The sequence below is a fragment of the Sorex araneus genome, chromosome 2, assembly GCF_027595985.1.
Source record: "Sorex araneus isolate mSorAra2 chromosome 2, mSorAra2.pri, whole genome shotgun sequence".
Lineage (NCBI taxonomy): Eukaryota > Metazoa > Chordata > Mammalia > Eulipotyphla > Soricidae > Sorex > Sorex araneus.
The window spans coordinates 347,436,370-347,508,458 of record NC_073303.1 but is presented as its reverse complement, the minus strand read 5'-3'; positions in this window follow the sequence as shown (position 1 = coordinate 347,508,458).

Here is a 72,089-nt window from a genome sequence, read left to right as displayed (position 1 = left end):
TGTTAGAAATGTAGGCATCAACCAACATTCAGAAGTAATATTGGAAGAAGGGATAGGGACAATAGGATCCCCCAGCTCCAAGATCCAGAAACAAATCTCCCACTCATGGGACACCTAGGAGTACCTTGATCATTACTACACAGATTGCCTCCTGTGCCTGGAAGTGGCCCCAAAATGACTAGCTGGTGTAGCATCTACAGATGACCAATTATGGTGATGTGCACTAGAAACTTACATAATGTAAAAAGTCAACGCTGCAACAATAATAGTGTGGTTTGTTTTTCTTGAGTGCCCTCAGTTCATCTTGTTCTCGACACTATGTCCCATATATCTCCACTGTTCACAGCCCACAGGGGCCCCAAATAGAGACAATGGGAATATGTAACCTGAAATTAGGCAGTTAGTTTTGGAGTGGGCACAGCTATGTAGCAGCCCTAGAACCTCAGGGTAAAAGGTTAGATGGGGTGGAGGGCTATAGACTGAAGGTGGGAAAAGCAACATGAACCACCACTTTCTCATGCAGGCTAGACTGGGTGCATCACAGGAAAACAGAAGAGTCCTCACAGAACATCTACTGTGAGGCAGGAGACCTCCACAGCATCCTAAGTGGCAAGTACCAGTCTTTGATAGATTGCTCCAGAAAAGGAGTGCTCACTGCCTCTCTAAGAGAAGCTGATCACCATGCTCCAGAAGTGACCTGACCTGATTATAGGAGACTGTCCCCTACTGGGGGCCATCCATAGGCTAAAAAGAGATTTCAATCTCCTCTGCACAATCCATTTGACACTGAAGATGTGATGAAATCTCCCTAGTACCCTCACTCTGCCTTATTGATAGCTGATTTCACAGTGGGCCTGAAACATCTCCCAGTCAATAAGTTTTGCTTCTTAGCTGACACTTCTCACCACCACCACCCATCTGAAAATTGTCTAGTATTAACTAACTTCCTGCCCCACTTACTTCCCCAGTGGTGTTGGAAGAAGGTCACACATGTAAGAATTCCAGTCTTTGGCTTCAGGTAGTTCACAGAGCACAGGAAACTAGGAGAGGAACAATTTCAAACACAGGAAGCACGTGTGTAGGATTTGGAAGCCAGTTCAATGATGTCAACAACAAAAATAAGATCCTTTAGAGACGGAGAGATAGTATAGCAGGTAGATGACCTGCCTTCCATATCCCTGATTGACTATATGGAGCCCTGAACCATACCAGGAGTGATCCCTGAGCTCAGAGGCTGGAGTAAACCCTAAGTACCAATGGGTGTGCCCCCCCAAAAAATGAAATCCTTTAGAGGGAGGACACAGATTGAGACTCCTCCCACAAGTGGGGACATTTCATACCATTGTCCCCACTTTGCTTTTGACCAAACAGTACTTCCCTGAGCCATTCTCATTAGAAATCTCCAAGGTTGCAAATTCTTTTTATCTCTTTCTCTTGTGGCTTAGTTCCAATTTGTCCAAATTTATCCAAATGAGCCAGGTTGGTTTATTGGTTAAAGTAACCCAGGGGTTAAGGCACTTGCCTTGCATGCTACTGACTCATGTTTCATCCCCAGCTGCACTATATATGTCCCTCCAAGTTGTACTGGGAGCAATCACTAAGCACAGAGCCTCGAGTAATTCCTGAGTACTGTAAAATAAATAAATAAAAGAGTTTATCTATAATGTCTCATAGACTAAAGATCCAATTCTGCCTTCTCATGGCCCTCTCTCAGCAACAAGGGGAAAGACAGGATATAGGAGAGCTCCATATTTAGAAAATAAAAAATGTCCTGGCATTGTTGAGCCCTGAAAACAGGGATAATAGACAACAGCAAAGGAAATCATAATGCTAAAATGGGACTGAGACTACCAATGGGACTTGAAGCAATAATTTGACAGAAGAGAATCATAATAATGTAATAAATACCCCTATTGGGGTAAGAAATACCAGGAGTAAAAAGCCGGAAAAGCTTGAGCAGTTCCTTTGGTGGTTTCCATATCACTCTGCTCTCTCCTTTTCTGCGCTATCAGCTGTTTGCTCTCTGTTGGATTATTACCATCAGCAAAGAAACACACCATTATGCCTGCCATTAAAAACAAAGCTCTCTTACTCATACTTCTCTCTATTGACCCATTCCTTTGTTCTTTGCTACAAACATCCTCAAAAAGCTAGTATTCTCTCTCAAATTCCTCTCCAACATGTTTTAAACCACTTTACCCCATCTTTTATAAGTTCCCCCTCAAAAACAGAAGAGAATGTTCCTGCTGACCTCACATTACCATATCCACCAGCCAATCACCAGTCACACTTGCCTTAGCAGCACCTTAACATTCTGTAAGGACTGATAGCTCTGGGCCACCTTCTTGCTCTTCTTTTCTTCCAACAGCCACTCCTTTGCTGATGTGACAAGCCAGAACCTAGAATTCTATACAAATCCCAACTTTATCTCTGAAGTTTGGAATTTGCTGATGAATTCTAGAAGTGTTGAATTCTAGCCTCCAACTGCCTCTGGAGCTACCGCCATTGGACTGCCTAAAAGCCTTCCCAAACTTAACAAGTGCAACATGACACACCTAGTTTTTTTTTCCACACCCATCTTATTCTACTCACAACTTTCTGATATCAAGCCAATAATACAGAGTCATTCCATCATTCCTGATTCCTCTCCTACTGTCATCTGCCATATCTAATCTTCCAGTAGATTCTGTTGGCTCAACATTCAAGACATATCCCATTTGACGCACTCATCACCTCTGCACCAAGCCCAAGTGACTTATCACTTCCTTTCATGATTGCTCACACGGCCTCACTTGCCTTCAGAGAGTTATTCTCAAGATGGTAACCACAAGCATTTAAAACATATTTCATTGACAAAATAAGGACATGACATGCCTATTCTAAACTACCCAGAATCATCCTGTCACTGTCACCCTGTTGCTCATCGATTTGTTCGAGCGGGCACCAGTAACGTCTCTCAATGACTTATTGTTACTGTTTTTGGCATATCCAATAATGCACGGGTAGCTTGCCAGGCTCTGCCGCACGGGCTCGATACTATCGGTTAGCTTGCCGGGCTCTCCGAGAGGGGCAGAGGAATCGAACTTGGGTTGGCTGCGTGAAAGGCAAACGCCCAACCGCTGTGCTATCGCTCCAGGACCTCGTGGCTCAACGGTAGCGCGTCTGACTCCAGAATCATCCTATTCCACTAAAAATGAACTGAAGTCCAAGCAATGACTTACATGTTCTTTTCTACTAATTATCTCTGCAGCCTCAGCTCCTAATACTCTTGTAATATTCATGGTCTCCAGAAACACTGCCTTCCACGCTGTTCCTTAAGCCCTGTTTCATTACCTTTTCTCTAGAGTTCTCCTGTCTGTAACTTCCCATCTCCTCCACATCTTCCCCCACTCCATCAAGTGTCTACTTATCTCAGTCCATACCTTCCTTCAAGTCTTTGCTCTCACTTTTACAGGAAGCCACCTAGTACCCCTATTCAGTTCTAGAACTTCTCTCCGTACTATCATGCCCTGTCCCTTATTCTCCTATATCATAGTACCAACATACTGTGTTAATCTCTTTTATCCATTTTATGTGTATGTGTTTCTCTGATGAACTGTAAGTTTCATGTAGACAGGAGTCTTTGTTTTGTTCTCAAATGCATGTGAAGTTCTAGAGCAGTGCTGGTACATACAAATTCAGTAAAAATTTGTGAAACAAGTAAAGCTCCTTTAGTTCCTTTTTCGACACACATAGCCTGTTTCACCCACTTATTTCCACTAAGAGCTAGCTACATATCTGATAATAGTTATAACCGCTCAGTAGTTACAATTTACCCATTGCTTAAAAGGTATGCAACTTACCAACCACATGCAAAGTGCTCACAGCTTATCAGGCAAGTATCTTGACAATATCTATTTCTTATTAACTTTTCCAATATTTTGGCAAGAAAATATGGTACAAATATTTTTTTTCACTTCCATTATGCTCAGGAAGTCTATATCATTAGAGTACTCTTATGGTAAACACCCCTTATCTCTCCTCTTAATTCTGAGTATGGACTGGTACCTTGTTTTGACAAAATGCCATGTATGTGAAAATAACTACAATGAGTTACAGATTTAGGTTCCTAGTGGCAATATATGTCTCCACCGGCATCCTTCCAGTTCTGCTTCCCAATGTTTTCATAACACTGGAGGAAGAGAAATAGGGGGCCACATACTCATGGCCCAGATACCATTTACTGGTCCTTAGTCATAGAAGTAGTAAAAGTGGTTGCTGTTTTAATAAAGCCACTGAGCTTTGTGGTGGTTTATTCCATAGCAGTAGTTAAGTGATAAAGATAGTCCCATGTCTTCCATTTAAAGATGAGGAAAATGAGACTTAGCAAAGGTAATCAACTCACTGGAGCTCTCACAGCTGGTGAGCAGTCCAGCCACGCTCCAGCCTGACCCAGAGTCTGAGTACTAACAGCTAGGCAACATCTAGCTGTCTCCTTGGTCTGCCTTCCCATTCTCCACATCACACATTGTTGGGGCCCAGACAAATTCTCTCCAAATAGTTACTTATTCATGTATTTGTTCACTCATTCAGCTTTTTAAAAACTCAGAAGGTAATTGCAACATTGAGAAGTAAATTAAAAGTTGCTAGGCATGCAAAGATAGAGCTTCAGTTATATAAACAAAAATATGCTAGAGAAGGTTGACAGCACTGGTGACAATTATTGTAAAGGTTCCAGTCAACACTGATGTGGTCTGGAGCTTTTGGCTTTAGGGAAAGGTGTGTGAGCCTCCTGGGCAGTTTCTATCCTTAGTGCTGTATGAAGTACAACCTCCCTCTCCTTATATTCCTTCACCCTCATGACCTTTCACTTCTCTCTCCCCTCAAAGAAGGATAAGAGAGCTTAATATTATTAGTTACTGCCACTCAATGTTAAAAATAGATAAGCCATTTTGGGGCTTCATCAAAACAATATCATGATGAGTCACTTATTTTTCAGGAGCGTGAATATCTAGAAAAATATGCAAACGCTCCCAAGACAGTGAGACAGCTCTCAATGTAAGAAAATGTGACTCTCCATAAGGTTTTGTGACTTACCTCATACCACTGAGAAGTGGTGTAATCAAAATGAGAACCAGAATATTTGAAGATGAGAGGAGCTAATGGATGGAGAAGGGGGATAGGTAATTCTTTGCCTTGTGGTGAGGCTTTCCGAACCCCTTCTTCTCTCTGAATAAATTAGAAATACTAATACTGAGCTCAGAAGATTGTGATGAAATTTAGATAATTTGAAAAATAAGGGGCCGTACAAAGGTGTCTGACACCTGATACAGCATCATGACACTCTCTCAACAAATATTCAAAGAATGTGCATCTACATAAAATATGCCAAGTGCTTGCTAAGACCTGAGAACTACAAGACAAGGCACAGAAAGAGTCTTCCTTTTCCTTTTCATCTTTTCCATCTTCCCTCCTGGAGATCATCATCTAATAAGGGGTGGAGATAGTTAAAAATTGACAGAAAAAGTCAGGGTAAGCAAAGTGCTAACCTTATTGGTCTACGAGCATGTAGTGGGAAGGGGGGGAGGTGGTTTACTCATTTTAAGTATCCGATGTATGAGTCTCCAAACTAACAACTATCCTCTAAAGCTCAACAAAGATTTTAAATGATATTTCAAAGAACATACGCATTTGTTCATTCAGCTTTTTAAGTGAAGAGAAAGAGGAGCTGAAGCAATAGCACAGCAGGTAGGACATTTGCCTTGCATGCGGCCGACCTGAGTTCAATTCCCAGCATCCCACATGGTCCCACGAGCACCGCCAAAAGTAGTTCCTGAGTGCAGAGCTAGGAGTAAGCTCTAGGAGTAACCCCTGTGCATCGCCGAGTGTGACCCAAAAAGCAAAAAATTAAAAATTAAAAAAATAATAAATAATAAATGATGGGAAAGACCCGTGTCCTGCACTCTGAAAATGCAAGCATGAAATCAGGGTTTCTGACCCAAAGGAAAATCAATCCTGCACCCCGAAAACTTGATGGGGAACTCTGACTAGTATACAATTAGGACCTCAGGCTGTCCCCATTTGACTTCTAGTTCCCCACCTGACCCCCCTCAATGTTGAACAACCTCATATACTCCTCACAGTATCCTTGCGAAGCGAGGGCCATGATTTATCCCCAATTCACAAGTAAATGAGCAGGCAGGTGCATAGAAAAATTCAGGAACTTTTCCAAGATCACCCAGGTGGAAATTGACAGCTAGTGACATAAAGGGCTGGAACACAAACCCAAGACCTCTGAAGCAAGAGGGGTTCTTCCCTCCCTCTTAGTCGGTCTGTCTGGTGGAGTAAAGGAACCACAGCGGATTGCTTTTGTAGGGTGCTCTTGTAGCCTATTTATGATGTTTAGTTACCAAGAACCACAAGACTAAATTGGAGTTATAAAATATAAGAACTGTGGATGATCTATGTAGTTTGAGTTATTAGGGAAGACTTTGAAATAGAGTTCGGACTTCAGTTTGTGCCTGGGTGGAGAATAAAAGCAGTTCCCATCCTGTAATTCTGTTGATAAAGATGCATGTTCTGTGCACTGAGCTGCAGTTTATTTCCTCTTCGGCTGCTTTTGTCCTCTTTCTTAGACCATCTCGGATGCATAAAGAAAGAAAACAACTGTGCTGCTTCTATTACTGTAATTACAGCATGACAGGAGAAGGTGATTGAAGAGTAAGCCACCTCAGGGGCTGGGGAAAGGAGGGACAAGTGCCAAGGGAGTCGCCCAGGCCTGTAGGAGGGCAGGTCCAGGGCTTGCAAACAAAGAATGAAAGTTCTCATTACATAAGATTCTTATCTGTTCCTTCTAGCAGGCCCAGCATGACCCCGACTTAGAAAGTGGTTATTAGTTCATGCATCTATCTGTTCATGACCCTCCCAACAGGAATAATTCTCTCATCTCAGACTTCCCCTAACCCATTAACTCTGCCTCTTTGGGTAGGAACTGGAATTTTTCCTTTTGTCTGATGGGCTGTAGAGATAGTACAAGAGGGCAGGCAATTGTCTTGTGTGTATAAAAGTGTGGTTTCCTGGTGGGCAGATTCTAGTTTTGATGTGTCTTGGGGTCTTCCACCTGTGCTTACTGCAATATTTCATTAGTGTTTATTGAGGATATGAAAATTTAGTTATATCCTTTGAAATAAAAAAAATAATAATAATGTCCTAAATCACACTGGCTTCTTTTCAGGATCCAGATGGATGAAAATTTAAGAAAAAAAAAAAGAATTGTGTTACTATTCTATTTCTATACAAGATTGTTTAGCCCTTGGAAATTTCTGTTTGTCAGGAAAGTAGTCACTGTTAAAAAGCTCCTGACCAGAAGCTCCTGGACTCAATCATACCTCTCTTCTTCTAATTTCCCAAGTAAGTTTCTGAAACTCTACTAATTTTATAAAGAAATGGATACACACAGGGGTTGAATTCAAGCCTTTAGAAATAGACAGCTTTGAGCTCAAACCAGCCCTACCACACATTAAGCTTTAATCATCTCCTCTATCAAATGCTGATAATAATCGGCCCCAAAGGCAGTAGTAAGGATTCAATGAAATACTACATATATTTCCCAGAGTATCTGATTCCTAGCAGACCTTCAGAAACTACTGTATCACTGTCATCCATTGTTCATCGATTTGCTCGCATGGGCACCAGTAACGTCTCCATTGTGAGACTTGTTGTTACTGTTTTTGGCATATTGAATATGCCATGGGTAGCTTGCTGGGCTCTCTGAGAGGGGCGGAGGAATTGAACCTGGGTTGGCCGCGTGCAAGGCAAACGCCCTACCCGCTGCACTATCGCTCCAGCCCAAATTCAACTTATCCTAACCCTAAATTTTCAGTGGTTCTCAGTGGCTCCTCCTTCTACCTGACATGCTAGGTTTTCTATAACATAAATGTAGTCACCCCCCAAATTTGTGTCCACACATGCCCCAAGAATCAGCCTCTGCTTCAGCTAGAATCACTCTTTCCAGCTACTGGACTTCTCCCTTTGTTAATCTAAATTCTGTCATCCTGTACTAGAAGAATGACAGAGCTTGTTTTAATGAGAGATCGTTTTAAATATAGTCCAAGGGAAAAACATGTTAAAGTTTATCTGCTGTTAGTGTAGTTAAGGCCTTTTACAGCTAAGAGCCAAAGAAAAAGATATACAACTGTGCAATGGTTACTAGATCTGGTCACAGAAATGCTAAGAAATCTCTCTACCTCTGAAAATACCCTATAAGCAAAGTTGGCAAACAAAAACTAATCAGATTATAAAAATGATTGTATCACATGTATAAAATAAACATTAATAATTTATAAAGACCTGTTACTATTCCATAAGAGGAAATATCAATGGGGGCGGGGGAGGAGTGTAAAATAAAACAGGTACTAGATTTAAACTAGCAAATCACAGGGGGAAGAAACCTCTGAAATATGAAGAAATGTATAGGGAAATGCTGACACCTAATAACCAGAAGAAATCAGGCTCAAGCATAAAACTTTATCTTGGTCTTTTAAATATCCCTTTCCTTTTTCGATATGACTATCAATGAGGACACACCTGTGTTGGAACAGGGACTTATCTGTAGGGTGGTGGCAAGCACAGAATGCCTAGGAGGTCCAAGGGCTTAAGAGATGCACAGAAGTCTGCACAGAAGGTTCATGGATTCTGTCGCACCAGTAATTCTAGAAGTCCTAGGAGAATAATCATAGATGAGCATTAAGATCACTGCACAAAGATTTTCATCACAATTTCTTTGCAATGGAAAAGGAAAAAAATATACCTATGTGTGTGGGGGGCGAGGGGGGGCAGAGGAGGCGCACACCAAATCATAAATTCCTAACAATGAGAGGCGAAAGTAAATGATAGCATATTCACATAATAGCATGCTATGCTGCAATTCAAGATTAGATTGCTGAAGAATGTTTAATAGTTTAGCAAAATGTTCACAAAATAGTTTCAGTGAAAAAGTTAGGTAGGATTACAACTATATAATATATTCCCAGGAGGGGAACCTTGGAAAGATACTCAAGGAGGTATTAGGTAGTTATTTTCTAGAGATATAAATTACCAACAAGTGATTTTGCTCATTACCATTTCCTTTCTATGTTGGGGGGTGGGGGAGGCAGTGAATAGAAATTAATCACAACTAAATAGACCCTACCCAGACTTCTAAGTCAATTTGACTTCTAAATCAAAGTGCTATTTCTCCCTCCAGGTCTGTTCCCTGATTCTCCCAGACCTCAGTGAAGCATGTATCTTTCACACACATATTACCCACTTCATACAATCACCATTTGATCACATGCAGCCTTGTGTGGTGGACTAAATATACCAGGTTGGAAAATATTAATCCTTCAGCAAGCTCTCATGAAGGCCCACTCCTAAGTGGATCTTCCTTATCTATGGCAGGTCCTAGTTTCCAAGTTGGATACAAGTTCTCCCGTCTGACACGCTTTCCCTGATTGCCTCTGACACACTGCCCTTGAAGAGATAAGGTCTCTGTTCTCTACTCTTGAATTTGAATGGACCTGTGGTTAGAGCAAAGTGATGCTATATAATGCTCAAAACTAATACTTAAAAGAGGATAGTACCTCTCTTCAGTCCTTGTAGGATGCAAATTTTGATTTTCATTTCTTTGAGGTCACACCTGGGTGCTCAGGGCTTACTCCTGGTTCTGCACTCAGGGATCACTTCCAGAGGGTCTCCGGGGACCAAATGGGATGCTGGGGATGTCAACAGAGCCTGGACACTTATATGGCAAGTGTCTTACTTGCTATACTAACTATCTTGCCCCAAGATATTCAATTTTGGAACCCAGCAGTCCTTCTCTGAGGAAGATCATGCCCCCTGGACACTTCACAGGCAGGTAAGTGGTAAAGAATCCCAGCTGAAGTTCCAGACACTAGTCAGCGGCAACCATCAAAGTAGATAGCTGTGAGCTATCTACTAGCTACCTGCAAAGATGTAAGAGACCCTCCGCAAGAAATACCTTGGCCTAGTAAATCTCTGAACTTTAAGAAGTGATAAGAAAATGATTGCTTTGTGTTATTACATTTGGGGGTAATTTTTTATAAGAACTAATCATTGGAAGCTCACTCTAGTTTGAGACTTCACAGATCTCCTCAGAACACTTCCAGCCTCATTCCCTGGGCCCTACAAGCATTAATCACTGTGTACTTGTTGAATGAGTGAATGAATAAGGGCTCTAACCACCACTGTTCATGCAAAATGATGAGTCTTCCTAAGAACTTCCCAACCTGAGAGAACCAGCACGACAGTTTTTTAATATCCTGAACTTTGCTTCTTTTCCCCAAAGAATTCCTTTCAATTCCAACTCCTGATACCCAGAATGAAGTTTACACACTAAAAAAGAAGCACTGCTAAAAGGAGAGGACTATACTCTAGTTTCTCTTCAATTCATATAACTCTTTCACCTTTTTTAAAAAATGAGAGAGCTAATGAGAAAATAAATACCTCTGATCTTGCTGTTTTTCAGGAAGAAGCTGCTTTCCAAGGAAAGGCGAGCTCTCCTTAGGAGAGTACTGTCTCCATTCCCTCACTCAGTAAGGGGAAGCAGGCTATGGCCCCTTTAGAATCAACTGGCCCCTCCTGCATTTAAGCTGTTATCTCCTTTGTCCTCCCCCAAGGCAGCACCTATTTGGCTGCTAAAGGTCAAAGGGCCTTCCCAGAGCTTCAGTGCTTTGTCAGATCCCCTCAGGAGGTCAGCATGTTCCTTTGCAAGCTCTTTCATTACCAAGAAACTCCCTGGGGTAGGGCACTCATCCTCTGGGTGTGATGGAAGCAGGAGCAGTATTATCCTCATTCTCTTTAACTTTGCCAAGTAAATGTGCTTCGAGGACTTAGTTCCTGCACTAGGGAGGAAACAGTATGTACAATTGAGGCAAGAGTGCATGGATGAGGAATTCCACAGAGAAGAAAAACTTGGAGCACAGGAGGTTTCGGCAGTAGAAAATCTGTTTAATCAAAATTTGGCTGGTGTCCATAATTTGTCTGTTTACTTGATGGTCACTTGAAATTAGTTTCTTCATCACTTTAAAAAATACATACATACATATATATGTATGTATGTATTTTTATACATACATACATAAAAATACAAGCATACATAAAAATACATACATACATACATACATATATACATGGTGAGGGGCCAGAATACCAGAATACAGTGGGGAAGGTGTCTGCCTTTGCACGCAGCTGACCTAGGTTTGATCCCTGGCATCCTATATGGTGTATGGTCCTCTGAGCACCGCCAGGAGTGGTTCCTGAGTGCAGAATCCATATACACACATATATATGTGTATATATATGTGTGTACATATATATGTATATATACACATATATACACACATATACATACACACATGTATGTGTATACATACACATATATGTATATATACACACACGTATGTATATATACATGTGTGTGTATATATAGTTGAGGGCCTGGCAAGCTCCCTGTGACATATTCATATGCCAAAGCCAGTAACAATGATGGGTCTTATTCCTCTGACACTGTTGGGAAGGACGAGAAAAGAGGGGCTTCTAAAATCTCAGGGCTAGGATAAATGGAGATGTTACTGAGATCACTCAAGAAAATCAACGATCAACTGGATGATAATGATAGTGATAGTGATCACTGTTAATATTTTTGGTTATTTGTGAAACAGATAATGTAGAAATAGTGTCAGTCCCTCTTTCCAAAGGTATCAGAAACCCCTAATTTATCCCTTCCATTGGGGAAATTAAGTGCAGGAGTCAAGGCAAAATTCCTTTGCCTTGAGACTGTCATCTCACCAGTTGAATCAGTGACTCTGAAAGACGACCAAAGAGAGTAGAAAGTATGGGGAATAGAAGGGTTCATCAAAGACGTCTCGGATGAGAAGAGTGTAGTGACTGGTTTTCTTATTCTTTCTTCACAGACATTGTTCAAAATAGGAAAACAAAGGTGACTGGCTCCTTCCTGAGTTATTCTTACACTTGAGAGGACCTTGGTTTGTTTGCAGTCACTACCACCAACTTTAGTTTATATCTCAAAATGTGCTTCTTATGGTTCCCTAGATAAGACATCGGAGAACTGGTGCCCTGGACTGATATATTTGATTTACATAATAACAAACACTTGGTTCAACAGAACTGATGATGGACAAAAGGTATTTTCTGCCATCATCTCCACCTCCCTCCCCCGCTGGTAGATTTATTTTTCTTCGCTGCCAATAATCTACTTTGCCAGACAAGAAAATGAAGTTCAAGTTTGTTCCTGAGATGTTTCAACTGATCTCCCTGCCATTTGTTCTGGTCATCACAGTCATCAGCCTTGCCACATAGCCACATGTTCCATCTTTCTCAGCGTCCAATCCGGTTGGCCTCATTACTTGCACCATCTACATTATTAGTGATAATTAATCATCACCATTAACATCATCAGAGTAATGACCTTAGCGAGCCCAACTGGGAGAGGCCTGTTCCCACCGCTGCAGGAATTTCCATATTAAGACTTCCAAACCCTAGAGCTCTGGAATACACTAATGGAGAGAACCTGTGTTGGAACAGCCCCCTGGGAGAAGCCGGGAGGAACGCGTGCCCCAGTCGCCTCTCAAAATATCCCGCAAGCAGTCATCGGGGAGTGGATGCCCGTTCTTTGAACTCCCTCAAAGTACCTTTCATCTGTTCTAAATCCAGGGTCGTCTTTGTACAAGGCTTGCTGTTTCTGGATAAATCCTTGGCCCTTGTTCAAGCCCGGGACTCTGTCAGGATGCTGCACAGACCCCAGCAGGAAAGCGTTGCTGAACGAGTCTTTCCAGCGGGACCCCTTTCTTGTGACAGGCTTCCAAGTCCCAGCCCAAAGCGTCTCCGCTCAGCAGTCCTGCTCTGTAGCCAGGACCGTTGCATTCTCATTGCATGCTCGCCTTCCTGAAGCAAGCCCCCACACCCACCACAAGGCCATCGGGCAGGCTGTGGCACTCTATTTTCAGCTTCGTATCGTATCGACTCTTTCCCTGCGGAGCAAGCTGGCGGAACATTTTTCCTTGCCTAAGCATTTGCCTTGTATCTGACTCAAATTGCGAGCCTGGAAATGAGGCGAGCAAGCCAACATGGCACCAGAAGGAGGCCCTTCCGTTCTGCCTGCAGATGGCACCTCAGTCCCGAGACAGTGCTGTGTGGGGCTGAATTGATGCCCTCCCCTCTCTGAGCCGTCAGTTCTCTTCCCTTTGTCCGAGAAAAAGTTTGGCACCTCCAGCTTCTCTGGTTGTGGCGGACAGCTAAGCTCTGCTTTTACCTATGTTTCAAGCCAAGATGAAACACTTTCCCCCGGTATTTTATTTTCCTAATTGTCAAATGATCCTTCACTGAAACATCTTCCCTTGGGCTCCTACCTAGCAGGTACTCTGTTTTATCACACTATTGATGTCCTACAGGTCACAGGCTTCAACATTGCAAACCACACACCAGACAGTCACCAGGATCCCTTTCATGGTTCCTGGCTCTCTGACTAAAGACACACACTGCATTTGTCAGGCAATGTTCACAGTGTCACCCAAAGTGGTATATTTACAAGGTCTAATGTTTTTCCTGTTTCTTTCAGACTCTGGGAGTTTCCTTCATGACTCTGATGATCGGGGCAGAGGCGGACAGTATCATCTCAATGGAACCCTTCTGCTGTAAATGACCAGTTCCACTGTAATCCTTACACCGAACTGGTCATCTGCTGCCTTGGCAAGGTCATCAATGTTTTTCAGACTCTCAGGGAACTGAAGACAAACAGCACAGGCTTACCGCCAGAACACCTCAAGTCCATAACTCTAATTCCTTTGGTGGCAAGACCTGGGTGGCAAGGCAGAGGCAGCTGATATAGGATGAGCCCAGGGGCAGGATAGCCAGAGAAAGTCATACCTTGGTCTTTTCCCCAGGCATGCCCTTGATATTTCCATATGGGCTCCATTTCTTTGTTATATTTTCCTGTCATGTGCCCATATAGCATGACCAGCTCTGTGAGCAAAGCAAAGGGGTCATATTTCCATTGCACAGAGGAGAAAGCAGACCCAGTCTCATAGGTGCCTTTACCAAAGTCTCTGCTTAAGTGAATGGTAGCCTGGAGCTATACACACCCTGTCCACTGACCAGCATGTGAGGAACATGAGCAAACTGCAAAATCAGGTGCAAACCAGTTGAAAGTAGAGAGCAAGAAAATTATGAAAGAAGGGTGAAATACAAGGGCATTGCAAAAATCTCTTATTTAAATTGGCCTCGTGCTCCTGTGAGGACACCAGTACTCTCAACCATGGAACCCTCGTAGGCAACTCAGAATCCCAAGTCCCCACCCATGGTGCAAGAGGAGAACTTGGAGATGAACTCAACGAACCCCTCCACTTCATAAACAAGGTGAGTGAGCTTGGGGAGCCGCTGACTAGTCCTGGCCATTTCATGACTCGGAAGCTCGATGGATACTTGTTTCTAAAAGCTTTCCCTTCTGTGACTTTCTCCATCCTCCTGTAAGAAAGACATGACTTCTTCACAGTAGGAGACTTCCCAGCATTTCTCAATGGACCAGGAGGGTTGACCCTCCTCCATGGACCTGGGTCAAGACACTCACCATCTAGCCAAGGAATTTCTGAGTTAGAAGGAGCAGCTTTCTATGAAATCACTTCAAGCAACTTGCCACAATGCCTCAACTTCCATTAGCTCTCCAGTCCCATGGCCCCCAGGCCAATAAATTGCAGTTCAAATAAAATTTATTATTGACAAGTGATACCTGGAGCAATTTTTAGCCATCAATTGTCTAGTATAACTTAATCCACTGACACTCACCAGATAACAGGGCTCTGGAGGGATAGAAGGCATGAGATGCCTGTATTAATGGAAATAAGAGGGAATAAGGGAGCCCCTGGCCTGACACTTGGGGTTTGACCAAGAAAAGATCTCTTGGTCTGAAGGATAGCCTGGATATTTGGGCAACCAAGGGGATTCAAAGGAGGGAGGAGGGATAGAGTACATAGACAAAGAAAACTTACTGGGCCAAGTGGGCAAAGCCTCAGCTAACTGGCTTAAGCATTAACAAGCATTTTATTATATAACATGCATTAATAAAATGAAATAATAAAATAAAACAGGATATATTGCCTTATGAAGCCCAAATGTCTGAAAGAGCACTGGCTTTAGGCCTAGCTGGCTCCCTTTTCTGTCTGGCTCTGATTTCCTCAATGCTGGTTCTGTCCACAAAGAGAGAAAAGGCTGCCCTGGGTAGCTCTAAAATCACAGTGCACAGGATGGCAATTCCAGATGACAAAGGGTTCCTCTTACTTAAGGGCAGAAGCAGACTCTGATTAGCTAGCCAATCTTTTTGAATTTTTTTTAAATTAAAACACTGTGATTTACCCAATGGCAGTAGAGACAAGGACCAGGAGGATTGCTTCACGTTTTGGAAGCCTGCCTCACGTGCTAGGGAAGAAGGCCCTTGGGATGGAGAAGGAACCACTAAGTCAATGATGGTTGGCGGGATCGCTGGAGATGAGAAATGTGTACTGAAAGTAGACTGAGGACCAAATATGATAGCCTTTCAGTATCTGTATTGCAAAGCATGATGCCCAAAAGAAGAGAGAGAGTAATAAGGAAGGTGCCTGCCACAGAGAAAGGGGGTGGGATGGGATGGGGGTGGTGGAAGAGATACTGAGGTCATTGGTGGTGGAAAATGTGCACTGGTGAAAGAATGGAGGTTCGATCATCATATGACTGAAACTCAATCATAAAAGCTTTGTAACTGTATCTCACGGTGATTCAATGAGAAAAGAGATGGAAAAGAAAAAGATACTCTGATTTACAGTTATTCATAGTTGGGTTTTAGGCATGCTAAGATCAAGCACAAATCATACCTCCAATTCAACTTTTTCCCAGTAGAGTCCCCAAATTCCCTTCTACCACCACCACCACTCCTGCCACTCACTACCCTCCAGCCTGACTTCTTAACAGACACATTTTGTTGTGGTTTTGGTTTGAGGGAACATATCCAGTTATTCTCGGGGTTTACTACTGGCTGAGTGCTCAGGGCTCATGCTTTGTGGTACTTGAAGGACCATATACTGCCCTGAGGATTGGAACCCTGGTCAGCCATATGCAAGGCAAATGTCCTCCCCACTGTTCTACCTTTCCAACCCTAACAGACACATTTGTAAAGTTTGGTTGTTATAGTTTGGATTTCAAATTTTCAGTGTTGTTGACACTGTGGTATGAATAAAAAGCTATATCACTCTACACTACCAATATACCCAAGGCCATTGACCACTGCCTCCCTATTACTTCCTGACTGCTTCTGCTTGCTATCCCCCTTGTAAACTACCATATGCTCATCTTAGTATTTTATTTTGGTTGGCCTGGCTAAACCACGTGTCTCCCTTACTTGCTCTGACAGACATGATTTTCAGCCAAGAAAGGACTTTCAGCCTGAGATGTGCCTTCTGCCCCCCACCCTTCCCTCTTAACCTGACATAAATTGTTCAAAATACCTCAGCCCCTCCTCCTATTTTGAACAGGACTGTTACTCAAGAAAGGATCTTTCAAAAAGAATATCCAAAGAGTATTTGTTGAATATCTCACTGTTTGCTGACTTTCTCCTCTGGTGTAAATATTAGCTGGGTGAGGTAAGAGACAGACTGCAGCTTTGTTTTGGGAATTCCCAGCATCCAGAACGGGCAGTATCTAGCTCAAGGTGGGACCCAGTAAACATTTACATTGGTACCACTGAAGCATAAAGTGCCTTGGGGCTGTCCTCTGAGTTTCACCCTGACTTAGTTCCAGCGCTGATGCTGCCCCTTTGGGTCCTGGGGACCATGCACTCGGGTTTAGTACAAACAGGCATAACAGTCTCATAGAGCTTTCCCAGACTCCAATTGCAGAGGGACCTTGCACTCCTCGGCCCCACCCACACCCTCCATTGTGGAAATTAAGCAGTCTGAGACTCAACACTTTCTGAGTTCGGCCTTACTGTACAGGCCTTGATGGGAGGAAACAGTCTGAGGATAGTGCTGGCCAGTTGCAAAGGGCCTTCCTGCCTCATCCATTTCACTGTGGGTTTGAGTAGGGCAAAAACAAGGCCAAGAGCACCAGGAGAATTGGAGTGGGGGAGACTGCATGCAAGGAGATGGATGTCTTGAGTCAAGCTGTGCTTCTCTCCCCCAGTCCTTTCATTTTTTTCTGTCTCTGGGTGGCATAGAACAGGGTAAGGCTGCACTGCTGCTGTTTTCTTCCTTTCTGCACAGACACCTGTAATCACAGGCTCCATCAAACTCCCATCCCCGCGTGGAAGCTGCTCACCACAGTGAGAACCTCAGCTCCAAACCGGAGTTGCCTAGCAACTCAGAGTCCTGAAAAGAAAGCAAAGGAGCCAGACAGGAAAGGGCAGAGGGAAGTAGGTCTGGCTCAGGAAGAAGATAATCAAGAGCAAACAGCCTGATGCACAGACTCCGCACGGAAAGCAGCTTTTTTAGGCCTGAGGCCTCTCCACCCCAACCTTTAACCATCTTTCGCCTTCCATTAGGTGACTGACCTCCTTTCCCTAGAAATGTGGCCCTTTCAAACATATACCTCCTTTGAAATGTAAATTTTCTGATCTGGGCCTCCCACTTTAGTATCTTGATCAGCTCCTAGGGAGGAGAAAAGGGGGATGTGAAAATGCAGAGTGACCCCATCCTAATCCATCTTGGGCCTTTCACTCTATTATTTATCAATTTGATCTACCCCAGTGTTTTATACTCAAAGTCTTCCCAATGGTCAGGGCCCAGAGGTCAAGTTTGAATATTTGAAAGCCAACTGTGAGGTATTTACCTCATGCTTATCTAATAGATTCCCTTATCATGAAATTGGTTAGGGATAGACAAAGTGATACAGTTGGGAAGACCTGGCCTAATATTTGGTACGCAGACATCATACACTCACCCCCTTCCTGAAAACTGAAATCATAATGCCCAACTTACTGGGATTCTTGGGGTCTATACAGCCCTCCTACTTTGGTACAAACTCACCAGATTCTAATTTTGGAGGTGAAATTAAGCTCTAAGGCTAGAATAATCCCTAGAAAATGATCTTAACTTCAAAGCTGAGACACTTTAATCCTTGCTCTGAGGGAATGTGTCACCCCAATGTGCAAAACAGAATCCCCACAGCTTGGAGAGTGGATAAGCAAAGAACAGGGAGCTCTGGCACAACACGGCCTCCCCAGCTCTGCCTCTTCAAACCCTGCGTCAATCAGGTCTCTCGTCATCTCTATTTCTCCAGCACCACTAGATTCAGGCTTGCAAGTTATTATTGCCTTTGATGGATCATTTTGTTTAATCTATAGTGTTGTTTATGGCTCAGTCCACCACTGTTTATAGCAATGGGAGCCAGGGCGGGGACTCAGAATCTGTCTGGCATTTTGGTTTGTCATTTATCTGGAGTTAGAGCTCTGGATGTAAGGAACACATCCTTTCAGATCCTTGTTTAAGATCAAGATTTCACTGGTCAGTGGAATTATTTTGTCAATTAGCAACCTTGTGTGCATCCTGTACATGGAAAGTCTTAATTCTACACTAACAGTAAGGGGGAAGGGGAAAAGGCAGCAAAGGATGGCACTCTCGCTTCCCTCATTGACCTGCCTCTCCCACTCCAGTGCTCAGTATCAGCCCAGGTCTCAATATAGCCTGTTTTCATTAAGCTAACTGTACCCACCTTCTGGAAGAATAAACGTGGGCTGGTTCACATGGGAGGACTTCATTACCTCCCATGAACCACCTGTGCTTCACAATACCTCTTCCAGGAGAGCAAGAAATGGCCTGCCATCTCCACATTACAGATAAGGAAGGTGAAGTCCAGAGTAATTTGAAATGTTTTCCTGTAGTCATGAAGTCTGGGTAGAGAATTGGACCATTCAGACCCTACCTGCTTCAAGCATGTCACTCACTTCCTCAGCTGTTGTTCTCACCAAGTGAGTCCTCCCTACCTTCACAGGATGTTCCTCCAACTGCCTCTGGGTGTCTTCATAGCCAACCCCCAGCAGCTATACTAATTCCTCGATCATATTTACACACCAGCACATTACAGAGATATAGAGATCCCACCCAATTTTGTTAAAGATTGATAGATTGAGGGGGCTGGAGTGATAGCACAGCAGGTAGGGCGTTTGCCTTGGATGCGGTCGACCCAGGTTCGATTCCCAGCATCCCATATGGCCCCTGAGCATGGCCAGGGATAATTCCTGAGTGCAGAGCCAGAAGTGACCCCTGAGCATCGCTGGGTGTGACCCAAAAAGCAAAAAAAAAAATTGATAGATTGATAAGGAATTAAACTATGTACCTCTAATGGCTTGAGTTATCTGAATAACAATCCTTAATGCACTTCTCTCCTGGATTTCAGAGAAAGAGTGTACACTTGTGCTCTGTGAGATGCTGGGCCCCAATCACCTGTGGCCAGTGAGCACGTGAAACTGCCTGATCCCAATAGAGATGAGTCATAAGTTGGAAATATACATAAAACTATCACTGAGATGTGTTGCATCTTTTCTATAAAATGCTGAAATTACAATATTTATGATGCATTTTATTAAAATATATTAAAATTAATTTCACTTGCTTCTTCTTACTTTTTTAAATGACTACTAGTAAATTTCACTTGACATGCGTGACTCACATTTATGAATCACATTATATTTCTATTGGACAGTGCCGATGTGGCAATAGGACTTTTCCTATTATTTATAATTATATAGCATATATTACATGAAAATAAGTCCATGCAGGCATCCATATGCTCAGCTTGTGCCTGGGGTCCCATTACCTGCAGCAATAAAAATTCAACACAGATTATTCTAGAAGATGGTGCTATTTCCCTTCCAAATGTACCTGTTACAGACAGCTTCTCTGGTCTTCGGAGTTGACAGTGAGTTTCTCCATAAAAAATCTGTGTCCCCAGCTGGATTAGCCCAGACTGAATTCCCTAAATCAGCTCATCATTTGTGGTGGGATGTGTCTAATGTCCCTGTCTTCCTGCATATTTTGGTCTGGCCTAAGTTGGAGAACCCCTCGTAAAAGTGATGCCCTAAATTTCCATATTGCACTGAGAGAATCTTCCCTGAAGAATATCTCTATAGAACCTTCCCACAAGTTTCTCCCTACAGAACCTCAAATGACTTCTAAAAATTTGCTGACTTTGATTAAGGCAAAATATACCAATACTAAAAACTACGTAAAACAAGATTGCATTTAATTTGAGACTTGCATTAATTGATTGGGTCCTCCTAGGGAAAATACTTCTCCCTTAAATTGGATATACCCAATCTCCCAAGTTGTACCAGAAATAGAATGTATTTGAGCTGTAGTATAGTGGGCAGAGCTCTTGCCTTGCACACAGCTGACCTGGGTGTGATCCTGAGCATCACATATGAACCCCCCGCAAGCCTACCAGGAGTCACCCCTGAGTGCAGAGCCAGGAGTAAATCCTTATTACCACGGGTATGGCCCCAAAACAAAACAAAACAGAATAATAGAGAGTTTATTGTTAAAAAGTATAGGTAACTTCTGTCTGTTCTCTTAAGTGTGTCTCCAAAGTTTGTCTGGGCTTTAGGTGTCCAGATATCCTTCCCAGCCTGCTGAACTTTGTGACAAGACACACATCCAGAAGACCAAATCACCATACAAGTCTTTAAAAATAGAATCACCAGGAAGGAAGTGAAAGGAACATAAAACTAGGAGATCTTCAAGCTTCCGATAAAGTGGATTATTTTTCATTGACTTGGTGAGCACTCATGACCTTTCCTCATGCAGTACTTACTTCCCATATCTCAGCTGCTTAAGCACTTCCTAGAAGATCCAGGTGATGGAGAGATACAGTATCCCTCACCTATATCTGGAATTTACTCCCTCAGTCCCAGTTTCTGTCTCAAAACTTCATTTTCGCATGTGTGACGCCCAGTATCCAACACGACCTATTCAGTAACCCAAAGTGCTGCTGGCCCCAACAACATAGCCAAGCTCCCATGAAGGATGACACCAGCCAAGTGAAATCCCACTGCTCTCTGCTTCCTTTTGAGAACCTTTTCATTCCTCCTCTCATCTTTCTCTCCCTTCGCCACCTTCTGCAGGGTCTTGCTGTCTGCTTATTGCATGACCAAACATGAAGACCTTGACTGGTAAGATTCTAATGCAGTCAACTCAATTGGGTAAGAAATATAGAAGCTGCCTGTTTATAAAGTTTATGGTACATGTGTTACATGTACACATAGAAACAATTTATGTAGCCCTGTCTTCAGTGCACATGTACTAGGAAAACAGTTCATCGATAAGCTGAAAGTTAATCATTAAAGTCTAAAGAGGAAATACCAGGCAGAAATGTGTAATCTTTTATCAAGAAGTTTAAAACTTTTCCAGGTGGGTTTTGTACCTAACACCTCCACTGCAGGGTAAGGGCAATGGAAATCTACTGCATCTGAGGTTGAGTCTGTTCTGATGCTCCTGAGCTGAGGACCCCTTGGCAAATCAGACTCCTCTCCACCAGGACCTCAGTTTCCTCAACAAACACTCACCTTTCTGGGCAGATGGGAAGGGCTACCCCAGCAATGTTCAGGGGGTCCAGGGGCCACTCCTGATGATATTCAGGCAAATGGCCAGACTGTTCAACTCTAGGGTTCAAGGATGCAGAGCTGTCCATCCCTGTGAAGCCAGGGATCAACAGAGCCAGTCCAGTCTGCGGTGTCAGACCTGGTGTTTTCTGAGGATCCATATGGTACCATGGTTCAAACTCAGGTCCTGGTACATGTCAAACACGAGTTTCTGACCACTGAACCTCTAGCCCCTCAAACCTCATCTGTTAAAAGTGAGGCAGAAATTTGTTGCTCTCTTGGAGAAGTTGTAACTCTGGCACACTAGTGTGTAGTTTCCTTCCCCTTCAGCATTCCATAAAGAGCCACAGCTTCTGACTCTAACATGTTTTAATAACATGACACTCCCCTGTTGCAAAGTATCTGCCGCTACTTCCTCCTAGGGACTGACACCGCCTTCTCTCACTTCCACCTGAATGTTGACACAAAATTGATGAGTAGAAATGAGTTGGTCTAGTTTTTAGACGAGCTTGTCAAGTTGGAGGAGTGAGCAGTTAGTCTAAGTGGGGAGAGGGACAATAGATTTCAGTGAAACTTTGTATAATGGGTGATATTAGACGTGCAGAAAGTATAACTGTAGAGAAATATAGGATCGGAAGCATGAAAGCCAGAGCTAATCTCGGGTCTGAAGATGAGACTCAAGTGAAAGATCAGGAAGCAAAAAACACACAATTCTTTAATTTCCTTTCTATTCTCTAAGATCAACTCTAAGTGAGATATTTATAATATATAGCATGAATACCAGCATGAATACTTACTATGTACAGCATGAATACTTCCTTGTACCAGACACTTATATTATTTTATTAAAATTCTCATGAAGCAGAAACAGAATCTTCCCACTTATTTTTTTGTTGCATTTGCTTTTTGGATTTTTGGGTGATTCCCACCTGCGCTCAAGGCTTACTCCTAGCTCTGTGCTCAGGGTTCATGCCTGGTAGTGCTTGAGGCACTATATGTGGCATCAAAGATCAAAACTGAATCAGCCAAAGGTTCTCATTTTATGGAGAATGAATTGAGGTACATAGTGGATTATTTGTACAAATGTCTTGTTGTCACTTCAAAATTCCATCATTCTGTATGATTCATAAAAATTATATTTCTACTGTTGTCTCCAAAAGGCACCTGGGAATTTAGAGCAGTGAGGAAGGATGAAATGTCTTCATATCTCCCATCCCAGAAGTGCTGCCTGAGAAGGTGAAGAACACACACTTCACCCAGTGCCTTCAAAGCATGCTGGTGATTGCAGGGTGAGTGTGAGGGATAGAATCATTGAGCTCTGTATTTGTTCAAAGTCCTAGAGCAGACAAGGTCACCAGTGGGAGATGTGCACAGTCAGTTCTTCAGAGGATGCCTCTCAGGGGTCTCTGTTCATGTGGCCACGTTCACCCTGGGTAGTGTGGGAAAAGTCCCTGGAAATATAACTTGTCTCCCAAGAATCCCTAGAAGCCAGGGGAGCCACCCGCAGAGGCCACTTCTGTCACCAGCTTTGAATGGAGCAAAAGAGAAAAAAATAAACTCACGAACAGTTATTTTTTCATAGAGCAAAGTTTCAAGGCCCCTGCAACAGGAATCCTCAAAGCTAAGGAAAAGTCCAAAGATCCCACGCTGCCCCTTACTCTGAGGTAGGGAGCGGGACCACAGAGGATGTCATTTTATATGATTAAAAATATATTGCATAAACAGCACGTAGGAAAATAGAATAAAATATAAACTAAAAATAAATGGTTGAGTCAACTCATCTTTAATGCTTTTCCGTGTAACATCTATTTTGTATAATGGAATACGACTTTCATACTCCGACTGCAAATTTAACCTTGGCCACAAGTTATGATGTACATTACAATACACTTTTATTATGTTACACAGTATTGTGGTGGGTTTTTTTAATCTATTGCTAAGCCCCTAACAGTATGTCTGCGTCAGTGAAGCCCATCTGTCACAACCACAGTGGAGACATTATTATGTAAATAGTTCTAGGGCCTCCTTTTGGGGGAATTTAATATACTGTCCTAATATCCCAGTCGGAAAAAAAAATGTTTATGGAAAAAGACCTTTTTTTTTTTTGGTTTGTTTGTTTCATCTATAGAGAAAGGCAGGTTGAGTTGCTAAGGGTTGTTTTGTTTTAATAGTTCAAATATCTTTTCTTCTCTCTCTCGCTCAAGAATGTCTTTAAAAGCTAATGATATGGCTCCTAATAAAATAAAATAAAATACATGAGAGACTTCTTTTAAACACACCAGCTGAAGTGTAGAGCATTAATATCTCACCAGCCTAGTGCATTAGCCATCTTTTCTATATTACAGTCATATTTCAATAAACTAAGTTTTCTTAGCAGGTGCCATCTTGGATTATTTCTTTATTAGACTATGTTATAAAATATGCAGTATGGTATGCTGAATTTTTTTCTTGTTATTTATAGTGGGTTTTAAACCTTTGCCAAAATCCATACGACTAAATCTTCCTCCTTAGAGGAGGAAAGGCAACACTTGGAAGGAACCCGCAGGTACTTAGCCTTGTGGACCTGCCAACTAGGTAGGATGGGAGGCAAGGACAGGACCAAAGAGACTGTGGTTTGCAAACAGATAATGCCAGTTCCCCAGACTTTTTAGTGCATCTTAATTAACCAAGTCGAGATACAAAGAAAGGGGATAATCACCTGAAGGAACAGGGCCACTGGGACCTCCCAGCCCCACATCAACCATGTTCCAGCTTTCAAGCACTGGAGTGTCAGAGGTTTGCTGAGCATTGGCCAAGCAGGAATGAAGCAAATTTGTACTCTGAAACTTCAAGGGGCAATCTACATCGGCAGGGCAGCCTCAACACCATGTTGAGGTGTCATCTTGAAGTTGCCTTTGTTCATTTAAAATTCTGTCACAGTTGACAAAGACTAGGTGGCTTATAGATTATAGAAATGTATTGCCCACACTTCAGAGGTCAGAAGTCCAAGATCAAGGTGGTAGCAGACTGGGGATCTGATGAAAGCTCCTTTTGTGACTCATAGATGGCCACCTTCTCGTGTCCTGACTATGTGGCAAGGAGCATTAAGTTCTCTGGGGCCTCTTCGTAAGAGCACAAATAAAATTATCAACATACCACCCTTGCCATCTAATCTCCTCCCAAAGGTGCTATCTCCTGCCACCATCACTTTGGACAGTAGGCTTCAACATACAAATTGGGAGACAGCATAGACATTGTTCCTACAACCCTATTGGGTAGTCACATGATTGAGTTTCTCACTAACAAGGACATGGAATTGTTGATCAGAGGGAGCTCTGGCCAGACAGAGCGATCAGAAGATTCTCAACAGGCAAACTCACTGTGAATGAGGTGGCATCTTTTGGCATGACGATGCTGTACAGCTTGAGTCCCTCTTGTCACCTGGATGATGGGGAAGGCAGCCAAACAGCAGGGAGGCTATCTGGAGACTTCAGTTTTGTGTGGGACAGGAGCGCTAACGTGGGGCACAGGAGGGGCCTGGAGCAGGGAAACAGTAGTGCCCAGAGAAAACTGGTACCCAACAGTAGTGACAGCACAGTGATGATCTGGGAAGTCAACTATCTTGGAAAAGAGGCATGTTTGAGTGTCAGAGGGGTTCCGGGGACTAGGACTTCATTTGCTCACCAGCACCACGTCCCAAGAAAGCTTGACACACAGAAGTGTGTGAAAGGAGGAGCACCAGCAAGTTAGCTGGTGTTGAGGCAGGGATCTGGGACTGAGGTCAGGTGGGTAAGCAGTCTTTCTTTTGAGTTCTGCTACCCTCCCTGAAGATTGACTTAGTACCTGTAGGCAGAGGGACACTCCTCCATCCTGTTCTCCAGTCAAACTCAAATCAGAGCTGGGCAAATGGTAGTCCAGAAGCTCCTGTGTTTTGCCTCTGCTCTTCACTCAGTTTCTCCATCAGTAGGGACAAGCAGAGTGTTCACGGAGTGAGAGCATACAAAGTCTATCTGAAGGAGTCAGGACTCCCAGTCCCAAAAGAGGATGGGGGTCCCATGTGAAGAATGATGCTTGGGTTTTCCTGGGCAATGTAGTAGCTCTTGAGGGTGGGTGTGAGGAAAGGAAGGAGGAGGAGGGGGATGGGTAGGCCTTCCTAGAGGGGCTAAGGCTGGAGCTGGCTCTGAAAAGTAATAAGAACTCAGCTGGGGAAGAATGGACCTCCAGGAACAAAAGGAAGATTGCCTGGGGATTCCCCACCCATTGTACTCTCCCAAGGCAATTAAGAGGAGCAATAGCACAGCGGCAGGGCATCAATTCCTCGGCCCCTCTCAGAGAGCCCGGCAAGCTACTGAGAGTATCTCGTCCCCAAGGCAGAGCCTGGCAAGCTGCCCGTGGCGTATCCGATATGCCAAAAACAGTAACAGCAAGTCTCACGATGGAGACGTTACTGGTGCCTGCTCAAGCAAATCGATAAGCAATGGGATGACAGTGACAGTGATGTGCCCCAGCGCCCTTAGAATAAAAATCCTAGCTCTTCTGTTCACTGCCATGTGATCACAGATTATTTAGACTGATGGAAAACTCCAAATGTTCTCATCCGTAAAGTGTGTCTACAAAAGTTACCCAGTATACTGGTGAGAGAGGCAGGTGAATTGTCAAATCCTAGGTGGTAAGAGTTCAATAAATGATGGTCTGGCTCCTGCCTTAAAATTCCCCATTGGTGTCTGGAATTTACATTTGATCAACTCATAAATATATCTGTAGCACCTAATTACACTTCAACTTGTGCTGACCTCTAGGGGTAACGAATCCCACAGAGATCTCCTGCCTGGGTGGGTGCCCCTTGATATGCCTTTTTCCATACTCAGACGCCCTTTCAGTGTCTGTCCATGAGAAGGTTGCTCATCTGATTAATATATTACGCTCCTCCAATCCCCCCTTCTTAGAGTACTTTGAAGAGACCCAATTAAATCATTAAAACGAATGATTTCTCAAGACCATGAGAATCTAAGCCTGCTGCCATGCATGGGCAGAGGACTGAAGTACTCAGAAGGGGCAATCATCAATCAATTTAGTCTTGACCCGTCCCACCATGAACATGCAAGGCTAAAGGGAAGGCTACACCCTAACTTTCTCCGAGACAACCTTAGCACAGTGGGTGAGCACAGAGAAGTCAATAAAGGGGTCCCCACCATGGCTGGAGAGTTCAGAAAGTCCTGACTGTCACTCCAGTGAGACCAGAGGCCAATCAGGGTAGGCAGTTCCAGAGGGGAAGTCACGGGGTCCACCAAGGATCATACCCAATAATCAGAGCTGAAATTTGGGCACCATCACCCACTCTCTAAGGAATCCCTCGCTAACCAAGCATGGGACTGTGTGCATTTCCTGGGGTCACTTACCTCCCATACAAGTGACACCATGACCCAGGCTGCTCAGGACCATGGTTTCTCAGGACATTTTCCTCAAGTAACATGGGAATCAGGAAGAGACAGAGAAGAGGAAAGGAGGGTGTGGAAAATAGCCATCTGGGGGAATAAAATTTCCCAAGGAAGAGTAGACGGGCACATCTTTTCCTCGAATTAGAATTTAGAACCTTTTAGGTCTTGCAGCTCCTGCCTCAGATTAATAATCAGCTGAGGATCGTCCTTGGGAGACACTCAGGGACAGAGACTGAGGACACCAGAGAAACCATGGAGGACAGAGGATGAGCCTGTCTTCATTTTTGGTGCCAAAGATTAGCCCTGATGCCTCAAACCATCTGGCACTCCTCCCAACGGACAGCACTGCTCTGGTGAGACCCTACCACAAGGCTAAGATGCTGCAGAAAATGGCAAGGCACATTAGAGAGGCAAACACTTTCCAACACTTACCCAGCCTCTCTTGGTGCACATTCAGGAGTGACCAGCTCGTGACCTGTCCCCCAGACCCTGACTTCCCTTTCTGTGCTCTCTCCAGAATGCAGAGAATTATCTAGGGGGAGGTCAGGGTAGCACTGGGGCAGCCTATCGGCTCCTCTTACTGTGGAATCATGATGTCCGAGAGCAAACTCTTCTTCTCCTAGTTGACCCCAGGGTTACCCCACTGCTCACCATGAGCAGAGCTGATTGAGCAGTTTGGGCCTAAGTGGCTGATTAATAAGAGGAAAAGCAGCACTGCAAGAGGGCCAGAGCGGGAAGGCACTGGAGTGCTGGGGAAGAGGCCCAGGGAAGAGGCAGCTCCTTTTGGAAACACCCCCACCAGGACACAGATGTTCCAACAGCAGGCGGGGTGGCTAGCCTGGTAGGAAGCTGCTCCGGCTCTGACCCCCAAACCCATGCCTCCACTCCAAGCCCCTTATCACACTCTGCTCCTGCCTCCTTCCCCCACTTCTTTCCCTTCTTTCCATGCCTTTATTTTTCTCTATCCTTGCTGCAATTCTCACCTCCTCTCTCCCTCCTCTACCCTTGTCCTTGTCCCTCAGTGACATAGAGTACAATGACATTTGCATATTTGCAATCTCTCTCTCTCTCTCTCTCATTCTCTCTCGCGCGCGCACTCTCTCTCTCTGTCTTGTCTGGATGTTCTAGTGCTGAGTAGTTCATCTGGGAAGAATAGCCAGCCTGGCAGTATCTTTTTCTTCTGGCTAAAACCAGGGAATGCAAGCGCAAGCAAAATGTGCCTAAAAGGAGAGGCGGAAGAGAGCAATCTTATCTAAGGGCACGCTCCGTTTTCATATTCCCTCCATGTGATAGATGGATAGGAAAAGAAAAGATAACTAGCCCATTGAACTCAGGAGGCTGAAGTCAGGGGACAGACAGGAAATGATTTGCTTTTTCCCAACCCTTGGTTTCCAATGGACCTTGTCAAATCCCTTTCCCATCCTTAGTGGCAACCCAGGCATATCTCATTGCTGGCAAATCACTTACGAATATTAAAAAGTACAAATGAGCTGAGCCTTATTCAGAACTTTATCACACATCCATTATCAACAGCCGCAACTCCTTTTCCCCAACACTGCGGACTCTGCAGTAAAGGACAGGGACATGAAAGCAGGGCCCAGATCAAATCTTAGGACATTTTTCATTCCACCCTCTGCTCTTCAAGTGCTGGGACCAAACAGATGCAAAGCAAAGTGACAAGTGTCTTTTACAGATCTGGTGCTGTGGTGATGATGCTTCTTAAGATTCACTGGCCTCATGGGGATTGCCCCATAGCTGGAAGACTGCTCCATGAGCGGAGGGGAGAAGGCAGATGGACTAGATAAGGGATCACTAAGAAAATGATGGCTGGAGGAACCAGTTGGGATGGGAGATGCATCATGCCGAAAGTAGATAATGGACCAAACATGATGACCTCGCAGTATCTGTGTTGCAAGTTATAATGCTCAAAAGTAGAGAGAGTATGGGGAATATTGTCTGCCATGGAGGCAGGGGGAGGGTGGGAAAGGGAGGGGATATACCCGGGATATTGGTGTTGGGGAATGTGCACTGGTGGAGGGATGGGTATTTGATCATTGTGAGATTGTAACCCAAACATGAAAGCCTGTAACTTTCTCATAGTGATTCAATAAAATTTTAAAAATTTAAAAAATAAAAGATTTACTGGCCCCTACTGCCTTCTAAACTGCACTTTTCTTTCGTGGAGGAGTTTCTGGAAATCACTGTACAGTACCTGAAGGTGAGTGATTTGGCCCCCATCTGATAGAAATATTGTCACCAAGCTATCCTCTCCACCTCTGAAACTGGCATCTCTTCCCCAGACAGCTTACTTCTCATAGATCAACTAGATAGTGGGATAAACTATGGAGGGGAAAGCATGTAAGTTAGAGGTATAACCCAAGTTTAATGTTTCAGATCAATGAGGGGATGGCATCCCTAGCAGTGCTCAGGAATTACTTCTGGTTCTGTATTCAGGAAAAACTCCTGGTGATGCTTGAGAGACCACAAGAGGTGCCAGGGGATGAACCTGGGTCAGACTTGAGCAAGGCTAGCATCTCACCTGCTGTATGATCTCTCCAGTGTTACATTTCGGATCATTTTTGGCTAAAAGATTCAGGATTCCATGTTCTGGTTTCTCACTCACCACCTTAATGCCCACTAGTCTTTGAAGTTAACAGAGCTAAATTCAAATTCATGACTTGCTCATTGAGTGAATTTCATTAGTTATCAGTCTCTCTTGCTCGAAAGTTGTTTCATCAGCAAATGGGGATGATAATATCTCCCATCAGTACAGCTGAATGTGAATATCATCACAGTCAATACATAACTTACATAAAGTCGATGTCCAGTAAGTGCAAGAGACATGCTCTTGGCTTTGAAGCTCTAATTTTCCTTCATATTTAATATAAAGAAGCAAGTTGTACCCTCCCAAATTTATTTTCAGCTTTGGGTCTCTGAAGAGTCCACATTTAACCTCTAATGGGGTACGAGCAGTGCCCAGACTGGCAGGGACACAAATCTGTGCCTGGCCAAGTGTGAGGAGTGAACGGAGAGGCTGAGGGACTCAGCTATAAACAATGCAAGTTTTTTGTGGATCATCCAACTCAGGACTTGGGCTACACACAAAGCTTAGACCACTCCCCAGTCCTAAAAGTGAGGGTGGTCAATTCACCATTGTCCATGTCCAGAGCCAAAAAAGAGGCTCTCCAGAACACTCCTCAAAGAACAATCTTCCTGGTATGTGAAAATAATACTTTCTCATAGCTATATTTTTGTTTCCAAAATCACAAACCACACATCGACCACAGAGGTACCTCAACAAGATGGATCAGAAATTACAATAACAGTCTCGTACTATATTTTGGGGAACTGAAGAACAGAAAAGGAACTTCTTTTGCCCAAGGTCACACAGTATCTAGAATTAAAACTCTTCTCTCCTACAAATTGTCTAGTGGTCAAATTGCCTCTAAAGTACTTTTACCCTCTCTGGAGCCATCCCTCAGGCTCTTCTAAGAGCTGAGGGGGAGATGCCGGACCTGAGGATGCTTTTTTACTTTCTCCTTTCCAAGCTGGTCAGACCCTGAGCTACCGAGACTCCATTCGGTACTGGAAAAGCAGAGCTTCACACGTCTGGAATGACTCCAGTCAGAGTATTCCCTACTCTCCCTGGGTGCCCACAGAAGACACAACCCAATAACCCTGGGATACCAAGAGGAACCTGATATTGTATTGGGATTTCCTGAAAATCCATGGAGAACTTGGCTGTGCAAAGGATGTGTCAACAGCTTTTTTGATGAGTCCAATGTAAATGAATTAGAAACAGATGGATTAAGTTTCCCTTCAAATACACATGTGCTGGAGAGTTACAGCTGAGAAAATGCTTAGACCCGTACATTTTCAGGGACTGGCCAGCCTCAAACAGAGGGGGATGTTTTGCTGAGTCCCAAATGCTGGCTGCTTCTCCTGTCCCTAAAAATAACTAAGCTGTCCAGCTGCTGGATGGGTATTTTCTCTTTTGGTTTTGTTTCATTTGGTTTTCTCACAAAGCACCAGAGTGATAAATGACTTCAAAAGCTGGTGGAATCTTCTAGAGGAATCAACCATTCAAAAATGTTTTTTAAAAAATCTGCCACCGTATCACATCAGTCCCCTCACTGGGCATTCTAGCCCTTGAACATTACCTGTCATTTCTTACCCATCTGTCAGTGTCACCTTAATATGTAATTTCTCCAGAAACTCTTTGGGGAATATTTTGGTCCTTATAGATTCTAGAAATCTGTCACTACAACAACATTCTGAGTCCATAACTCGCACCCACCCTGTTCTGAAAATTCAGTGAATATCTATGGAAAGGTTTTTACCCACCATGAGTTGTTTATTTTTTTATCTAAGAAGCTTCTACAAACTCAGGGAGCAATTAAGAGATAATAACAGGTGATACAGACAGATCTAAATTAATAACAGCATTCAGTAACTTTAAGAGTTCTGAGAATGAAAGAGGTGCTGTGTATATTAAAGAGATCAGAAACATTACCAACACTCATTAAGTGCTGGGTTTGAGCGACTTTCATAAATTTTTCCTCTTGGGAATTTTCATGAAAGTCCTTTAAACACTAACAGAGATTGCCTTTAGTGATGGAAACTGGGACTCAGGAAGATTCAAAGTCTTGTCCAAGGTCATTTTACTAGTAACTGGTGCAGCAGGATTAAAACCCAGACCAATGACTTCTCACTTACGCAATTTTGCCATGTGTTTTTCACTTCTTGAAATTGTATGTTAATGTTAGATAGGTAAGGATCTCCAAAGGGACAATGACCTAACCTAGAAAATAACTAAAATCTTCTGAACAATTCTGAATATGTCTATTTTTGACTTACACATTCCCACTTATCCATTTTGTTCCTGAATTTTATTCCTCTAAGATTCTTTCTTCCCACAGCCCTTCCATTTTTTTAGAGATTCAGCCTAAGTTTGTACCTTGAGTTTTCCCAGATTTAAATGCTTTCTCTTCCTTTGCAACATATCAGATTTACGGGCTGTATCTCTCAGTTGTCAACTAATAATGCACTGGGTTGCACATCACTTCCACTGTTATCTTGGACTTCCGTTTAAATAATCATGGGTTATTGTTTAGCACATCAATGTCTCATCTATTTCAGAGATTAGTTACTCTCTGAGGAGAGCTTTCATGCCTGATACACACTCCAAAGTGTTTTGAGGGTAGTTCAAAACTATGCTGAGCAAACAGATGCTGTTAAAAGTAAAAGTCTACACCCTGGAGACTTTTGGTGATGCCTCCCACATCTGCAGTCCCAACTATCATCCTGCTAAAGGACCACCTGCATTTCTCCATATGCTTCTTAAGCAACATCTCCCCACTAACATTAGCTTTGTATCCAGAGATTTCTCTCGCTTCTGGAGGCTATCCCAGTAAAACTCCAGAGATAATCATCAGTTTTGATGTTAGCTTTTGAGTTTAGTTGATTGTTCATTTGAAGTTTCTTATATGTCCTCTCAGGTACTGAATGATGTGACAAAAAATGGAGCAGGGGGGGAGAGATAGTACAGCAGGTAAAGTACTTGTCTTATACACTGCAAATCCAGGTTCAAATCCCGGCACCCCATATGGTCCCCTAACCATGCATTCCAGCCTGCCAGGAGTGATCTCTGAGTGCAGAGCCAGAGGTAAGCCCTAAGTGCAGCTGTATGTGACCCAAAAACAACAAGAAGGAAAGAAGAAAGAATGGATGAATTATGGAAGGAAGAAGGACGAAGGGCGGGGAGGAAGGAGGGAAGGAAGGAAGGAAGGAAGGAAGGAAGGAAGGAAGGAAGGAAGGAAGGAAGGAAGGAAGGAAGGAAGGAAGGAAGGAAGGAAGGAAGGAAGGAAGGAAGGAAGGAAGGAAGGAAGGAAGGAAGGAAGTGAAAAAATCAAGACACAACAAAATAATTTGCCAATGGTATGGATCCTAAATCATCAGTTAACACTGCAAGAGCCTCAAGGCTTAAGAGTTTTGGTTGAAACAAGTCACTCATGCTTCCTGGAAAAAGATTCAAGAGAATTGTGTGGACAAAGACATCCCTCACTGGGGGGAAATGGTCAAAGAAAATTCTCTGTGACCTTCCCTTTAGAGATGAAGAAGATAAACATTCAGAAGGATGGAAGTTCAGAGAAATGTTGATATCCAGTTGGGTTAAGTCATTTACAGTAGATTATCCTCAGAGAACTGAGAAAAAGAAGAGCAAAAACCAAGGTGCAGCCAGTGGGCTTCTTCCTTCCTTCACTTCTAGAGTAGATCCAGGTGAAATCTCCCATAACAGGATTCTGGAATTGGTCTTAACTGCCCATGCTGCATTCTTTCATCAACTACATTGTCAAAAAGGAACTGTACTCAGACTAGGCCTTCCACACTGCTTTTAATTGGCCCCTACTCCTAACTCATTGAATGCCTTGGGGTGCTCATTAAGAGCAGGAATCATCTCCTACAGCTTCAGGGAGTCAGAACAAAAGGAAGCAGCTCAAGCCAGTGGTTTCAGCTTTGTTCCTGGGTTATCTTCATACCTCAAGGAGATTTTTTTCAAAGGGGCCAATAAAAAGATAGCATCAGTTTCCCACCTAGAAGGATTGGTGACTATGCTTCAAAGTACCATGCCATTCTGCTTTCTTGCTATGGAAGTCATGGGAATTTTCTCCTGGATTTTGAGGGAGAATAAATGAATACAGCTCTTAGTATTCTAAATTCATAGATATTGGCTCAAGGACTACCTTCAACTTTTTAGAACCTTTCTAAACTAATATATGACTTTCAACACAATCTTCCCCACCCTCTCTTTCATTACATCAAACTTGCATCATAGCTTAGTGATTTGGTGTATATGATGTAGAAACACATGATCTGGAACTTCCTTCTTAACAAAGTCTCAAGTGAATAGTAAGTAGAGGACTATTAACTATAAGCATGTTGTTATATGACTTTATGTTTTCCATCTGGCAAAACTGGGACTTTATACCTATTGAACCTTATTACTCTTTTTTATTACTCTTTTTCTTTAGTGACCAGAAACTACCATTTACTGTTTCTATTAGATAGCATATACTAATCTATAGTATTTATTTAGTTTTTATGCTAAATGAACTACTACATACTGAACCACTTACTAAATAAAAATGATACTTAAAAAACAGGAGAAATTGTATCTGATCTTTAGAAACATTGTCTTTCACACAGTCAATTTTAAAAGAGATCAAAATTTTAAAATAATATGTGAAGCAATAAAATTCCTTGAAGAAAATATAGGAAAAAGACTTTATGGAATTGTTCTTGGAAATTATTTCTTCCATTGAAAGCAATGGCAAATGAATAAGACACATGAGATTATATCAAACTCCAAAGCTTCTGAAGAGCAAATGAAATAATCAACAACCAATAAAGGGAACCCAGAAAATGGAATAAAATATTTGAAAACTTCATACCTGATCACAGGTTTTTTACACATATTCAAATATATAAATACATAAAGCATCTTAAAGAACTAAAGGAAAAGTAAAAATGACCAGCCTTTTAAAAAATATTTGTGAATTTTCCTTCATTTGTTTCAATGTCTTGGAATTTGCATACTAGGTTGCAGGAAACCTACAATCACAAACTTCTTCTGCCACCAGGATCACCGCAGGCAAGTGGGATATTGCTCATGCCTAACTATGGGCTCATGACTACAAGGCCGATGCTCCAGCACTGAGTTCTCCCTGTCAGGCCTCCCTTTTTCCTGTCACAGAGGAATTCCTCCACTTGACTCTCCCTGTGCTCAGAAATCCTCCCTGGAAGAAAGCATTAAGGAACGTAGTGTCACTACGATGCCAGGTATTGAATAGTCTTCAAGAATCTCCCTTCTAGGGACAGCTGCCTTTAGAGGAGTCTGGAAAGAAACATTATCAACCAAAATATGAAGTCCCAGGTGCTTGCAGGAGTGGGAGGTGATTTCAGGAACTCTGACAGGTTGTGTGAGATGTCTGCAGCCTTCATTTCCCAAGGGTCAGAGGTACCCTCTCAGCATTCTCAGCACTCACCACATCAGCCTACATCTTCAAGTAGGTAGATAGTATTCCTTAATCCAGGAGGAATTTAGAGCATCAATATCACCATGAACAAGGACATTTAAGATTTTCAGCCAAAGTTTATGCACAGCTTTCAGAGCCCCAGATCCCAAACAGTATGACTCCTCTCGCCCCCACAATTGCAGAGACTAACGGGCCATGGAAAGTACTACAGAGCAGCCCTGAGGTGACTAAAGATTCCAGTCAGTTCTTTTTATCTTAACACACAGCTTCTGAAATACTTCTCTTTGGGAAAATAAAAATTGTAGCATAGGACCAAAAAATTTTAAAAAACCTTTAGAAAAAGAAATCTAACTTTTTTTCACTTGAAATAGCTCAAGGACTTGCTCACCTATATGATGTTGAAGAAATAGGAGGAGGAAGAGACAAAGGAGTCAGAGGGAAGCGCAATCTCTCTTCTCTGATCCATCTCTTTGTTTGCTTGGTTTGGAGGCCACACCTAGTGGTCTACAGGACTTACTCCTGATTCTGTGTTCAAAGATCACTCCTAAAGGGGGCAGCACTGGGAATGGAACCAAGTTTGGCCATATGCAAGGAAAAGGCCATAACCCGTGTACTACCTCTTCAGCCCTCCATCTCTTTTGAACTGCAAATTATATCCCATACAATTTAGTACCCCCTCAATGGTTCACTGCCTCATCATGGCAAGGGGGTGGCAATGCTGCCAACCAGCAAAGAATGAACCAACAGATGCTGCCCAGAGATGCAGGCAGGTGCAGCACTGGACTCCTTGCATCAACTGTATCGATCTGACTAGGACTTTCTGTACATGAGCAGCACATCCATGCACAAGGTGTATGGCATGTTTATCAGCGTGTAGATTGTTACAACATGCCAGTCAACCAAAAGCTTGCATTTGGTAGACTGGGAACACCTGTAAGGGTGATTAGAAGCTGCACCCAAAGCCTCCATCTCTCTTGGAGAGTCCGGCAAGCTACCAAGAGTATTCTACCCACACAGCAGAGCCTGGCAAGCTACCTGTGGAGTATTTGATATGAAAAAAACAGTAACAAAAATGGGCCTCATTCCTATGACCCTGGAAGAGCCCCCAGTATGGCAGCATTGAAAATGATGAGCAAGGAGAGGCTGCTAAAATCTCAGGGTTAAACTAGGCTGCCCAAATGAAGAAGGACTAAAATGACTGTCTGCAATTTTAACGCATGTACACTGGCATTGGAAGCATCCATCGAGGATATGATGGTGCAAGCACAAAAGATCAAGTACAACGTCATTGGATTGACCACGATAAGAAGGCATCAATCACATCATGCTGTTTTCAACACTGGAGAAGAACTGTTCCTCGGAACATGCAACAGTAGAGGCGTCAGTGGTGTTGGTGGTCTTTTCAACACTAACTTGGCCATGAGCATCTATTTGTTCAAATGCCTAACAACCCGAATCAGATGCTTACATTTGAATAGATGTGGCTCATTGCTGACAGTTTCTATCTTCGTCATCTATGCACCAACATCCAACTATGACAAAGAAGAAATTGAGAAGTTCAACATAGGGTTGGAGAAGTTTTATAAAGACCACACCTTCTACAAGGTCTTTGTTAGTGATTTTAATGCCAAAATAGGACCGAGACGCTCGCCTGAGAACTCCACATCAGGACCCATGACCTAGAATAGAACGAACAGGGTGAGAGACTGTCTGAGTTCATCATGTTTACCAAGACTATCCATGGTAACTCGCAGTTCCAGAAGGCCAAATCTAAACACTGGACATGGGAGTCGCCGGGTGGACAGTTCCACAATGAAATTGATCACATCATATTCAATCAACAGTTTTGCCTGACCCATGTTGCTGTTGTCCCAAAACTCCAAACGGGATCAGACCACCATCTTCTTCATGCGAAATTCTACTTCACCGAGTGGGGAGAAAGGGCTGCAAAGTTTAAGAAGAGAACTCCCAAAATGACCACCAACTGGGAGCACTTTGGCACTATTTCGGCAATATGGGAAGATGCCATTGTTGACAACATTGACAAGGAATATGATCAATCGGTTCAGTACCTTCATGATTGTGCGAGGAACACCAAGAGAGAGAAAGCCACAAAAAGACACCTGTCTTTGGAAACTCTTAAGCTCGTTCACCAACATGGTTTGGCGTGAGCCTCAGGCAATCAAAAGCTGTGATTGATTGCAGCTCACAAAGCTGTGTAGAGAAGCGATAAAGGAAGACCTCAAAGAGAAAGGAGCAGCAGTGTTGGCTGATGCAGCAGAAACCAGAAAAGGTATTCACAACACCTACTTGTCCTTCACCAACTATAAAACCAAGATGACTGCCCTCCGACATCCTGATAGATCTATCACATCTTCCAGAAAGGCAATAGAAAAGGTTATCCACGACTTCTACTTGGATCTCTTCAATAGCCATGTCCACCTGCCCACATACCAAATTTCTAAATCCGACATGCCATTTTGTCAGTAAAGAAGCTTACATCACCTGGTTCAGACAAGGTCAGACCCGAACACCTAAAGAATCTGCTGCCAGTACTCATCAATACACTGGCTCGGCTCTTCACATGCTACCTGTCTGAATGCAAGGTTCTGTCCCAATGAAAAACTAGCAGGACCATTCTGTTGCACAAGAAGGGAGACATCCACAACATGGGCAACTATTGCCTGATCTGCATGTTGTCAGTTATCTACAAGTTATTCACTCGAGTCATCCTGAATAGGATTGGCAGAACACTAGAAAAAGGACATGTCTAGTGTTCTACATGTGAGCAAGCCAGGTTCCAAAAAGGATTCAGCACCATGGACCATATCCACATGGTAACCAAGCTCATTGAGGTTTCACGAGAGTTCAAGATGCCGCTCTAACATTCATCGATTTAAAGAAGGCCTTTAATTCTGTTGAGACTGAAGCAGTCATCGAAGCCCTAGCCAAACAGGGAATTCAAACTCAATACATCAGGCTCCTCCATGAGCTGTATTACAGATTCACCACCAGGATCTCACCATTCTACAAGGAAGTGACCATTGATGTAAAGAGAGGGGGTAGGCAGGGCGATACCATTTCACTGAAATTCTTCAGTGCCACACTGAAGAACATCATGCGACAACTGGAATGGGAAAAAAAATGGGAATAAAGATAGACGGTTGGCAACTACTCCACCTCCGCTTTGCTGATGGCATCGTTCTAATAACACCACTTTGACTGTGAGTGTGGAAAGATCGGACAGCAGCTGAATCTCATGAAGACAATGTTCATGAGAAACAGACTAATTCCTGATGTTCCATTTGCTCTCAATGGAATGCACATCTCTGAATGCAGCAGTTATGTGTACTTAGGTTGAGAACTCAACATGATGAACAACTTGGCACCAGAGCTGTGCAGAAAGAAGAGAGCAGCGTGGAACGCCTTCAAGAGTGTCGAAGAAGTTAAGAGGACAAAGAACCTCTGGCTCCAGGCCATCTTTTCAACTCCACCATTTTCTTCCTGCACTAACATACACCTCAGAGACCTGGGCCCTATGAAAACAGGATGAGAACGCTATTCAGGTCTCCCAAAGAGAAATCAAAGGAGTTGTGCCTGAGTATCACATTTCACTCAAGTGAGAGAAGGAATCCTAAGTTACACTTCCATAGAAGGTCGAGAATCAGAGATGCTGTCTCATTTGCCAAGGTGTTAAAATTCAGATGGGCTGGACACATATTGCTATTTGGAGACGACTGCTGGACTAGAGCTGTTACTGACTGGATTCCACAGGACATCAAAAGAATGCCTAGCCGCCCACCTACGAGATGGTCAGACTTCATCAAAACCCTGAATGAACAGTTTGATGCTCTTCATGTTTCTGGAGCGAGCAGATACCATTGGGCTACACTAGCACATGACAGGGACAAATGGAGACGTTACTGACACCTGCTCGAACAAATCAATGAGCTACGGATGACAAGTGATCCAAGTTATACAATTTAGTAAGTAATAATAAAATGGAAAAATGAGCACAGGTAACCACTACTCATAACAAGATAAAAAAGATACCAGCTCCTGAGAAAGCCCTCATCCTGCCCCATGTCCTAGTCCAAAATCATGAACTTTATGCTAAATACCTGATTACTTTTCTCTTCAATATTATCACCTACTATGCAACCCTAAACAGTTGCTCATTTTTGCCTATTAGGGAACCTTATATAAAAGGAATGATACATGTTGTCTTTTCTACTTGGATTCTTTTACCTCACATTATGCTTCTGAAATAAGTCATGTTTCGTGTGTCGCAGCAGTTTACTCACTTTCATCACTGAATAGTATGCCACTAGATGAATCTCCCAAAGTTTATTCATCCATTACATTGGTGAAGGGCATTTGAGTTATTTCCAGCACTGGGCTATTGTGAATTCTCTCTTTCCATTTGTCTGCATGAATTTCTGCTAATTGTACACTTAAGAATGAAATACTTAGGTTGTAGAATATGGATATTAGTTTTTTCCATATGATTAGTGTGGTTTTCTGTTTAAAAATCTTTTCCTCTTCTGAGATTATGAAGAGATTCTCTATCCTGACTGCCATAAGATTTGTTATCTTGCCTCTTTTACATTTATATCCACAATCTATCTGCGATTGATTTTTTAATGGTGTTAAATAGGGGTCAAGAATATGTTTCTTTTTTTTTTCAACTATGTGGAGATCTATTTTGTTCCACAAGCATTATTGAAAACACCATTCTTTAGCCACTGCAATATAGTATACCACTTGTCATAAATCAAGTGCCCATATGAACTGGACAATTGGACTATTAGGTCTATTAGCCTATTAAAGAAAGTGCATTAATTATTCCAGCTTTAGAATAAATCTTAATATTCATTTGACTGAGTCCTCTCACTCATTTCTCTTAACATAATTTATGTCTTGCACATCCTTTTCTAACTATATTTTTAGGATTTTATCTTATATTTTCACTTGTATCACTTGTCATCCCATTTCTCATTGTTTTGCTCGAACAGGTGCCAGTAACATCTCCATTCGTCCCTGTCACGTTCTAGTGTAGCTCAATGGCATCTGCTCACTCCAGGAACATGAAGAGCATCAAACCGTTCATTCAGGGTCTTGACGAAGAAGTCCGACCATCTCGTAGGTGTGCGGCCAGGAGTTCTTTTGACGTCCCGTGGAATCCAGTCAGTAACGGCTCTAGTCCAGCGGTGGTCTCCAAATCACATTTCATGTCCGGCCCATCTAATTTTTGAAGCCTCAGTGTATATTTTAATGCTTATATTTTAATGCTGCTAAAATGTTATATTTATATTTAAATCTTTAATTTTCTAATTTTTATGACTTGCATTTTAAAATATATTGGTTTGTGAATAGTGATTCACATTTAAAGAAACCTTCATAAACATATTTTAATGATTTTATGTACATAATAATATGAAAATGTTGAAAGTGTTCTTACTTTTCTATTTTAGGAAAATGTATATTTTTCATTATTCTTGCTACATAAACTACTACACTCAGTATCATGTTGAACAGAAATAATGACAGTGGGTATCTCGATCTTGATCATGAGCTCAAGGGATCTGGCAGCATTTCTACATAAACTTATTTGCTTTTTTCATACAGTAGATGGTGGCTATTATTTTTCTTTAAACACTTTATTGGGGTATTATTAACATGAAGAGATGTTTTATCTGTTTAATGTGTATAGTGTGATTAAATTGTATATAAATGGACACCCATGACATCAATACCACAATTTGTTCCATAAATATATCACCTAGGGGCTGTACAGCAGGTAGGGCATTTGCCTTGCATGCAGCCGACCTGGGTTTGATTCCAAGCATCTTATATGTTCCCCAGGGCACCACCAGGAGTAATTCCTGAGTGCATGAGCCAGAAGTAACCCCTGTGCATTGCCGGGTGTAACCAAAAAAGCAATATATATATATATATATATATATATATATATATATATATATATATATATATAACCTAGAAAAGTTCTTCCTGCTTTCTTAATTCATGATGATGGTGAAAATAAGAATTTTCCATAAGAATGACAGTTTAACATAAGACTACTTTCCCAGCAAAATTGTAAGTACTTAACATAGTATTGCTAACACAATAATCTCTATTCGATCTCTAGAATATCTGGATATATAACTGAAATTCTGTACCCTCTGATAATACCTTTGTTCCCCTTATGCTAGCACCAGATAATCACCATTCTGTTCTCTGCTTCTGTGAATTTACTGTTTCAGAATCCTCATGTGAGTGGTATCATGTATTATGTGCCCCCCTATATGTAGTTTATTCAATTCAATTGAAAAATAGGCCATGGAATTTAATAAACATTTCTTAAAAATTCAAGAGATCATGAAAAGTATTCAACTAACAGTTACTTGTTATTATAGAAATGTAAATCAAAACCATAATGAGATCTCACCTTACACCTGCTAAGATGGCTCTTCTATAAAAATGAATAAATGAATGGAGTGTTGGCAAAGATATGCAGAAATTGGAAACTTTGTGTACTATTGGGGATGTAAATTGATATAACCACTATGGAAAACAGTATGGGGACTCCTTAAAATTTTTAAATAGTACTATCATATGGTCTATCAATCCCACCTAGGGAAACATATCCAAAGGAATTAAAAATCGGGGTCTTAATGAAATATCTATACTCTTATGTTTATTACAGAACTATTTACAATATCCAAGATATAAAAGCAAACCAAAGAGCCATAGACGAATGAACATAACTATACTATGTAGTATAAACACACAAGGGAGTATTAGCTTGCCTTTAAAAAAAAAAAAGGAAGAAGAAGAAAAGAAAACACTGCCATTGCCTGCAGACCCCATGCTAGGCCATTTCATTCAGGGCAACCTGGAGGTGGGGGACGGGTGAGGCCCCTTCCCGACCCCAACCCCCCAATTGGAGCGAGCACCAGCAACCGAATACCTCCAGAACTCAACAATAGCCATGTTCATGGCCACGCTCCATACACTAGGATGAGCCACACCCATGAGTGAATCTATTCCTGGACCACACGGCTGCAACATCTCGTACTTTACAACACTAATATATCAAAAGAAGCACACCACATTTGATGGGGTTTAAGGTAGAAGGAAACCAATCTTTGGGGAAAATACATTTATACAGATAGAGAGAGATACATAGATATAGATATAGATATATAAACTCCCCATGGTGTATTTATATGCCAAAACCAGTAACGAGCTGGGTCTCATTCCCATGACCCTGAAAGAGCTTCCAATGAGGCATCATTGGGAAGGATGAGTAGAGAGAGCCTTCTAAAATCTCAGGGCTAGGACGAATGGAGACGTTACTGAGACCACTCGAGAAATTCAACAATCAACGGGATGATGATAATGATGATGATGATGATAATGATGATGAAAATAGATAGATGGATAGATAGATAGATAGATAGATAGATAGATAGATAGAGAGATAGAGAGAGAGAGATAGATAGAGAGAGAGAGAGAGAGAGATATCTCCTTATATGTGCATATAAGGCTCAACCTTTAACAGCATGTTACTAATTCTTTATAGGAGGGCTCAATAGCTCCGGGGTGAAACACAACAATCTTCACACACTTCCCTCCAAGAAACCTCTTTTTGGATCATTTTTAGTGGATTATTCATAACAAGCAATCACTATCACTATCATCCCATTTATCCTCGATTTGCTGGCAGACCCAGTAATGTCTCCATTCGTCCTAGCCCTGAGACTTTATCAGCCTCTCTTTACTCATTCTTCTGAACGGTGCCACATTAGAGGCTCTTTCAGGGTCAGGAGTCTGAGACCCAACATTGTTACTGTATTTGGCATATGCATATGACACAGGGAGCTTGCCTGGCTCACCCATGAGGGCAGGAAAACTCTTGGTAGCTTGCCAGGTTCTTCGAGAGGGAGAACTAGGCTATAAGATGTCAATTCTGGGAGTTTGGTTTTATAGTCTCTGGATGTTGGCCGTTGAGGGTATTACATGGCACAGGGGGGCAGTTTCCGGGTGTGATTGCCTAGTTACTGGAAAATGGGGGATCTGGGCGGAAGAAGTCCAGTCCCAATCCGAGCAGGCTTGGAGATCTCAGCCCCGGGTCCTGCACTCCTGGATTCCTCTGCCGGTTCTTTCATGCATGAGACTCATCCTTACAAGCAATACAAACATAAATTATTTTGGTTCTGCTTTGAAGCAAGGTTTGGAGTTTGGTATGGAAACATCTGAAATATGGGTGGTGGAACTGGTGCTTGAATATTAAATGTAATAAAATATTGTGAACAACTTTATAAAAATAAAATTAAAAAAAGAAAACACTGCCGTTTATTAAAAACACCTGAAAAGCAACATGCAAAGTGAGATAAAGTACTTCTAGGGTGTTAATTTTCAGATATTTTTTCTCAAAAAGTTCATTTTTGTTGCATGGAAGTCTAATTCTATTACTGGCCTGCCAACATTTTATTTTTAGCATTAATTATTTTAAATACTTTTCATAAGTTATTGAAATTTTTATTTTAGTCTGCAAGTATATATTCATTAATTTAATATCAAATATTAAATAATAATATCCACAGAATAATTCAAAGAACTGGCAAAAGTTTTCCCATGAATTATTAAATTTTCTCTACTAAGACTTTGCTTAGGACTTATGTCTAAAGGTTCAGGAATAACAATGACCTGTAATTTTCCTTCTCAAAAAATGATTTAGCTAAAAGTTTATGTTAGCCTAATAAACAAGTTGGCTTTGTCACCTTTTGTTGGGGGAGGTATTAGGGCCATACTCATGGGGAGGTATTGGTTCTACTCAAAGCTTATTCCTGGTTCTGTGCTCAGAGTTCACTCATGGCTGTGCCCAGGGATTCAACCAGGGATGCAAGGCAAAGACTTGAACCCCTGCACTATCTCTCCAGCCATTTTTCCATTTTTTATCCCATTATAGATCTTGACTTCAAAAAATGGTGTTTCCTTAAATTTTGATCAAATTTCTTTTGAAACAATTTTTCTGAAGTTTTTCTTTCAGAAAAATTAAAAATTTACTTATTCTCCTTCCTCTCAACCCTGGCACTTCATGTGGTCCCCTGAGCACTGCCAAGAGTCAGCCCTGAGCACAGAGCCAGGAGTATTCTCAAGCACCACCCAACAGAACACAAAAAGACAAAAGAAAGGAAAAGTATTACTTATTTTATTAATTATAGGAAAACTTGGGGCTTTTATCCCTTTTTATTGAAGTTAGTAGTTCATGTTTTTCTAAATATTTGCCTCTTCTGACCAAATTTTTGCATTAATTACATAACTTTCATATTCTTTTTTTTTTTTTTTTTTTTGCTTTTTGGGTCACACCCGGCAATGCACAGGGGTCATTCCTGGCTCATGCACTCAGGAATTAGCCCTGGCGGTGCTCAGGGGACCATATGGGATGCTGGGATTTGAACCCGGGTCGGCCGCGTGCAAGGCAAACGCCCTACCCGCTGTGCTATCACTCCAGCCCCACATATTCTCTCTTTTTATAAACCAGAACCATGATAGTAGTTTTTCTATTATTTGTGATATTTTTTATATATATAGTCGCCAAAGCAGTTTCTCAATCTTTTTTTTCCAAGACTTTTAGTCCCATTGATAAAATAATGAGAGGGTTCTGAGTGCTGACCTTGGGCGGTCAGCCCACCTGATTCCTCCTCAATTCCTACTTCCCTTCTGATGCTGCAGAACTTTACAGGGTGCAGACTCGATAGGGACCATTTCAAACTAGAAAAACAAAATTCAGCTCAGTGAGACTGAGTGGTTACTCTTAATGAGCGGCATTTGAGCAAATAAGATTTCAGAGCATTGTTTTTCTCCTTATAGTTGAATGAGTCCATTCTCTACCTAAAGAACTTCTGGGAATAAGGCTTTTTTGTGTATTTCTTGATCCCACATCATTTCAAAGAGGCAAGAGTATGGGTTAGGGTGAACTTTGGGAATGCAGCCAGGCCCACTGCCTTGGGTGTTTTCCCTATATGGCTCTCTGGTGATAGCCCAATGCCAGTTCCTTATCCTCTCCCATTGCTCGCTATCCTATCCGTTTAACTCAGGAAGCCCCCATTCCTGTGTTGACCACCAACCTTTGAGGAGGTGGCCACTTGAATTGTCACCAAATAAGTACCATGATGCTAAGCATGAGAACATCTCTCCTGAACTTCTTTTTTTTAATATATCTGAAGAACAAGTTGATAGAAATTACAGATGAACCGATAGATAGAGATTACAGAAATCACTTCAAAAATTAGCCTGTCTATCTGTCTATAAAGATCTTCCGTGTAGGCTTTGCCCAACTGAGCTGATGCCACACATCAATGAGAATTCTAAAACCTGACAGAGCAGTAGGGGAGGGCGGGGTCATTAAGGAAAGGAACAGGAGAATCTGTGAATTCATGCTCCTAAGGGGGCACCAACATTACCAGGGCACAAAAGTTGTCAGGAATCAGAATGTCTTCTAGACCCCTCTCCATCAGTCTCTCCACAGTCTCGATTTCTGTCCTGGGATGTGCAGCCTGAGTGTGATGTGGCCTTACCTGATATTAAACCAAATCTCCATGTGGACGGAGCATTTCTACTTTCCCTTAGAGAGTCTGGAGGTTGCAATAGGAGGCCACTCCCCAGAGCTCTGCCTTCCCAGCAGGGACTCAGGGAGACCACCTGAGTGGTCTGAGACCCACAGAGCAGTGCCCAAGCGCAGTGCCCAAGCGCAGGCTGTGGTGGAGATGTGACTCATAATTATAGCAGCGCTTTAAGGCTGGTGCAAGGAAAAGCATCACTCTGGAGGGATGTGACTGCAGAGGCCTAGAAGGAGGAGAAGGAAGTCAAGGCTCAGAAGGATCAGGACTGGGATCTGTCTCAATGGCCAGGCGGCAGGTCCATCATCCTCACCCTCCAACCTCCTCCCACGCTCTGCACCCCCCCAGCCCCCCAGATCTGGGTCAATACAAGTGGGCGGTGAGAAGGAAGAGAGGTGCGAAGTGACAAACCTCAGGTGACAAGCAGGGAAAAGGCCACAGGACAGATTGCTCCTCCAGGGGACACGGCAAACTGTGCCAACACTTTCTGCAAATAGAGTCCAGATTGATGCAAACACCCACCAGGGCTCTCCTAGCTGCCAGCGGCAATGAGACAAGTTCTGAAAAAATGAAGACTCTTGGCTTCTTCCATGCTCAGTTCAATTCTGACCCCCTCAACCCCAGCCCCGTTTGTTTCTCCCCTTTGACTGTTGTCAAAGGTTTGGGACCCAGGTTTCAAACCTGGTCTTTAAGGAAGCTTAGCCCAAACTCTGAGCAGACTAACTTCCTTTAGCAGGACCAGAGCTCCTCCAGGAAGCTGCATTTCGTTACCCAAACTAGACGCCCACGAGCTCTCCCTATACCGTCCCCGACACTACAAGCCTTTCTGCACCCCCCAAGCAACCTTTCCATCGCCTCAGTTATCGCCTGGGATTAACACTGACCTGCCATGCATTTCCTGCTAAAATAGCCATGTGCCATACGCATTTGAACAGGCACCTTCACGGTTTTAGTATCAAGAACAGCTCTCTCCTCATGGAACTCCCAGCAGATATCAAATTTGGGTGGTTGAAGGCAGAGATCTCCCTTGGACTTTCAAAGTCAGTTGCCGAAACAAGCCCTTCCCCTCTCCCCTCCAGAGACACTGAGGACCCCACCCAAGCCTATGCCTCCTTCTGGAATCCTCAGTTCTACAGGGTTGTTTTGTTTTTTGTTTTTTTTTTTAACTTTCCAAGTGTTTCTGTGCCCAAGGAAACTCCCTGGAAGCAAAGAAAAAGGCTGAATTTTTAGGAAACAAGTTCCCTGGAGGCATGACCGGGACTGGCTTCTGGAATTCATTTTCCAGCTAAGCACTTTAGAACCATGTTCCTTGCGGTTATTAGCACGAGTGACAACAGCTTTTCCTCCGTGAGCCACACAGATTAAGGAAATCTAAGACTACATTTCAAAAATTGTTTCCATTTCAATCCACAGAGAATCAATACAAGAGAAGAGCATTGCCTTAAACGCTAATGTTATCCAAACTCAAATTCATTTTTGATGGATTGGTGGCTGGGCTTTCTTAAGGCTAGGCCAGGATAAATATACACATTTCCTGAGATGGTCACTTTCTCTCTCCCTCTCTCTCTGCTCCCCTCCCTCTCTCTGTCTCTCTCTGTCTCTCTGTCTCTCATCTCTGTCTGTCTCTGTCACTGTCTGTCTCCTCTCTCTCTCTCTTTCTCTCCCACTCTCTCTTTCTCTCTCTCTCTCTCTCCCACTCTCTCTTTCTCTCTCTCTCTGCCCTGCACATAGAGTGCACAATCAATCAAGCCCAGTTGCTCCCTCAGGACACCATCTCTCTATCCCTCTCGGAGAATTGAAAAATTCTAGCAAAGGTCCTGGGGCTTTGGGGCTTTGTTTAGGCCTCCACCACCAACTGTCTGACTCAAGGCACTACAGTATGATTGGAAGTGAATGGAAAAAGCTGCAGGGTCTTGGACATAAGGAGCAGATGCAGACACCAGGATTATCTGCAGTCACTGTTAGACCAGCCCTAGCACTCCCAGCTGCTGGGTCCCTCACTCATTCAGGCCACCTCCACAATCTGTTTATTTAAGCACAGCTCAGATCCCAGGGATCAGAGGTGAGCATGACCTGAAGCCAGACAACCCCAGTATCACATTTTCAGGTCTACTTTCTTATCATTGATGACCTCAGATGCTTGCCCTTCTCCTCCCCGAATGTCTGTCCTCTCTCTTTTTCCTTTCTTTTTTCCTTCCTTTCTTTCTTTCTTCCTTCCTCCCTTCCTCCTTCCCTTCATTCCTTCTTTTCTTTCTTCCTTCCTTTCTTTATCTTTTCTTGTCTTTCTTTTCTTTTTTTTTTAATTTATTTTATTGAATCACCAAGTGGAAAGTTACAAAGTTCTCAGGCTTATATCTCAGTTATACAATGCTCAAACACCCATCCCTTCACCAGTGCCCATATTCCACCACCAATAAAAATAAAAACAAACAAAAACAAAAACAAAAAAAACAGTATACATCTCACCCCTCACCCCCAAACCCCCCCCCCCGTGCGTGACTGATAATTTCACTTCCTTATCTCTTTACCTTGATTACATCCCAGATTTCAACACACAACTCACTATTGTTGTTGGAGTTTCAAAACAGACTCACTATTTTTTTTTGGAATTTATCCCCCAAGAATACAGCTCTATTGACAAGGAAATATTTGATAATAAGTTTTCCACTGATGAGAATAAAGAGAAAAAAAGTCACGCGGCCGCAGTAGCAGCCACGTGGTTTACAATTTCTGTATTATAGTAATTAAGTCCACGGAGATTTAAGTTGGAAAATGAATCATTTCCCTTCCTGGAACAGCATGTAGCAAAAGCTTAGTTCACAGTCTCCATACATGGTTGCAAGCACTTGCTGGAACCCCAAGTCCTAAAGCTGTCTCTGGTTCCTGCTCGTTCCACATCCACCGGCTGTGCAAAGGCATGGCCACCCGGGTCGAAACTCGGCCGGAGCCGAGCTCCGGCCCGGGCTGAGACTGCCCCGGTATCCCGCGGCTGTTTCAAGTTCAAAGCACATTTTTTTTTTCCTCGCCAAAAGTTCATACCTGCTCAAAGGACCCACAAAATGTTGGACACCACGCCTTCTCCCGGAGGGGAGAGAGACCAAGAAGGGAGGATATTTCCTCCGTTAGCCGGCGTGGGGCAAAAGCTTAGTTCACAGTCTCCATACATGGTTGCAAGTACTTGCTGGAACCCCAAACAAATCCTAAAGCTGTCTCTGGTTCCTGCTTGTTCCACATCCACCGGCTATGCAAAGGCATGGCCACCCGGGTCGAAACTCGGCCGGAGCCGAGCTCCGGCCCGGGCTGAGACTCTTGTCTTTCTTTTCTTGTCTCTCTTTTTCTTTCTTTCTGTCTTTCTATTTTTTTTTCATTTTGTGGGCCACACCCAGTGGCGTGCAGGGCTTACTCCTGGGTCTGTGCTCAGGGATCACTCTTGGATGGCTCCAGGGACCATATGAAATGCCAGATATCAAACCAGGGCCAGTGAGGTGCAAGTCAAGTGCCTTAACCTGTGTAGCATCTCTTCTGCCCAGTCTTCACTTTCTTATTCAGGATCCTGCTCAGACACCGCCTTCCTCTGTTCCTGACCCTCTTGCACTGGGCACCTGTTCTATCTGTCACCAATAAGCCCAAGTACACTTCTTCTACAACACTACACACATCAATCTGCAAGTAATTGTCTGTTCATGTGTCTCTTTTCTATTTTGTGAGCCACCTGATGAAAAGGGGCATGTCTGTTCAGCAGCAGATCTTCTTATACCATAGGAAGAAAGAGGGGAAGGAAGGGAAGAATAATTGAATGAAGCCCAATCCAAACCAAAGGCCAAACTAACATACCAAACTTCTGCCTTCATTCCTACAGTTATGTTGAGAAACACAGATAAAACCAATTATTTACCACTTCTATAAAACCAAATCTGTAAGGCCAAGGTACTATTTTCATTACTTTTCTGATACACTGGAGTCAATGCAGGCTGACCCAAAAGGTTGGGAGTGGGGAAGGAAAATTCTGTCCCACCCCATATCCAACTGTCTTGAGAAATTAGTAGTTTGGGGGAGGCCTGTGAGTGGTGTAAAGGGAAGAAAACCAGCCCACAAACATGAGAGTTACTCATGGCATGTCCTTAGATAGCCATCTGAACAAAAATACAGAAAAAGGCAAATACTATGATAATGGAAAAATCAGGGTCACCAAAGGAATAATCAGCAATTAATCTAAGTTCTGAACTCAGGCTGTGTATGATGAAATCCAGCAATGACAAGCAGATCCTGGCAGTAGCAGGTGGCAGTGAATGCATCAGCAGATCTGGGACCTAAGGTTGGATAGGAATCAGAGGGATATGGTGGAGAACTTCTAACCCCCATGTACTCACCCTCCTTCAACTACTACTCTTGTTCTCTGGAGAAAAGAGAAGTTGGACTCCAGTTCAGCAGAGACCAACCTCACCCCAGCAATAGTATTTGATTAAAATATTACAACATTTGATCTTACCCTTCACATGACTCAGAAGGACTCACCTCAAATCTATGATTTATAAGAATCATGTCCAGCTGTCTTCTTTCCTCCCACGTCTTTTGTTTTGGGCTCCATGCTGTTCCTAATTCATTTATACTGGCATTATCTGGGCAACGGGAGTGGCTCTCACCTCCTGGACTGGGTCAGCTTTGTTTTATTGTTTGTTCAATGTGAGCTTTGCTGCCTCTAATTCTACTTGACTCCACTGGGTTATAAACACAGCCCAAGGTGCAGTGTTATTGGCTTCCACCTCCTCGTAATCTCCCAGCAAGAGCACATTGTAGCCATGCACCATTGTCGGCATCATGGTGCCCAGGAAGCTGCTTACATTGGTGCCCATCTCCAGGATGCATTGACCAAGCATACAGGCCACTGCATAGCCATGAGCTGGCAGAGAAAGAGATTCCCAAGGCAGTGCAGATTGGAAGATCAACTTCTAGGGACTGGGGCAGACGTTTAAACATTCTACCTTTCTGGTTGGAGAGAAGCAGGGAGGAAACACAGATTACAAAAGCATCTCAACTTGAGTCCCAGTCCCAGGTTCCTCATACATGGCTGGGAACTAAGCAAAGAAGCCGGGCTTCTGGTCCAGGGAATGGCTGGACCCCATGAGCTCTCCAGAAAAGAAATAGTTCTCTGAAGTCTGTCCACCACTAACGGAACCTTTCAATAAATGGTGTGACTACACATTCACTCCCTGACCAATGTTCCAGGAAATCAGGGCAAATTTGTACTCCTGGAATTTCAAAGAAACACTGAGTCACTTCCTTCTTTCAGGAGAGTTGTGTGTCCATATTTTAATGGGGGCATTTATCCCCAGCTGATCTGTGGCTGAGGAGGGACCAAGGCCAGAGACAGCACTACATGTGGGTACAAAATTATCTCTTCCTTTTTCTCCGATGGCTCCCCCTCTGCTGGGTATCATCTAATGAGGGACCATGGTTTGGTAGTTAGTAGACAACCAGACTTCGGTCTTTGGGTGACAATTCATTATAGACCGAGGAAGACGTTTCTTTTAAAGAATTTCATCGAAATTTCTTCTTTTAATGGGAAAACTTCTCATCGTTAATATAACATTAACAACAATTCATTTTGAGTTCTTAGAGGTCAGGGAGGCATCTTGGGGGGTTGGTTTTCCACAGAATCTAACCACATAAATTGCAAAATAAGTCAATGCTCTTTCTGAGCAAATTTGAATGAAGCTGAATAAATGTTCATGAGAGACAGAGAAAGAATGGGGAAATTGGCCAGTGATGGATACGGATCATTGGTGATTAAATATCCTTTCCTTTCCAGTTTGAATTTTTGGGTAGACTAACTTTAGTACACAAAAGTACAAAGCAAGGCCTCTGAAATAGTTCAACTTAGTCAAGACAATATTTGATTTACTTGTACATTGGTGCAATGTACATATTAAGTACCTACTGTCTGTAGGCAGAGTATTATGACTGGTCATAAAGTTGGTAGATGGAATTGGGTGAGAGCTAGGAAATTCAGATCAGAGATGGACATTAATTTGCATCATCTCAGTATCAGTCACTGTGTTCTTACATTTAAGATAGACACTCTGAGGTACATGAGAAAATGTTCAACATCACTAATTATCAGGGAGATGCAGATCAAAACAACAATGAGATATCATTTCACACCACAGAGACTGGCCCACATCCCAAAAAACAAAAGCAACCGCTGTTGGTGTGGATATGGGGAAAAGGGGACTCTCCTTCACTGCTGGTGAGAATGCCGACTTGTTCAGCCCTTTTGGAAAACAATATGGACGATTCTCAAAAAATTAAAAATTGAGCTCCCATTTGACCCAGCAATACTACTCCTGGGAATATATCCCAGAGAGGCAAAAAGGTATAGTAGAAATGACTTTGCATTTCTATGTTCATTGCAGCACTGTTTACAATAGCCACAATCTGGAAAAAGCCAGAGTGCCCAAAAACAGATGACTGGTTAAAGAAACTTTGATACATCTACACAATGGAATACTATGCAGCTGTCAGAAAAGATGAAGTCATGAAATTTGCATATAAGTGGGTCAACATGGAAAGTATCATGTTCAGTGAAATGAGTCAGAAAGAAAGAGACAGACATAGAAAGATTGCACTCATATGTGGAATATAAAGTAGCAGAGAGGTACGAGCTTGCAATAATGCAATTTCTGGCAGATATTTCTCTGGAATTCGTTACTAAAATACTAAAATACAGAAATCCAAAACCATGAAGCCACTAGTGCAGCCGCTCAACCTCATATCTCTTCATTCTCAGCAGTGGAAAACAAATTATCAAATGCTTCCTTTTCAGCAGGTCCGACTTTAGGGAGGAGAAACTCCAAACAATAATAGTGAGTTTTTTGTTGAAATATTGAATGTAATCAAAGTAAAGTGAAAGTAAAGTGAAATTTATCAGTTACAAAGGCAGGGTGGGGGGATGGGAGGTGGGGGTGGGGGGAGGCATACTGTGATTCTTAGTGGTGGAATATGTGCACTGGTGAAGGGATGGGTGTTCGATCATTGTATAACTGATACTTAAACCTGAAAACTTTGTAACTTTCCACATGGTGATTCAATAAAAGAATAAATTTTAAAATAAAAAAAAAGATAGACACTCTGGTGAAGGGTGTGGTATTGAAATATTGTGTGAATGAAGCTCTATTATTAAAAGTACTATTGTAAATCACAGTGCCTAAAATAAAAATTAATACTCACAATAATAAATGAAATGTTTTAAATAAATAAAATAAGTAACCAGTCACCTTTCCCCAGCCCCATTATTAAGAAAACAGATTTCATGAGAACAGTAAAGGCTTGGGAATTATGAATTAGTTTAGTGATTATTATTAAAACTAATATCAATTAAAACAAGAAGATAAGTTTCTGTTTTCTCCAGTTCTATCAGTTTACCCATTTTCTCCTACATTATTTTATAAATTCATTCTAGCTTTAATCATATTAACCTCATCTTAGTAACTCTAAAAGTTAAAATTCAGTGCAGATCTCAGCACCTCCTCAAAGCTAATTTCAACCCCAGCTAAATATTCTTTATTCAACATCATTGTGCAGCTATGTCTACAACATCTGCTCAAGCTCTCACTATAATTCATATGCATCATGCTCTACTATTTTCCATGAAGAATTCTAGGTCTGACTACTTCCTTAGGTACCAAATCTTCTCTTGGCCTCCCTTTACACAAATGAAGCTATAAAAAATCCTGAATGTGAAGATAAAAAGATAAATGAATGAATCCTTTAAGAGTTCTGCTACATATGGAAGAACTATGCACTTGGTAATCTAGTCTAAAAGTTCATTTATATTAAAACATGAGTGGTTGACAATTATAACTTATTTCTACTGGATAACATTTGTATTCAGTCAAGTATGTTTGGAGTCATAACCCATAGAAATATGTTACACTGATTTATTAAATTAGACAAATGCAACCAAACTTATGGTGCTGTCATCCATCTAATGCACAGACAAAACCTCACTCCCCTCATAATGTCATCACTGTCCCATTGATTCAATAATGGCATCACAGCAGAGGTCTGCATGTTTGAACTCGCAGCTAAAGAACATGTAAGTATCCCCCAATTCACCATGTTTGATTTACCAAAGTAACAGTAAACAAGAAAACAATAGCCACCATCCCCCCCACCTACACACATGCATATACACATGTAAACACATACATGCGTGTGCATACACACTCATATACATATGCATACTTGTACATGCACACATTCACACATTAAAAAAAAACTATCATTAGAGTTCTCACAGTTATCTACAAGCAAATTTCCTTTCAAGAGAGAATGGGTTTTCAAGATAAACTCCTCTAAAAGTTGTGTGCCCGCGAGCCACTGATGCAAGGAACATAATTAAGATAGAAAACAACCAAATGCTGTGAGAAAGCACAGGCAAAGCAAGCTTGGGCTGACTTCGGTGAAAAGGCCTCTCTCCCCTGTGGCTCTGTGCTCAAGAGCTCTCTATAAGCAAGGAAATAAGTGAGGGGCGAAAGGAGCACATGAATAAAACAAAAGGTATATTGATGTAGCTCTGTTGGACAACCCCTGCATCACCCACTGTTGGTTTCACCCTGAGGTCACCTTCCCATCTAGGACAAGATCGTCATGTTCCCCAGTCTTCTGTCCCAGATACCCTCAATGTCATAAGTCTATTGAACTCCTACGTGGGAATCCTGCTGAGAGCTTGGCAGCAGGGCAGGTGGTAAGAGCTGGATGACCAGAGAAGGCCCAAGGAAATTGCAAGAGCAATAGGGCTAACCTTAAACTGGTGGTCAAGGACTAGCAATCAAATGACTCTGAGTTGTGACGAAGTCGGCCTTGGCTCCAAGAGCCCCTGTGATCCCCTGAATGATAGCTCGGAGGATGGAGCAGGATGAGCCAGATGGCAGGTGTTAGCAAGTGTAGGTGGAGGCAGCATCCTGGCGTGGGGTGTTGGTTCAGTAAGAGCCAGAAACTGGCCATCAGCCCAGGAGGCAAGAAACAGGGTCCAAACTCTGAGAGTCTAGGCAAAAACTTGCCAAAGAGCCAAGGCCGTCCCAGGTAACCTGGCTTCAAGACTGTGTCTGTCCCTTCCAAAATTCTGGATGACAAAGGTAGAAAACAGCACCAAAAAAAAAAAAATATTTAAAGTTTGTCCTTAGAATCATTACAGCTTAAGGACACATATTTCAGAATCAGGTAGATGTGGTCTGGAGTTCAGCCTATTCTTTATTTGAAAAATGGGAAAAGAACTCTGTGAAACTTTATGAAAACTAAATGAGATAATGAATAGAAAGTGATTAATATGGAGCCTGGTACAGACTTACAGAAAATGATATACTGGCAACAGAGAAGAGGTTTGGGATATTAAAAGGAAACTGTTCACAGTGGCATGGAGGCCAACAACCACACTCAATTTCAGATTCAACCAGCTCAGGAGGACCAGGCACTTACAGGCTACTGTGCTTGGTCAGGACTGATGCAGAAACTGAAGAATTTAGGCAGCAGACTGCCCCAGTCATCACCACCCACTGCAGGCCAGCAGAAGGTAAGCCAAGGAACACAGAGAGCTTATCTGTCCTCCCAAAGACTTGCTTGCTCCAATTGTACGCTTAGATAAATGACACGCTAAGAATCAACTTGCCTGTATGAGTGATCTGCATAAGATTCCCAGTTTGTTTATAACAGAGCAAGAATCACAATGAAGAACCACCCTCACCCAACGCCTAATGATATTGCCATTCTGCTGGCATTCCTTTATCCCTACTATGATCTGGATGCTAAAAACTACCTGTACCTAATTTCTTCCTCACTGTACCTGCTATCATCATTCTAGACTTGGTAAGCTATTGGGATACTAATGACAAGGCCAGGCACCCCCAAGCAACTCTACACACTACATAAGTCTTTTTTTTCTTGCATGTGGAAATCACCTCCAAACCAGTGTGGGTGCTGTGGTGAGCACACCTTGCAGAATCAACTTTCTCCAAGAATGTAGGTACATCAACTCCTCTATTCTAAACACGAAGTATGAATCAGAATGAGAACTCTGTTTCTTAAATTCACAATTGAAAAACAACAGCATTTACATTGGTTATTTTTGCCTGGAATACCAGGGCAGTCTGTGAATAAAATACACACAGTTGGAGAGGAGGAGAATATTCATCCCACAGCTTGCTGCCAACCCAAAGGCCAACTGAAGCATCTTCGTGACTTCCCATAGTTAAAAACATACTACCAACCAGAGTGGTTTAATCAATGTTTGGGGTTTTTTAATTCAGTTCTCACCTGAGTCGATTGGAGTTACTATTTTAAAGGATTTGAACTAAAATAATTTCACTGGGGTTCGATTCCTCCGCCCCTTCTTGGAGAGCCCAGCAAGCTACCGAGAGTATCTCGCCTGCATGGCAGAGCCTGGCAAGCTACCCGTGGTGTATTCGATATGCCAAAAACAGTAACAACAAGTCTCACAATGGAGACATTACTGGTGCCCACTCGAGCAAATCGATGAGCAACGGGATGACAGTGATGATGATGAACTAAAATTAATTCATTTAATTCTCTGAATTGTTGGAATCACTGGAAATTATTGAATTAAAATAAAATAAAATTGGTTAATCTAGGTGTGTTCATTTTTAGACTAATATTAACAAGGATTTGTAACATCTGGCTGGGGGGAGGGAGAGGATACATTGAGTAACCACGAGTTCTGGAAAACTACCACCAATACCTGGTCCAGTGCAAAACTATTCTTGAATTTTGCAGGTCAGGCCCATTTAAGGCAGGGGAACCTAAGTCTGGTATAAGGGAAATCATTATGCATCACTCTGGAAATCCACAGATGGGAGAAGAAAGAAGACCTGGGGAAATCCTATCCAATGTAGGCCTGGGTCACAACCTAACTTGATTTAATTGAGCTCTCCTTGTTGCTGTAGCACTCTACTGTTGATCTCATAATTGAGAACATGTCTGGGTATGGGGCTGGTTAATGGACAGTCCACTTAAAATAAAGCCCACTATTTTAAGCATTCTCTCTCTGGGTCTTCAACCCTCCTTCCACTGAATGCATTCTATACACTGAATGTTCACATCTTCCATCTCCCTATCAAGAACACGATTTCTACTTTTATCAATTCTTTCTTCCAATTCCCATTGTTACATAAGTGAAATGTCTTGGAAATAGGCATAGATCTTAAAAATAGGCCTATGTATATAATTTAACTGTGAACGTGGCATTCAAGCAGCCTCCAACTAAAGAGCGGGCTCTGTTCCAAAAGTTTGAGTGTATGTCAGTTTTCTGGTACTCAAAATGCATTTTCCTGAAGAAACCATGTTGTGCGTGGTGGGTAGGGCCCCAGGCCGCCTACAGAAGCCTGTTGAAGCCTCATGCAGCTGTGAAGCTCCTGTCCTAAGAGTACCCTCCACCCCAACCTGCTCCCAGCACTGTCTGGGACCTCCTCCTCCCCCGAAAATCCCATCTTTGTTGGTCACGAAAGCAGCCACAGGCTCTCAGAGAGATGCAAACTGCTTCTCAGTTCCCAACACCCCTCTGAAATTCATGCACCCCCTTCTCAGCTGCATCTTGCTGTTAACAGTTTACCAACGTCTTCTCCAGTGACACATGGGTACAAAGCAGAGAAGCAGACAGAGGTTAATCTGCCTTGAGGGACAAGTCTGATAGGGAAAATATTTCACCTAGGAGGCAGGTAGATGTCTCTAGATGTTCTGTTAGGCCTTTGTGACTCATGGAGAAAAAGGAGACTGCCCCAGGAAAGCAAACAAGAGGGTACTTAAGACTCATGATCTTAGAACACATCTATCCTGCCCAGAATTGCACTCATCCAAGAATGAATCAGCAAGGGTTGAAGGTCAAAAACAGATTTCACAAGTGACTGTTCTGAACCAGAGAGATCACACAACAGATTGAGTACATGATTTGCATGTGGAAGGCACAGGTTCAATCCCCAGCACCAGTCACCTGAGTACAGCTGGGAGGGATTTTACTCAGCCGACTTGGGAGTATCCCTTGAGCTCTCCTGGGTGTGACCCCAAATCAAAATAAATAGAAATTTCCCTGGATACTTTATAAGATTAAAACGAAGGGGGGGAGTTGAGTGGGGAGCAAAGAGAGAAGAGAGAGAGAGAGAGAGAGAGAGAGAGAGAGCAATAGACAGAGAGAAAAAAGGGACAGAGATAGGGTGAGAGATAACAAAGGAAGAGGAGCTGCCAGAATGAATGTGAAAACCCTACAGTGCTCCCACCCTCAGACTAGAAATGCCTCAGGGTTCTCCAGCAGGGTGATTTCTCAATTGCTTCAATGCTTTCTTGTTGTTGTTTTAATTTCAGGTTGGTGGGGGAAGAGGGGGTTCAACATTTAGCCTAGAGTCATCAATTCCATGAAGAACTGATATAAATAATGTTTGGGAACTTTGGGAACACTGTTTATTTTTTCATTATTTATAAACCATAAAACAGATAACTCATCCTCACTGCTTTCACTAAATTCTATCTTCAGCTTCCTGTATAGAATTGGAGAAAGAAATATACCCTACAGAAAGGTTCAGAGCTTCTTCTAACATTGCAGAAAAATTAGGATTCGTATTAACTTATGCAGATGGAGAATCAAGGAGTTATAGGTGTCTAGAAAGAGCAGGCTGAATGGCAGTGGGAGTGGCGAGGCAAGAGGGTCTCTCGACAAGTTAGATGGTGCCTATTGAAAGTAGTTTCCTGGGTTTAAGATGCCAGAATGCATCCCATACGCATTTGGGCCTTGTACCCATGGGTCTCATCAAATTCCACAACTTCTGTCCTTCAACTCCTTAAATGCTTCTTTGCTATTGGTACTCTCCCTGAGAAAGGTGGAGTAGGAAATCCCTGAGATTTTTCGAGAACCCTTGTTACTTCGGTGAGCAGTTATATGATCTGGGCTTCCAAACCATTTTGAGGATATTTCAGAACACTTAATATATTGTGGTTTGCTTTGCTTCCAAGCTATCTATCACTCTCCTTATAGAGACCATGACCTCATCGAAGGAAGCAAAGATGTCGTATTTGCAACCTACGTTCACATCATAGAATCTAACCATAATTGGTGCTCAGGAAGTGTTTGTGGAAGAAATCAATGACTGTTATTGATGCAACTAGAATAAGATTTTAGTATTAAAATGTGTCTTAACAGCCCATTTTTCCTGTTATCCTAAGGAGGTCCGTTGGAGATGGTTCCATTTTACAGATTATTTGACATAAGAATGGTGGAAATTACCCACCACGGTATGACTAATTAACTCAAAACTTATAGCTTTGAACAACACACATTTATCATGTATTATTTTCTACTGAGTGTAGAACAGAAATCTGATTCGGCTTAGCAGTGCTTTCTATTTCAGTGTTTCATAGGCTGCAATTCAGGTGTCAGCTGGAGCTCAGTCATCTCAAGGTTCAAATGAGGCAGGATCTTCTTCCAAAGCTCCCCAGAAGGTTCTTGGCAGGATTCAGCTTTCCACAAGTCACTGGACTGAGGGTCCCAGTACCTCACTGGCAGTTAACCAGAGGCTACTTTCAGGTACCAGCCATGTGGGTCTTCCATTATGACAGCCTGCTTCACCAAAAACCAGCAAGCCAAGTAGGGGAGAAATTGTGCCAGCAAGATATAAGCCAATCTCAGAAATTATATCCCATCATCTTCATAATATTCTATTTATTGGAAGGAAGTCATTAGGTGCAGCCCAAAATAAAAGGCATGAGTGCCAGGAGGCAGGGAATGCTGTGAGCTGTTTGAGAAGCAAGTTGAGAAACATAGATATGCTGAACTTTTTTAAGACCTTGCGGTAAATTTGAGGTCCTAAGATTTGACATCAGTATTCCCAACTTTCCTCCTTCCTCTCCGTCCCAATTGGTTGGTGTGACAGACCCCAAGGGATGGGACAAAAGGATAGGCAGGGAGAGAAATGGAAGAGTGGAGGGAAGGGAAGAGGGTGCCAATCCATTTCCCTAAATTTACACTAGAACAAGATTTACAGTTTTCAAGTTATCAAAGAGTTAGGCAGAAATAAGAAGTGACTGCAGTTATGGATTTATTACCACTAATGCAAAATCTATTCCTAACAATGTTTTAAAGCATTTCCATAGACTAAATCTGTTCAATTGAAATTTATCATTGGGGTGTGGGGAGAAGCACGGTGATGTTCAGGTTGCTCTGAAGAGCTGGGTTTGCCTGTGCAGGTTTTTCTGGTATGGAGGGCAGTTGTTGAGGACTGATTTGTGCCCAGATATCATTGCTGGTAAATGTTGTCACTGACAAATCCCATGTCCCCTACTCTATAACGTCCCTCAAATGTTCACCATCTTTGTGGAAAAAAGAGAAGAGGCAATACTGGACCTGGGGAACAGGTTCTCAAATTGGAGAGTCACGTAGGTCATTAATTTAAAATACTCTAGTTTTGTTTGTCTTCCCCTCCCCCAGCCACAATTCTTGCTGCCTAGACCTTCCCCAATGTTCTGGTCCTTTCCTCCTATGGGGTGGATTCTCTCCATTTGTAAACCAGACTTGGTACAAGAGGTCTGTAGTATCGCTGCAATTCTATCCTATATATGTGTGGTGGGGCAGAAGGGCAGGAGGGAGTTGAAAATAGCAATGCTATACATAGGCCCTTTAGAACACAATGACATGTGATGGGAGTAAGGAGAGATAGAGTTGATGACTAGTCAGAAAAGTTGGGAGAGGTAAGTGGTAAAAGGAAGAAGCAAAGAACTATGCATCTACCTACCTCTGAGAGGCAACACTCTTTTCTATTCTTCAAAATAGGTTCCTGTTTGGGGAAACAGTAACATTGAGTCTCAAAGAGCTGAGGTAGCTTGCCCAGAGCAGCAGATTCAGAGATTGAGAACACAGTCCTGATGCTGCATTGGATGGTAATGGCAGCACAGAGATGTCAGGGGGACTAACTGGCCTTCTTTGTGCTAGCGGGTGAGAGGGAAGTGGCATTGTTCTCCTCCTCTTCCCATGTCAGAAACTATATGTACACAAATATGTACAAATACATAAATATGTATGTATATATACATTTCCTTGGTTTTGACTTTTGAAAATATTTATGGTGACAAACAAACATTCCAGGAGGCCATTTCCGAAGTAGTATACTGGAGTGACTGATCACAAAACCCTTCTGAATGCAGCTAGTGGCTTTACCATTCTGGAGCTCAATGCACCATCTCTCAGACACACCTACATGCTGTAAGCAAAGGTTCTGTATAGCAGAGTATAAATTCAGGATAAGGCCTGAGTGAAAGTGTTGCATTGAAAGGGATGGTTGCTGGGCAGTGGAGTCTCCTAGAAAGCTACCACGTGCATACCACATGACAGCTAGGGGAACTTTGGTGAGTCTGCCCATCTACAGGTCCCAGAAGACAAGGTCAGCTTAGTCTGAAAGGAGAAGCCGTCTTTTCAGCTCATATAAATGTCAGGAAGAAAACCAGAGTTTTTAGAAACAGACGTCAATCATAGACGTTTTGGCCATATGAAACAATGTCAAAGATGCCCCCACCCCAAAAAGATGTTCATGTCCTAATCCCCAGCACCAGAAAATATGTTTCCTTTCAGGATACAGTGGAGTTAAAGTTGCTGATGAAAATAAGATTGCTGAACAGCTGACTCTAAGTAGAGACCTTACTCTGTATTTAGATGGGCCAATGCCATCGCAAGGATCCTTTAAAGATAGATGAAGAGACCAGGAATGTGATTCGTGAGATAGAGCACAAATCTTGTGTGTGAGAGAGACCCTGCATCAGATCAAGGCTGGAATGTCAGTGTCATTATGAGGGGATCTAAGAACTCAATCAGGCATTGTTGGCTCTGAAGAGGAAGGGGGTCATGAGTCAAGGTGTGTGGGTGGCTTCTAGAAGCTGGAAAAGGCAAAAGATAAAGAAATACTCAGCTCAAAAGAGTCCAGAAGAATTTCCTGCCAACACTCTGATCTCAGCCCAGTGTACCATGTTTGATTTCTGACCTCCATAATTATAATATAACCTGTGTTGCTTTAATTCACTAAGTACATGGTTATTTGCGGCAGAAACTATTAAAAAATGGATTGGAAGTAACATCAGGTTTTCCAAGTCCAAGGAAAACTGTGTCATCCAGAGGAGCACTCCAATATCTCACCTGATCATAGGCGCTGAAGAACATGGAGAATGGAGAAGGAGAGAGAAGAGTCTCAACAGGCAGTGCCCTCTCCCAAGTCATCACTGGCTGTCAGTGGGACCCCAGAGATAGCTGTCGAGGGGATGCCTATGCTCTTTCCTTGGGGATGTTTGGGGTCATAACTGGAGAATTCTGGAACTACCAATCAGGGAAGGCCACAAAGAGAACTTCTTCTTCCTCTTCTATGTGTTTTTGTTTATTTTCCCCATAGTAATCAACAGTTGAATATTTTAAGGAAGGGGCATTGTGAATCATTGGGTGGACAACAAGGAAAAAGAAAATGACCAACAGATCCAATTCCCATTCTTCTAGCGTGGCTGCCAGAAACATGTGATGGAGGAACAGATGTTGGGAACAAAGGAGAGGTGACATTGTGAAACAGGGACAAAAAGGGATTTTGAAAGCCAAAAGACTGTTGCCCCCATAAGTCATGGGAAAATGATCCACAGTGGTGGGTGTGTTCCCAGGGAGGGGTCAGCCACAATGTGCCCATCTCAAGCCTGGCATGAGGCTTGCACTCATCAGATATGAGTGACTCTTAATAGTATCATCAAATAGAAATGGATGTCTTGGGAGGGGGGTGATTATCACATGACCCTTATAGTAAAAAGAGGCTTAGCGTTCTTTTTTTTTTTTTTGGTTTTTGGGTCACACCTGGTGATGCACAGGGGTTACTCCTGGCTCTGCACTCAGGAATTACTCCTGGCAGTGCTCAGGGGACCATATGGAATGCTGGGATTTGAACCCGGGTCAGCCACGTGCAAGGCAAACGCCCTACCCACTATGCTATCACTCCAGCCCCGGCTTAGCGTTCTTATGTCTTTTGTGCAATTATTTTTTCTGATGCTTTCATAACCACGTTGTCAGAGTGGGACAAGTTGCATTTTTTCCTCTCCATCCTCTAAGTTTTTAAATGCCAAAATGAAACACAGGTTTGCTTTGAATGGACTTGGAGGGTCAGATGTTCAGTGGGCAACGCTGTCAGAAGCTGCTGGGTAGAGGAGGAAATGCAACAGGGACTGCAGGGAAAAGAACTCAAACCCCCAGGAGCAACCCTCTGTGACTTCCAGGAATAGCAGGAGAGACAAAGAACCCGGAATCCCGACCCACTGTCTCCAGATCTCACTGCTGACCCCCGGTTGAACCCAGCTCCACATCTCCGCTCAGGCCTCTCCGCCCTGCTAACTGCCTTGTCTCAACTTGGCTGGAAAATGAGCCTTAGAGGAAGACCAGCCACCTGGCAGGGCTCCCACTCTCCAAAGACCCAGAGCCGCGCCCTGGCAGGGCTTCCAGCCATTTCTGCCTTCTTCTAGTTACCAAAGGAAAAAATACTGATTGTAAACATCACTTTAAAAGCTTGCCATCCGACAGCCGGCTCAGCTGCAATACATCAGCTGGAATTGTACTCATTTATGGTGAAGCATTTTATATTAATGTTTTCATTGCTTATCACAGACACTGGCTTTAAAGTGCTTAAGCCAGCTGTACTGAGTTATTTATTAGGCCTTTTTTTTTTCCAAGTTGCCTTTTTCTTAAATAAAATGTTTGTTTTACTTTTGTACATTTAAGAGTCCCTCTTGTTTCCTGTCGATCACTTCTGATGGCTGATTTACATGGACCTCCTATTTCTCCTTTGTGTACTTAGAACCTTTTGAAGGGATGTGAACAAGAGCTAGCAATGCCCATGAAAGGACAAGGTTCTAGAGAAAAGCAAAGTTTAGACCCTACTGGCCATTTAGCTTCCCTCCTTCATTTCTTTTCTCTCTCCACTAACTATCCTCTGCCTCCACTGTAACACTGATGATACACAGTGCTGGCCTGTATGTCGCCGACTGCTTTGACATTGGAGCTATAGTCAATGCTACTGAGCATCTCCCTTTTCCATGGTCCTTTCCTGACATTTTGACCACTCCTTTGTCTCCTAGATTGACTTCACTCTCCTCCTGTTCCCTAATTGTGCGTGGTCTGAGGGCCAGATCTCGGGTCTGTCTCCTTGAGAGCTAGCAGTCACATGAAAGTCTAAAGTTTGAATCATAATATACCCCCTTCCTTCACCCAGGGATTCCAAGAAGACTTACAATGTGATAGAAAACTGGAAGGTTTGTCGCTAGAGAGTCTGGCATTGTGAGGTGAGTGATAAACTTTCCAGAGTTCAATTACTTCACAATGAAAGTCCATCAGTGAATAAGGCCCTCAGCCCCAAGTACAGAATTACAAGAAACTGTATGATTTCTCTCTCTCTCTCTGAAATAGGAATAGATACCAAAGACATTTCAGAAGAACTCTAACAAAGAAACAAAACAAAAGAAAAATTGAAAAGAATAGACCAGAGGAGATAAAGGAAAAGGGGGAAATAAAAAAACTCTGTTTTGAAAACACTGCAGTTCTTAACTTCAGGGGGAAAAAAACATAAGATAGGTACCATGAAACAAGAACAGAATGCTACTGTAAAAAAACAATAAGGGGCTGAAGTGATAGTACAGCGGGTAGGGCGTTTGCCTTGCATGCAGCCAACCCGGGTTCGATTCCCAGCATCACATATGGTTCCCCGAGCACCACCAGGAATGATTCCTGAGTGTAGAGCCAGGAGTCAGCCCTGAGCATCGCCAGATGTGACCCAAAAAGCCAAAAAAAAAAAGAAAATATTGAATGGCTATAATTAAAATATATAGTTTTCCAGAAACAAAATATAAGAAATATCTTGGGAAATAGACAAAGAAAAAAATTAATTGGAATAAAGAAAATAAGAATTCATTAAGGAGTTCCAATAGTCTTTTACTAGAAATGTCAATTAGAGAGTCCAGAGAAAGCAAGGGACCCAATTACAAAGAATCTCAAGAAGATACCATAAATAAAGGATGTGAAATACTAGGTGCAAAGGATCAAACAAAAATAATGAGAAAACATAAACAGGGGTCAGGGGGCTGGAGTGATAGCACAGCAGGTAGGGTATTTGCCTTGCACGCGGCCAACCCGGGTTCGAATCCCAGCATCCCATATGGTCCCCTGAGCACCACCAGGGGTGATTTCTGAGTGCATGAGCCAGGAGTCACCCCTGTGCATCGCCGGGTGTGACCCAGAAAGCCAAAAAAAATTAAAAAAATAAAATAAACAGGGGTCAGAAAAATAGTACAAAGGTTAAGTTTCATGCCACCAACCTAAGATCAAATCCTTAACACTGCAGATCCAGTAAGCGCTGCATCCTCCAGCCTGACACTGAACCACCAACCAGCGTGGCTGAGTATCACCAGGAACACCTCCAGCCCTAAACACTGTTTGGGAGGCAGTCCCACTGGCAAATATGTATGTCACTGTAAAACTTCTAAACACCAAGGCTAAAAAGTAATGGGGGCTGGGCTGGAGCCATAGCACAGCGGGTAGGGCGTTTGCCTTGCACATGGCTGACCCAGGTTCGATTCCCAGCATCCCATATGGTCCCCCAGCACTGCCAGGAGTAATTCCTGAGTGCAGAGTCAGGAGTAACCCCTGTGCACTGCTGGGTGTGACCCAAAAAGCAAAAAAAAAAAAAAAGTAATGGGGGCTGGAGCAATGCACAGCAGGTAGGGCGTTTGCCTTGCATGCGGCCAATTTTGATTCCCAGCATCCCAGATGGTCCCCTGAGCACCACCAGGAATTATTCCTGAGTACAGAGCCAGGAGTAACCCCTGTGCATTGCCAGGTGTAACCCAAAAAGTAAAAAAAATTAAAAAATAAATAAATAAGATAAAATGGATGACAAGTATCACAGACACCAGATATAAGTCAGAAAATCTTCACCAACAACACCAAAATGCAGTATAGCAGTGTAAGTACATACTAGAATTCTCTCTCCAGGGAGATAGCAGGTCAAATGTGAAGAGAGTAAATGTGTATCCAGATATGCAAGAACTCTATTTTTAAAAACTTGCTGTTATTTTGGGGACACAGCAGCTGTGCTCAGGGCTTACTCCTGGCTCTGTACTCAGGGATAACTGCTGGTGATGCTCACCAGATGTGATGCCAGGGATTGAACTGGGTTTGACCACATATAAGCCTTGTCTGTACGATCTCGCCATCCCAGAACTCCAAAGGTTTTTGTTTCAGGCATGTTTTCATGAGAATTTTCTTGAAAAGGAGTTTCACCCAATTAAGAGAATCAAAGAGGGAATGAGATCTAGGAACAAAATATCCAAAGAGAGCCGTGGGGTGAGAAACCGAGCCCACAGGTTGAGAGAAATCAGTTATTTTCCAAGCATCAGTAGAGCTGGGGCCTAGGGGCCTCAAGAAGGACAGGTTTGAAGAAAGAGGCAATGCTGCTTAGTCACTCAATGGACTTGGCTGTTTCTAAGAGATCTTGTTAGTTCTATCACAAAGATTAGGTAAGAATCAAAGGTCTGTACATAGCAAGGTAGAAAAATATTAAACTTGATCAATTTTAGCTCTTAGGAAAATTAAAAAGCTATTGAACAAGAGATAAAGTATCTCTTGTGAGAGGGCTAATAGATCTAAACAGGGCTTTGTATCCCCATTTAAAAAATATACATTCTTTTCCAGTGCACATGGAACATTCTCCAAAATAGATCACATGCTAGGCCACTAAGCACACCTCAATAAAATCAGGAAGATAGATATTGTGTCAACTATCTTCTCAGACCATGGTGCACTAAAGATAGAAGTTAATCATGCACAGATGCAGAGAACCAAACCATACACCTGGAAATTTAAAAACTCAATGTTGAACAATGATTGGGTCAGGGAGGAAATCAAGGAAGAAATCAAAAGGTACCTGGAAACGAATGAGAATGAAGACACAAGCTCCCAAGGCTGAATCAAGATGGTTTGGAATACCTGAATAGACCCATTACTATCAAAGAAATTGAAACTGTAATCAAAAGTCTCCCCAAAGGGGGCTGGAGCAATAGCACAGGGGGTACGGTGTTTGCCTTGCACTCAGCCGACCTGGGTTTGATTCCCAGGATCCCATGTGCTCCCCTGAGCACCGCCAGGAGTAATTTCTGAGTGCAGAGCCAGGAGTAACCCAGGAGTAACCCCTGAGCATCACCGGGTGTAACCCAAAAAGAGAAAAAAAAAGTCTCCCCAGAAACAAAAGTCCAGGTCCAGATGGATTTACTGGCGAATTCTTCCAAACATTTAAAGAGGACCTATTGCCAGTTCTTTTCAAGCTTTTCCAGGAAATCAAGGAAACAGAAAAACTCCCAAACATTTTCTATGAGGCACATTTCACCCTAGTACCAAAATCAAACAGAGACATCACAAAAAATAAAACTACAGGCTGATATCTTTGATGAATACGGATACAAAGATACTCAACAAAATATTAGCAAATAGAATCCAAAGACTCATCAAAAAGATCATACACCATGACCAAGTGGGATTCATTCTGGGGATGCAAGTATGGTTCAACATTCGAAAGTCAATCAACATAATCCACCATATAAACAAAAAAAGGATAAAAACCATATGATCATTTCAACAGATGCAGAGAAAGCATTTGACCAGATCCAGCACCTGTTCATGATGAAAACTCTCACCAAAATAGGTATAAAAGGGACCTTCCTCAATATAGTCAAAGCCATCTACCACAAGCCTATAAAAGCATTATCCTCAGTGGGGGGGGGAAAGGGCTTTTCCTCTAAGATCAGGGACAAGACAAAGATGCCCACTCTCACCATTTCTGTTCAATAAAAGTACTTGCAATAGCGATTAGGCAAGAAAAAGACATTAAGGGCATCCAGATAGGAAAGGAAGAAATCAAGCTTTCACTATTTGTAGATAATACAATACTATATTTAGAGAACCCCAACGCCTCTACCAAGAAACTCCTAGAAAAAATAGACTTGTATAATAAAGTCGATGGCTATAAAATCAATTCCCAAAAGTCGATGGCTTTCCTATACGCAAATAATAAGAGGGAAGAAAGTGATATAATAAAAGCAATCCCGTTTACAATCATGCCTCAGAAAATCAAGTACCTAGGAATCAGCTTAACTAAGTGAAGTACCTATACAGAGAAAATTACAAAACGTTACTTCACGAAATAAAAGAGCACAGGAGGAAATGGAAACACATCCCCTATTCATGGATTGGGAGAATTAACATTGTCAAAATGGCAATGCTCCTCAAAGCATTATACAGATTCAATGCAATCCCTATAAGGATATCCATGACATTCTTCAAGGAATTAGACCAAACACTCCTGAAATTCATATGGAACAGCAAACCCCCACGAGTAGCTAAAGCAATTTTGGGGAAAAGGAAGATGGGAGGCATCACCTTCCCCAACCTCAAACTCTACTACAAAGCGGTAATAATTAAAACTGCATGGTACTGGAACAAAGGCAGAGCAGTAGACCAGTGGAACAGGGTTGAATATCCTTACACACACCCTCAAATATATGACCATCTAACCTTTAATAAGAAAGCAAGAAATGTGAAGTGGAACAAGGAAAGCCTCTTTAACAAATGGTGCTGGCAACACTGGACAGCTACATGCAAAAAATTGGGCTCATACCTATACCTAACACCACACACAAAAGTCAGATCAAAATAGATTAAAGACCTCAACATCAGACCAGAATCCATAAGGTACATTGAAGACAAGGTCAGCAAAACCCTCCACGACATTGAAGCTACAGGTATCTTCAAAGATGACTCGCCACTGACCAGGCAAGTGGAAACAGAGATAAACAAAGGGACAATCTTAAACTGAGAAGCTTCTGCACCTCAAAAGATACAGTGACCAGAATACAAAGACAGTCTACAGAATGGGAAAGGATATTCACCCATATCCATCTGATAAGGGGTTGATATTAAGGATTTACAAAACACTGGTTTAACTCCACAAGAAAGAAAAACCCAACCCCATCAGAAAATGGGAAGATGAAATGAACAGAAATTTTCTCAAAGAAGCAATCCGAATGGCCAAAAGACATATGAAAAAATGCTCCTCATCACTAACCATCAGGGAGATGCAGATCAAAACAACAATGAGATACCATCTCACACCACAGAGACTGGCCCACATCCAAAAGAACAAAAACAACGGGTGTTGGTGCAAATGTGGGGAGAAAGGGACCCTTCTTCACTGTTGGTGGGAATGCCAACTGGTTCAGCCCTTTGGGGAAGCAGTATGGACACTTCTCAAAAAGTTAGAAATTGAGCTCCCATTTGACCCAGCAATACCACTTCTGGGAATATGCAACATAGTATAGTAAAAATGACATCTGCACCTATATGTTCATTGCAGCACTGTTTACAGTAGCCAGAATCTGGAAAAAACCCGAGTGCCCTAAAACAGATGACTGGTTAAAGAAACTTTGGTACATCTACATAATGGAATACAATGCAGCTGTTAGAAAAGATGAAGTCATGAAATTTGCATATAGGTGGATCAACATGGAAAGTATCATGTTAAGTGAAATTAGTCAGAAAGAGAGGGACAGACATAGAAAGGTTGCACTCATTTGTAGAATATAAAGGAACATAATGGGAGACTAGCATCCAGGAATAGTAGAGATAGTACCAGGAGGATTACTCCACAGCTTGGAAGCCAGCCTCACACGCTGGGGGGAAAAGCAGCTCAGGTAGAGAAGGGACCACCAAGCAAAGCATGCTAGGAGGGCCTGCTCAGGATGGGAGGTGCAGGCTGAAAATAGACTATAGACTGAACATGATGGCTACATAATACCTCTATAGCAAACCACAACACTCAAAAGGAGACAGAGAACAAAAGTGAATGCCCTGCCACAGAGGCAGGGTGGGGTGGAGGGCATGGGGTGGGGGTAGTGGGAGGGATGCTGGGACCATTGGTGGTGGAGGATGGGCTCTGGTGGAGGGATGGGCACTTAATTATTGTATGACTGAAACACAAGCATCAAAGTCTGTAAGTCTATAACTATATCTCATGGTGATTTATTAATTTAAAAAAATTTAATAAATAAATAAATAAAAATAAAATAAAGTATCTCTTGTGCTGCTGGATGTTGCTCTCAGCTATCAGAACTAAAAAGGAAGAAGCCAGAGCAAGTTCCAGCAATGACCCCTGCTATGTCCAAGACTGAGAGCTTGATGGACTAATGAGCTCATTTCTGGTCCAGTCTGTCCATAATCAGCACTACTTAGACTGAAATTCGTATTCTTTCTGCAAACCCTCCTCATAAGAAAGTCAACAACAAAATGCAGGGACTGTCTGTGGTCCCCACCTGTCACTATAATATCCAACATACCCATTTTCTTTTTTTTGCTTGTTTGTTTGTTTTTGTTTTTTGCTTTTTGGGTCACACCCAGTGATGCACAGGGATTACTCCTGGCTCTACACTCAGGAATTACTCCTGGTGGTGCTGGAGGGACCATATGGGATGCCGAGGATCAAACCCGGGTCGACCACATACAAGGCAAACGCCCTACCCGCTATACTATTGCTCCAGCCCCATCCAGCATACCTATTTTCTAAGCTGGGGCCTCAACTTCCTTACCTGACTCATAGAGCATGGAACACTGACCTCCACTCAGAAGAAGCATCTAAAGACACTTATCCCACTTTGTTTCCACCAAGTAGAAACAGAAATGGAGATGAATTTCTCCCATATTCCTCAAACCCAGAACCTACCACTCTGGGTAGCTTTGTGGCATGATTTATGAACTCTGGAAACACCACGCTGCCCCCAGAATATCTTTACAATAGCCTGAAATTCTTCATTCCGCTTTATAGCCATGCCTAAAATTCCACCAATTAGAAACTCATTTACCAGCCCCTCTTGTAAAATGTGCAAGACAAGTGTGATTAGCTTTATTTGATGCCGCTCCAGAATCTAAAATTAGGACCAATAGTTGGTCCTAATAAAGAAAAATTGATGGGCTTTGGTTTGACTGAAAAAGCCTCCTCTGTCAGTTCTTGCTCTTCAGAAATGGGACTGACAGCTCCCAAGAATGACAGATAAACAGTATAAACGATCACTTAGAATCTTCTCCTTCTGGACAGTTCTAAAGGCATAGAAAGTTCTTCCTTCTGCTTCCTGACACTCTCAGTGGTTTGCCCTAGTTCCACTCCCAGCAGCACAAAGGGAGTCTAATCATCATCCCTTGTCAAAAACTCCAAGTCAGATCTCCTCTCCCTGGAACCCCCAAAGTGCTTCCTCCCTGCCTGACAGCTGCACGATTTGTATGTGTTGATTGGGTTAAATAAAGCGTGACTTCGGGATTCCTAGCCTGCCCACCAGAGAATGACCATCGCAGAATTTTTAGGGTATCTGTGATGTGTCCTGTGTGCTTCCCACAGAGTATTCCAGCACACAGAGGGCTATGTAGGGCAGAGGCATTACATGAATAGACAAGGATGGGGGGCAGATGCTAGGTCAGGTATGGAAAGGTCAAATCAAAGAGAAGGTCTCAAGAAGGTGCAACACCTGAGCTAAGTGGTTTGAGCATAAATGGTTCCTGATTGCAGGAAAGCCTGAGGGAATAGTCTAACACCAAGATAAAGACCATTTGCTCCGTCTTTCTTCATAAAAGTTCTGATCCAGAAAAAAACCTAAGACCTGGCCCCTATCCTGTGCTGACCTTTCACTAAATGGGGGCTTATTATGCACTTAAAAAAAACTTCTCCTGGTTTCCATTTCTTCATCTATGATATGAGGATATTTCTAGCTGGATATGTGGGATAAGATGATGAACTTGGAAGCTTTAAAGGCTGTAAAGCAAAGTGCTATGCAGTGGCCAGGGATTAAGACCATGGTTGACTCCTGTCTGGGTGAGGACAGCTCAGGTTCTCTCCAACAGGAGTTAGGGATGGAAAAATGATGACATGCCAGAGCAAAGAAAACTGCTAATTAAGACAGGATCCAAGGGTCAGGTGCATCTAGGAAAATAGCAATCTATTTCAAGACTCATACCCTTTTTTTCAACAAAACACTTCTTCATGGCTGTATCTTCTACTATGTTACATGATGTTGGGCTTGGTCTCTGGTCTCTGGCATGACCCAGGTTTAAAGGTTCTTCACTCACCACTTGAGTCTACAGGGTTTGCATCCAGACCTGAACAGAGAACTTTGATAGGGTTACTCACCAGGCAGTCTGAGAGTGTGTTTTCAATTTTGCAGATAAGTGAGAAATGGGAATCATGGATGAAGGGTGATATGCAGTCCTCATAAGAGAAGGAGCTGGAAACCTAAGGCA